Here is a 60,948-nt window from a genome sequence, read left to right on the forward strand (position 1 = left end):
TCCGTAATCCGCATAAACGTGTTCAGTTGTCTCCATGTATTCTCCTTCATACAGCTCATTGTCATAATTGTCATAATTGCAACTGTTTGCCTCTGCCGTATAGCAGGTCTGTTAAATACCTAGGCATCTATTTCGACGAGCACATGTTGTGGAATGAACAAATAGATTACATAATAAAACGTTTGCGTGTAATATCTGCCAACATGTATAAATTAAAATTTGTCAGCTCTTTAAGAATAAGATTGTTAGTTTTCAGATCACTAGTAGAATCGACGTTGCGTTACGGTATCACTGTATATGGTCATTGTTCTCGTTCTAAAATGACTGCGATAGATCGGGTATTAAAACAGATTGTGAACCATATCACCTATGGAACTGGGTACGAAACATTAGAAATGGAGGAAAAGGTGGCAAAGCTGGGTATTTTATTTTTTGAAAAATTTCCTATCTTTGCTACAATCACGCAAAACTTTTTTAATAAGACTTTTAAGAATAAAGTGGTCAAAACCAGAGTCTTAAGACATACAGAAAGATATGTTGTCCCGAAAGTATACACCCACTACGGAAAAAGAACAAGAAATCATTATATTCCAACACTATTTAATAGACTTCCTCAATTTTTAATAGCTATGACATCCTTAAAAAAAATAAAATTCAAACTTAAAACCTGGTGTCATTCTTTAATGAATTAATTGTAATATGTCTAACTGCATAACTTCTAATTGCCTTTTTTCTGTTGTGCAATTTGATTCCGATTTCCTCATGTCGATGCGTTCCGTCGTTTGCCTGGCCCCACACACAAGCACACCCCTGCTTTTGTGGGCCAGATCACTGTTTTTGTATATATTTCCTGTGAATAAATATTACTATTACTATTATTACAAGAGATGGCGCAACGAACGCCGCCAACAAACGAGCATATGATGTCGAGCGTGTCGAGAGCCGGCGTTTTTAGCAGACGATCTTTTCGACTCAAAAGCGGCGCGCGTTCCGCAAACGGCGACAGTCGCAGAAACAAAAACAGGCGCGGTAACAAGGAACTGCAGTTTCTTGTCTGCTAAAAACGCCGGCTCTCGGCGTCGTCTGCTCGTTGGTTGGCGGCAGTTGGCGTCGCGACCGCTTGCGCCATCTCTTGTCTCCCGTGCGAAACGGCGCCGTGTTGTTTGAAGACCGGTGGCGTCGCTGCGTTTCCATAGGAGCTAAGCCTTTTTTGTTCTTTACTTTTCCCTCAAGTAAGTTCGCTCTTTGCAAATTTTACAAAAAAAAAAAAAAAAAAAAAAAAGCACCCTCTGTGGGCAACGCTGCACAAAGTCGTAGCGTGATAGGTTAAGAAACCGAATTTTGCGGTCGATTTAAAGAGCCTGCCGTCTTCTTGTTTCACCCTGTAGTTTCCCGGCGAAATTCAGCGGGAAAATATACGTCACGTGACATCAATTTTTGTAAGGCATTTCATGCATTATAGGGAATTGAATAGATCTCTCGCATCGAGCACCTTAATTCATCTTCCACACCACTTTCCATTTTCTCTTTCGACACCGAGGATATGTATTTTAATTTAGACCCGAAAGTTCTCCTGGAGTAAGTTTGCGACGCCATCCAAGAACATGAAATTTGTGACTCCCAGAATTCCTTCGGTGTCTCGGCCTCTATCTTCGTTGACTTACAAGCCTTTTTACGTACATTCGGCTCTCGTCAAACACAAAAAGAAAATTTTCAGACAAAAAAAAAAAAAGGAAAGCATTTGTATTGGTTCCTGTCTCGCTCCCATTCTCAGTGAGGCTTATCTTTCGTTTGTTGACCGAGCTATGAAAGCTCAGCTTGATAACACCGCAGATGGGTTCCGGGTCTTCAGATTTGTCGACGATTACCTTGTCATCCATCCAAAATCTACATTGCCCGAGGGGAATCGTTGATGCTTTCACGTCCAACCTCGTCCGGACTCAGTTTTACCAAAAAGGATCCTTCACATGAAGGTTTGCAGTATATAGAGCTCCGCCTCCATCTTTTTTCTTCGGATCTACGCTGGGCCTTTCAGCAGAGGACAAAAAAGCTCGTGATTTTTTTTCTCTAGGAATCATTCAGAATCAGTAAGACACGGCGTCGTAAAAACCTTTATTTCGCCATGTTTTTCAAAGTCATGCCCGCAGTTTTCGGAAACAGGTTCCCATTTTCAGCATCTTAGGCTTGTAATCCAGCTGACCTCTTGGGGAACACCTTGAAGAGGTTCATTATTAAGGTTAATAGTCCTTGTGTAGGAACCAGGCACAAAAGACCGGAACGACTTTGCGTGATCCCATACACGCACAATTCGTCGCACCGGCTGAGGGCTCTTGCATCCCGCTTCAACACAAATGTTGTTTTTCTTGTAGCTTTGCAACGCGTCAACAATCAGGAAAAACCGCAAGGTGCAATGTTCAGCTCGCTGACAAGTTCGTTCTGTGCGAGAAAGAGAAAGTTTATTCCATTTCTCTGAGGTACGGACAACATTAGATTGGGCAGACAGGGATGTGCGTCAACCACAGACTCAGAGAGCATCATTTGGAAGTTTCACGGTCGTTAGCGGATTCCTTTCACTCCAACGTCGTTCATGCCCGCACACGCACTTACTGCGTTCCTTGTTTCAGGCACACAAAAGTTTTGAGAGGGCATCATAACAGATTTGACAGGGAAATTAAATTATCGAGTCACTCACCATAATCACTGTTGACAATAACGAGTCCGCGCCTTTCCTTCTTCTTTCCAAAGAAGAGATAGCCTCTACTTGACTCCGGAATTAGCGTAGATTATAACCGCTCCCCACCGCTTCCATATTTTGTGCTGCTCCCATGGTGTTACTTCACATTTTATTGTTTCCTTATTAACAATTTTATCTTTACAGTTTCCTTTCTCTCCTTTTCCTCGACGGTCCTGAATTGCAGGAACTGCTTTTAAGCTCATTCATGTCGTTGCCAGTTGAAAGAAATGTCCGTCGTTCATCGTCCAAGAGTTTGTTGTATTCTTTCTGTGGTCAACCCTTGTCCGCAGCAGCACCTTTTTCCACACAAACGTTTACTCTTCGAAAATGAAGGATATTTCATGCAACAGCATCCAATGTTTGGGATATATTCCTCGCTGCAATTATGCCTTTTCGTGTCAAGATGGCCGACCGGCTGCGGTATGCCAGCCGGGTCCATATCACAAGAGCGAATGACATTTTAGCGAACGGCGACATTTGAGCGAATGGTCGTTTTAGCGAATAACGGGGGCGCGCGTTAACCCATCCGTCGCGCTGCGCTTTACGCCGCTTCGCGGCGACAGTCTGCGGCAACTCATTCCAAAAATATGAACTCATTTGGCCCACCCGAAAACGCCGCTTCGCGGCGTCCGACTATTCGCTAAAGTGTCGTTCGATGAAACGTGGGCGTTCGCTAAAACGTCATTCGATCAAGTGAGTGCCTCCCATGCCAGCCGTTCTGAATCGGGACACAGCGGCTCACACTTTTGGTTGCGGCCGGATAAACCGCGACATCTTATATAAACGGCTGAAGTTTTTCAGTCCGGGGTATTCATTTTTTTTTTGACCAAGCTGATTTCTATATAAATATCTACACAAAACTGAAAAAAAAAGATGGCGTCGTTTTTGTTGTTGCGAGGGTTCCCCAAATACGTTTCGGCGCTTCGGAAAAAGCGCGATGACGAGGCAGCCAAGCGCTCGTCGTCACTGGTTGAGGTCGTAAGGGGGAGGGGGAAAAGGGGGGGGGGGGGGTGCAAAACAAGCAAAAGCACGCGGGTGCGTTTGGGAGCGGATAGAGCAGACGAGCTTGCAGGCCGTATAAGACTCCGCATCATTGCTGAGCCGGTACGTTTTCGACCGTCGGGCTTTCTAATAATCAGGTATAAGTATATATGGATACTGCTTCGTTTAATGCGCCTAGAAAACGTGCAAAGACAGTTCAAATGATTTGTGGGGAGACCTATAAAGCTAGCGGCCTTTGTCTGCACTGCACTCGCCGAACGCGTTCGAATGCGAGAGCCATACGCCGGACGCTGGCGTTCCGCGTTCTGAAGCCCGCTTCACATGGTGCGATTTTACTTGTAATGTCCCTGCGCGCTTTCGTCTCATCCTCTTCCTCACTTTCTCGGCGCATAGCTTGACACATGCTTGTTTTTGTGAGAGAGAAAACAAATGCTGAGTCAGCAGTGTAACGTCACGCAAGTGACGTTTTATACACATTTCTGGGGTATCACCCAGGCAAAAACTGGGTCGTGGTCGCATGCGCCGCGTCGTCTGGTATTCCGCAGAATAGAGCCACTGCGCATGCTCAAAAAATGGGTTCCATATAGCTCAGCAAAGATGGCAGCTCGCAGAAGGCGGCTATTGAAATTGTCTTTATGCAACGCTTCAGTAAACCACAGTAGTATTTGCAATACTCTTCTATTATATATATATATATATATATATATATATATATATATATATATATATATATATATATATATATATATATATATGTATATATATATATATATATATATATATATATATATATAATTGATATACTATAGAGCAAGCGCAATTAAGTATAATTGATATATTATAGAGCAAGCGCGCGGATGTATTTATATCAAACCGACAATCAAACAAGGCCAACGTAAAAAAAAAAAAAAGAAAAGAAGAAGAAAGGTTTACTTACGACGGCAATGCGTATCCACTTCCAGTTCATCTGGCCTCTTCGTTGGGAGCAGTTCCGGTATCCAACAGGCACACGCGGAGTCTAATCTTGCCAGCAAACACACTCCGCAAGAGTGATTCAAGCAAGAACGCGGAACTCACAAACTGCGAACACACTCGAGGTTAGCCACTGACGGCTCGTCGAGGCATATACCGATTTCAGCCGTTCAGTTCGCCACAGGCTCCTCGGCGGGCCGTCCGTAGAACCTGTCGAAGGAACCGCCCGAAAGTTACGCCACTTCAAGGTCTATTATGTCGGGCGGAAAGAGGAGCGAAAGAAGCGACCCGTGTCACCAGCGCGCAACAATTAAAGACGCCTGCTCGCGTTGCGACACAGGCAACGACGGTCGTCGAATGCGAAATGTCGAACAGCTGGAAATCTACCGTAAGCTGTCAGCTCTTCCTTTTAAAGCCGTAGATATACGGGCTCTATCTTTCCGAAGCGTGTGTCGAAACTCATAAGCCGTACTTTTTTTTTTATCTCGATCTATTATTGATGCAGTGCACTGAAGATATGCGGAAAAGGTTGCGCAAATATTGAGCTAATGGTGCCAGACAATTGATAGGCTTTGTTAACAGGTTGAAAGCGCGGTTAGTTCACGAAGGCAGTTACAAATCGTTCGATATAAGTAACCCGAAGCAGGCTCTGAGACGATTGGTTACATCATCGCGAAAGGAAGGTTTACGAGAGTAAGTCGGCAGTACATTACCGGCACTTATTCAAGAAAGTGTGTTTCTTAGACACCACTTCAGCTTTCAGTCCTTTTTCATGAAGGTTCGAACACAAACTATCTCTCCAAATCCTTGGGGGTTCTCTAATTCCTGATCATTAACAGTGATTCGTTCCGATGTCCCAAACACGACAAATCTTGACCACAAATATCGATGTGTCAGAAGTCTTTCATCAAGCTTGTTCTTTGAAATGAATAGGTCTAATCTCGATCCTTCTTCGCGAACGATGCAACAACTCGTCGCCAAGTTCAATCAAATAGAGGAAAACTGCAATAAGAAAATCCTTACGGAATTACAAGATTGGAAGAGAAACGGCAGCACAGGTATATCTATAGCACACGTCACCACGAAATCCGAGGGCTTGGCAGTTTTTCAACTTGTCTCCTCTTCAGCCGCGGCAAGTCCAGAACTGAGGCACTCTGAGCCCCGAATCACGGAGCACCACCACTTCACTACCAAAACAGCACACACGCAGACGTTGGAAAGTCTAGTGATGCTTCCAGGCACTCCTCGTCAATATTCTCAGCGGTATATGTCGGTAAAGTACGTCTCCAGCAGATATTTCAGTAAGGCTTTTCAAGATTCAGAAAAATTTCCAAGTAGGGCATACTCCTCTTCAAAACACACAGGGAGTAAAGTGCTCCTCTTCGAGACAGCCCAGAACGACCTTTTGCTAAGGTACTTCTCTTCAAAACATCCAGAGAGATTTCTCGCTAAGGTACGTAGTCCTCTACAAGACTCATAAAGAGTTCTATCGCTAAGGTACTTTTTATCGCCACTTCCAGGGAGAGCTTTCGCTAAGGTACTCTTCTAGAAAATTACTGGAGAGATCATTCGCTAAGGCACTTCTCTTCAAGACTCCCAGAGAGGTCTATCGCTACGGTACTCCTCTTCACCTCTCCCAGAGGGGTCCTTTAGATATTCACTCTTTTTCAAGGCTTTCCGAATAGACCTTTCGGCTACGGAAACTTCGGCAAAGGAGACAGCTAGCGAACCGCAACGCGTGTTGAAACTGGCGCCCAACGTGTGGGTAACTCGAGTGGAAAGCGCGCAGCGTGGTTCGGGAGCTTGCGTATCCTATGGAACGGACGGAAGGGCGCGGAGCGTCCCACGCTGAAATGATTTCATCCTGCCCCGCGTGCTACGGCTACTACGCACCAGGCGACGTATACTACACGGGCGAGCCGCTTACAAGCCGCTCCCGAACAAGGACGACGAGTTCCATCCTCGTGCGCGCGGGCGTTTCTTCTCTCTCTTTTTGTTTTTGTCTCTCTCTGGCGCTTGTCATCAGGGTGCGGTCTTTTGAAGCGCCCGCGTCGTTGACTACGTCACAGGTTTAAATGTTTCGTTGTCCGTGACTCGATTATAATGATTCTTTCACGGGCACCGTGAACGTCCTGACTCAATGATACATCCGTCTGCCGCGCCCCCGCACCTACAGGGACGCAGCACCTGGTGCGCGTGTCTGCTCTTGTGAGGTAGCCTAGCACGTAATGACCTTCGTGTTCTATTGTTCTTGGGCTGTTATTTGTTACGTTTTCTGCCTATATGGCTCGAGCGTGGTATCTTAATGTTATCTTTTCTTTGTGGTACTTTGATATATTTCTATTTGTTACTTCGACTAATGAACTTAGCGAAGGGCTCATAGACTAAAATATAATGAATACTAATCTTAACAAAATCGTAGTAAAGTTTACTGTGCACCAACTGTGCATTGAGAATTTGCAAACTCTGCGCGTCACACGTCGAATTAACCTTTTTTTTTTTGCGGCAAGAACCGAAAGTAACTTTTTTCTGTTTCCAGAGTACTCGTGGTATAATCGAAAGACCAAAATCGCAGTTACCGCTGTTTCGAGAACCTATGGCACAGAGAACCTTTACCGCGTGTCTCCCAAACAACGAATACCTCTCACCTACACGCAGACGTACGCCAGTTTCAGGTGACAACCATGCCGAAGCCGGCATGCCTCTTTTAGCCGATTTGCTCATTATTCAAAACTGCATCCTTCTCAAAATTTAAACAACGTACGAAAAAAAGTAAAGCTAATGAAAAAAAACAACAGCTTTAGAATAAATCTTTGGAAGTCTCAAAGTGGCAGTTATTCACTCTTCTCCACGTTTATTTATCATGTTTCCTCGTCTAACCCCCCCCCCCCCCCCCCTTATTTTCTTCTAGCATAGGTCAAGGCAACACATTCCCCACTTTTTCCACCGTACCTCTTCCACCCCCCCCCCTCCCCCCCCCTCCCCCCCCCCCCAAAAAAAAAAAAAAACCAACAGTTTAGCAAGTTCAATTTTTGTTCAAAGTTTTTCTTCTTCTTTCATTTGTAATTCACTTTATACATTAAAAAAAAGAAGGAAAAACGAACGACGTCATTTCATTAACATGTTTCGGCTCTGTAAAGAGGTCAGTGTCGTTCCGGTCACCCGGCGGTTCGGATACCTCGTCATCACACTGCAGACTTGCATGCATGTTTACGCTCGTTGGTGCGCATGACTGGAGAGTGAATTTATAATCACGATATTTTGAGCGATTAGTTGCTTCGCCGTCATATCATGTCGGGAGTCTTCCCCGTTCCGTTGTCGTCTCGGTCATAAATGCAAGGAAAAAGACGGACGCACACACTGCTTCGCGCCGGGATGCAAGTCGGGCTACCCGGTCAACAAGGGCAGCCACCAGCGATCGTAAGCCGTCGCTGTTTTGTGCGCCAAAAGAGGAGTCGCGCAGGCTACAGGGGAAAAAAAAATCTCAATCGAGAAGATAATTGCCTCGCCGAGACATCAGCGGTGTGCGAGAGACATTTTGAACCGCGCCTTATCCTTCGGGACTATGTGCACATCGTCAAAGGCGAAGAGGTTAGGATTCTATGCCGCAATATATTATGACTATTTTGTAGTCTTTTTGCATACTATGGTTGCTGGATATCTGTCATGTGCTTGCTGTGTATGTCGATGAAGTGTATTATCACTTTTGAGAAGTCATAAAGCAGTGAGTTGAGAATACATTTTTTTTTTCATATTAGGGGTTGTTGAAGTTTGTGTTCATATCGTATTTTAATGCTTCGTGTACTCCCAATCGAGGTATTTTTTCTTCATAAACTGCCTCCCACAAAAAAAAAAAAAAAAAAAAAAAACAATTTGTAATATGTTCGTCAGTTGCAGTGTCACCTTGGTCGTTCCTAAACGCGCTCTGCCTTGCACCTTACAGAACGCTGGTCCCCGCATCAGAAACACTATGACAAAAAACAATACACCAGTTTATTGTTCTTCTTACCATTAAAGAGGTGAGAGATTTATTTGCCTATTTTTCCTTGTTATATCAGTATCGCGTGGTTTCTTTCGCAGCTATTGAGCGTGCAGCCCAAGTGATAGCGTTGCTGAATGAACCTGTCAGTACTGAAAAGGGGGAAGGGGGGGGGGGTCCATATTAATCAAATGATCTCCATCAAAAACACGCGAATAATAAAAGTAGAGGATAGCACACACTCTAGAGGCATTAGTGCAAAGGAAAACCTACAATTTTTTACATTAGCACTTGTTCTACGTCGCCAAAAGCTCCAGTCGAACCACAGTAGTACACGCCGAGCAGCGCCGACGACGAGTTTGACGGGGGCACGTTCCTGTAGCAATATCTAGGAAGGACGAGACGAGGCCATGTCCAACGTTACTGGATCGGAGTTGATCTAGTAACGTTGGCCATGTCCGCTGGGCTCTAGACATGAAGCGCGTGTGTCGCCGGCGCTTCGTTCTTCTTCATTCAAGCCTCTTGCCACAGTTCCTAGGGCTCAGAACAGCAGCGCTACGGTGTCGTCTACGCGCAAAATCTTCACGCGGTGGCCGCCTCTCTTGCCACTACAACTCTCTAGAACACTGTAACGACACTATGTGGAAATGCGCCGACATTCTGTTAAGAACACCTATGTTTACAAACCACGCGCTTTAAAGGCAGGTAAGCATCCCGAGATTTTGCATATGACTTCGTACTGGATTTTTTTTCTTTATTGCCGAAAAAAATAACACAGACAGAGGCACAGTATAGACGCTTTGCAGCAGCTGTGCATGGGCGCCGCCATAACTGACCTTCAGTTTTTGTTTCCCCTTATTACGTTTACTTCACTTCATTATTACCATAGCAGGCCAGGTTATTGCCATCTTAGATTTTATTCTGTCTTTCTCCCCAGCATTGGCCTTTCTGGAGGCTCGTCCACACCAATTTCAGTGGCTCGGTATCTCGGTAAAACAAGAGAAGGTCAGCAATGGCGGCTGTATTTTGGCGCGTGTGTAAAGCGTCTATAACATAAACGAGAAAAAAAAAAAAAGTGTCCGCCAAGCTTTCGCTAGCGTCGTGGGGCTAGCCAAAGTTTTTCGCATTAATAAAAGTACTTCGATTCGCGGAAGCCACTTAGGAACAATTTTACGTGCCTTGACCAGTTCAAGAAAAGAAACGATGCTCTCTCGAAAATACTCCCGTGCTTCTCGTGCGTCACTGTCAGTGTGGTGCACTGCCATCCGCGACCTCCAGATGCCGTGCAGACACAGTAGCATTACAAGATCAAACGGGACACCACCGTCATTTCCACAGAAAGATACCTAATATCGTGGGGCTCGATCGGTAACACTTTTTTCAGTGTGCACTGGAGGACGTCCCACAAAACGACGCCAACACAGCACTACAGGAAGACATGTTCAGTGGTCTCCGGCTTCTTACAAAGGGAACAGCGCTATAGTGAGCGCCCACTAAGAGGCCCTTATCCCCCCATCTACGTCCTTACCGGCAGAGTACCGGTGTGCAATCTAAAGGAAAAACGTTTTAACACCGGGTGGTAATAGCATTCTTTTCACCCGTTTTAAAACGTCCTGGTCCCGGCCAGCGGAGTACAAAACTCTGTACATCGGAACAGGAAAAACAATGTCGGAAACATCCGTGTACAATCTTTTACGTGTCACTCCACCCGGATATTCACGAGAAAAACGAGTTACTAAAAAACAGCACGACATTATACCACATCCTTAAAGTACCCATGAATGCACCCAGACAAGTAGGACGAATAAATCGCAAACTCGGGCAAAGTCAACACCACCTAGACAGAAGGCCTCCGCATGGTCTCCTCTCCCTCTATGAAACGTCATCATAGTCGAATAGCGCTAACTCGGCTATAGGGCCCGAGTCCGACCTTCGACGCGCTGATTGGACGCGAGCCGCAGCCGAACACTGACACAGCACTCGTGCCCAATATCTCGCCTCGAGAGATAGGGCGGAGGCCTTCTGTCCAGGTGGTGTTGGCAAAGCCCGACCCGGCCTTACTTGAAAAACAGTGCGAAGAAAAGGATCGCTATATTTGGCGACAACTTTTCTTTGCAATGCAGTGGAGAGCCCGCGCACAGCTTTATTCAGCGCTCGAAATGGGAGAGGAAACGCGTGCCTGTACCCTCCATTGAAAAAGGAAACGGTTTACTATTTTACGCAAGAATAGGTGCGACAAGCCAAGACCGCCCTCAATGACGTGCCGAAAAAGGTTCATTCTTTCGTTTTCTCCCACGACGATCCCCGAATGTGCACTACAAAAACACGGTAGAGTTTCTTCACGTTCACTCGAGAACAATGTACGTACCGCAGCTTGCTCACAAGAAACAAATTGCAAACTGGGGTGCACGCGAAAATGGAAAAACCCCACACCCCCTGCATCTCTCGGCTTTGTCGTGGAGTTCACCAACACGAGTAAGGCTCGCTATCGCGGTAATAATCGAGAGAAACACCCAAATACTTAGCAGGGGTGGATACCCACCTTATATTTGCAAACGCGCTTGGTGTTGTACACAAGTCCCCGTGCCAGAAACCCAGACAGTTGTCCCAGTTAACGGCACTTCCACTAACACTGCAAGCATTCAACACTTCGACGACGCTTTCTTGACTGGCACAGGACATAGTGATATCGTCCGCATAAGCCAAAACGCGGACTTCGGATGAATGTATTCTGAACACGCTTATTTAGTATTTCTGATAATACTTAAACAAAACGATTCCACGTAAATGCAGAAAACCAAAGGTTATAACAAACTTCCTTGACGGACAGATCGCTGCGCCTGAGCTAGCACGCTTTCCCAACTCATTTACTATTAGACTAAGACTAGTCGTGCAGCCACTGCACGCCATGCGCACACCCTCCTGTAGAACCAATCCGACGTTGACATGATTCAGAACATCATGCGGAACCCGATCAAAAGCTTTTTCTAGATCCACTTGTAACGTGGCTACTCACTGCATGACATCGCAACACCCCAAGACGCTCCGCGCTGTATATGAATATTAGTAAAAATAGTTCTTCCTTTATTCCGCACGTGTGGTGAGAACCAACGATTTCTGTAATGACACTCTGCAGCCTTCTGGCCAAAATCTTCATTAGTATTTCGTAATCAACGTTAGACTCATGGGTTGGTAGGATGTAACACGCCTAAGTTTATCTGCATCTTGCGTTTTATAGAATTAGGACGGTATGAAACTTTAGAAAGAAGGCCTTATAAAACCCTGCACTTGGTCCGTCCGACCCGAAGACTTCCCGGGGTTCAAAGCTTCAATTGTTGTCTTAATGTCCTCGCACGCGATGGGACATGTTAAAATTGATTTTGTTTCATTGTCTGAACGCGGCACGAGACAAAAAAATCACTTTTAAGACCTTCACCATTAACGGAATTGTAAGAAAATAACCTGCTGTATTAATAATAAAAAAAAAGTATATATATAGACCTCTCGATTTCCACTTTGTCGCTTGTGACCATCCCTTCCTTTTCAATCTTTGCAATTTCATTACGACGTGCGTGCTAACCCTAACCGATGGACTGTGATTTCGATAGGCGCAGCCCGCTGGCACACTTCATCCGGTATCAATCTGGCGGCCCTAGCTCGCACAAGGGCACCGCGATAACGTTCCCTATCTATACACCGTTCCAAGAAACACTCGACCCTAGATCCGTCCTAGAGTATCTTAAGGTGTATCCACACGACGGACCGGGCCGCGGACCGATTGATCACGTGATGCGCGGCCCGCGGGCCGCCCGGCTGCAATGAGCATCCACACGGCGGGCCAAAAGAGCAGACGACAGAGTGAACGGGCCGGTCTAACCCTCGACCTCACAGCTCTGCCAAACGCATGCAACGAGCTGCTTTGAGGCTATTATAAGGACCCAAGATGGAGGTTGACCGAAAGCGACTTTTGGCCGCGGTGGCCCTGGCGTTGACTATTGAGGACGAGGAGGACTTAAGTGAACCGAAAAGGGCATGCATCTATTGTCCCACAGAGCGGGGAATTGCTCCACGAGCGCGATGAAGTAAAAAGTTGCATCGTCGCACCATGCCGCCATCGTCGAACAACAAAATTTTCCTCTTCTTCTTCTTCAGCAGTTGGTGCCAGAAGAACACGACTTTCGATTTGGATCCCGATCCGAACAAGAAAAGTCAGCTTGTTGCCAGACTTAGAGCTTCAATTATACTAAAAACACCGCGGTCCACCGCCCAGGTCCGGGCGAGAAAAGTCACTTGGCATTTCTCAGAAGCTCGGGCCGCGGACCGCCGGCGGACCTCAAAAAGCGGTGACGTAAGATCACGTGATGCGCGGCCCGCGGTCCGAAACAGCAATTTGGTCCGTCGTGTGAATACACCTTTAGCGATTATGTTTTTGAATTTGCTAAAAAATTCAAATGCTTTATTTTAACTGGCGATTTTAATCTGCCGTTAATTGAATGGGAGTCCCTTTGTGCATTGGGCAATGGTTGTCCCAACTAGGAGCTTTTAATTGACATGGCATTCAATGCAAACCTTGTTCAAATTTTACTGAACTACACTAGGACACAAGGGGATTGTAAATCCTTAATGTATCCGGTATTTCTTTCTGATTTTCTTGCAAATCAAGCATGTGATTGTCATGTTGAAGAAGGTATCTCGGATCATCGGCTCGTAGTTTACGATTTCGCAAGCCACTCCCATCCCACACCACCTCCCCGAAACATAAGTTACGTTTATGACCTTTCAAAAGCGGGTGACGCGTCCATTATCGACGACCTTGAACTCTATCTAGATTTATTTTCGACTCTATGCCAGGATCCTAATATGAATATAGATCAACTCTGGGAACTCTTTTTTGGCGAAGTAAAGGAGTGTTTGAAGAGGTTTGTTCCGCTCATAGCAAAAAAAGCAAAACAGCGCAACCCTTGGGTTAATCGCGACATACTGCGAATTCAGAGAAAAATTAGGCGGCTCAAAAAAGGAAACGGGTCTGGTTTGTCAGAGTTACGGGATCAACTTTCTCAAATGATAAGAAACGCGAAAGAGACGTTCTAAAACGTAACGCTACACAATTTTTTGAAAACTCAGTGATCCGTCGAAATTTTGGACATTCATTGCTCCAGTTAAGAAGTCCATTCAATCTCTCGTTGTTTATGATATCGTTGGTAACGACGATATCAGAAACTTTACTTTTGCTGTTTAACAAATATTTTTTCTAATTCGTGTTCCCTCGAGCAGGAAATGTGGCAGGGTTGTTCCTATCCATAAGTCGGGATCGGACAAATCTGGCTCGAACTTCCGCCCCATTTCATTTTTAAGCTTTTGCTCCAAATTCTTGGAGCATAATATCTTTAAACACATTTCGAAGTTCCTTAAGACTAAATCATTTTTTTTAACACAAATCAGCACTGTTTCTGGCGGGGATTATCAACAACTACGCAACTTGTTGAGACCATTTATGACTTTTCGCGATCCCTTAATTAATAGTCATCAGGTGGACGTTCTATTTCTAAACTTCGCAAAAACGTTCGACAATGTTCCTCACCGTAAGCTTCTAGCCAAACTATCTTCAGTTTTACTAAATAAGAGGTTAATGTTATGGCTTCAAAGTTCGAGAATACCTCAGCAACAGACGTCAATATGTTGAAGTAAAGGGCTGCAAGTCATCCCGGTCCGATATATATACTCGGGAGTTCCCCAAGGATCGGTGCTTGGTCCTTTACTTTTTTCCATTTTTATCAACGACATTACGCATAATATATACCTGTTGCTATAAGCCTTTTTGCTGATGATATAATCATGTACACCGAACTAAGAACGGTCGCTGATCAAAAATAACTAGGTGCTGGTTTAAATAAAGTGAATAAGTGGTGCGAGGAGTGGCAAATGTCCTTAAACTTCAATAAATGTGCATATATGCATATAACGCGGAAAAAAAAAAAACGACTTCCCTTTTTAACTACAATGTGCGCGATCGCCCCCTTTCACTACTTAGGTCATATAAATATCTTGGAGCCATTATCACAAACGTTCTACGATAGAACTCCGACATCACGCATCTCACACGCCTTGCATTAAATCAACTTTGGTATTTAAGTAGGAAACTGAAATCGGCATCAGTTACCGTTAAATTAGCAGAGTATAAAACATTTGTTGGATCAGTTCTTGAGTACGCTGATGTAGTATGGGGCCCATTTACAGCAGCTAACAGTAATTCCATTGAAGAAGTGCAAAGAAAAATTTTACACTTTATTTACAATAAGTACTCTCGCACTGACTTTATAACAGAACTCTATACGATCGCTGGCCTTCAACCCTTGGAACTTCATCGCAAAATAAACAGGCTCTAGGACGCAGAACGTTATGGCCCTTGTTGAACATACTTGTAGAGTAGACACGTTTAAATTTTCTTTCTTTCCAAGGACAATACATGACTGGAATTCTCGCCTAATAATGTTTTTATACAAGCCGAATATGCCTTGTTTGTACGCGAGCTTTATCGTCATTTTTCTTGAATTTTTCTGCTTTGTATTCGTTGGGCTCTGCTGTGCAAACCTGATTTGTATTAGGATGTTAAATTTCCTTTTCTATGTAAACCTGTACGTGTCGATATTTTGAATGTTGTAGTATGGATAGTGCTGACCCTCTTGATTTTCTGCTGATTTTTCTCTCAGTGTATTGTCAGGGATGATTGTTTGTTGCCCACCCCTACAAAATCTCCAATCGGAGAATAAACAAATAAAATAAACACAAACAATGACACAGACCAACTTTGCACTGCATAACATATTTAATAATTAAGAAAATAATGTTTATCATTCGTTTTTCTATTGGTTTCCTACCGATCGGGGCAAACGAGAACCTTCCGCTAGACATGATTATGCTTCGTGGGTTGTTTAGGTTGTGGAAGTCGCGGATGACGGTGAGACACGCAGAGCAATTCCCCAGGTCAGCGCGTATTTTCTTTATTGATTATGTTGCACAGGTAAACAGTGCTTACGAACCGAGGGAATACCCACCTGAGTGTATTGGAGTGTTTGATGGCCTCACACGCATGAAAACATTTTAATCACCATCCACCCATAAGCACTGGGCTTCCTCATTTTAAATGTGTAAATAATGCGTACATACATGTATGCACGTGTCTCTATTCCTAAAAAAAAAAAAAAAAAAAAACATTTTGGTGGTTTTGAGGCGAGAGCGCCGGCCTACGGATCTTCATGTGGCGATTTTCGAATCCCTGCCGAGGTGCCCGCAACCTGACGGAGGCTTATTGCGGAGAAGGCGCCGTGTAACCGAGCTTTCGGTTGCACGTCAAAAGATCCCCAGGTGGTCGAAATTAATACTCAGTCCTCCGCTGAGGCGTGCCAGATGCCCGTCGTTAATTTAACACGTAAAACCCCCAATTTTTTTTTGTCTTGCATTTGCACTTTCATTTTAGTGCCAACTAGCTTGCAGATTTATACCAGTGGTATGCCGCTTGTCCCATCCTGAGCAAAATGTCTATAATTGGGGTTCAAATGACAGAAGCATGTAGCTCTTCACTCTGGGGTACGTCAATGCTTCCAATCCAAACTCGAGTAATAAGAGGGATATTTCTCAGTGATTCCTTTTCAATTTTCCCTCCTTGAGCTCACGAAATCCAGGGACTCCCGCTGGAGCTGGTTTGATTCTTCCATAATCAAAAACTGCCGCTGCCGGTTTCTGTGGGCCTTTTCCCTAGTTTCGGGAAGCTCCTTCCTTTGTTTCATCTGCTCCTCAATGAACAGCATGAAAGTGTCCCCCTGTTTCATTAAGGACTTCCTTTCTTTTTGGCCATTCCTCGAGGGGTTCTTCATTTAGGGCCACCACCTCGTTGTCGTCGTCTGGCCCTTCGTGAGGGCTGTCTCCAGGTTCCTGATAAAAACCAATGGGTGCTCATGAGAAAGGTTTATTATTTGATTATGTATACGTACCGCAACGTACCAACTGATATCAAAAAGCAAAGCAGGCCAAAATAAGGTGCATACTAACTTTCAGTGTATGACCCCAGGTTAAGCTGAAATAATAGAACTAAAACATGCATTTTAGATTCAGGTATGAAACTGAAACAAACAAAAGTGGCACTAGCAAAAGTTCCATTATCGTTGCCGTTACAGCTGCCGTCACCTTTCTGCACTACATCTCGTAGAAGGTGTAGTTCTTCCCTCATTTTTCTTCCTCTGCATTCTTTTCTCAACACCGAAAAGAAACCGGAGTTAACCTTTAAGCTTTGGCGACGCTCTTCTGAACTGGAAATGACCCCATTGTTATTGAACTTAGGCTGTTTACGCTGCCGAGACGGATGAAGAGCTGCTTCACATGTAATCAGCGTGCCGCACTGGCTTTCCACGAACGACACACCCTTACAAGTACCTCTGAAAGAGGTGTCAGCACACTATCACAGGCGCAAGGCACAATTTATGTATGCTCCACCCAAATGAGTCTTCTTGATGTTTAAACATCAAGAAAACTCATTGCGATGAGTTTTCTTGATGTTTCCTCGGTGCAAACTAAGCAATTGCTTAGTTTGCATCATTAATCTACAGAAAATCCAGTTTTCTATGATTGATTTCACCGTGCACATGAAGTGCCATAAATAGTACAAACATGTCTTTACATGCCGAGAGAAAGCGATGAAATTTTTTTGGTGATGGCAAATGTCACGCCTGTTTCCGCACACTCAATGATTGCTTCGATTCCCGCTTATAAGGTCGAATCCGTAACTCGTTATGTTTTTCTTAAAATTTCAAGAGTTTCGTTAACCACTCTCTCCAAGTTTATGGAAAGGTTGAATCGCACATCTCTGTCTTCGTCATAATTAAAAACACACAAAATCAGTAAATACATTGGCAACATCCGCAAGGAGCGAGTCGTCCACCAGGCTTAGATCATTGACGAGCAGGCTCCCTAAAAAACTGTGGAGGTCATAGTAGAAGGGCTAGGAGACCTTTCCTGACCCGAAGGTCAGGCTTTTTTGTGCCCTTGAAGAAAATAATGTAGGGGTGATGATGTTTATTCACCAACTGGGGCTTGTTGCCACCTAGATACAATCTTTCGTCTGCATTTTTTTTCTACAGTGCTGAAGGGTGTTGGCAATTAATTTTTTCATTGTCAGCTCCCTTCTGGGCTCCGGCTAGACCTAACCAACGGAACGAAGATAACAATTCATTTTGCCTCACAGCCACCAAGGCGGCACACCGAGAACAACACCGCTAAATAAGGTAGTTCAAATCAAACCAGTTAATGTATTGCGTCAAGAACAAGTTGACCAGGTATGGTTACGACATAAGCTGGGAGAATGAACAAAAAACCGTCCTAGCGACAACAAAGAGCGTGCCACAGGACATGAGCATCATTCTGAAAACAGGCCCACCTGCACGTCTGGTCCAAGTTGTCTATTTTGTCGCTGACCTGCTTGTACGTCTTCACGATGGACAGCCTCTGCCGACACGGATCGTCTCGTCAGGACTAAAGTTCCTTCTGTGTCGCCGGAGTTCCGCTAAGTTATCCATGCCATAGGCGAATGAGCGCCCACGTCTCCGACTCGGACTAAGGCACTCGCGCGTTTTTTATTTTTATTTTCACTGGTGCCGTTACGTGGCCCCCCAGTTCACCGGCTCAAGAGCTGACGAAACCATCGCCAGGAAAATCTCCTGAGCAGAAGAGCGCGACTCGTCGCCAGTGCATGCGGCGGCAGGGAGCCATTACGTCTTTCGTCCCCGCCATAGGTTCCCGACGTTCTTGCCGCCGCCGCTACCTGCTACCGGGAGTATCAGCTTGTTCCTATTGTATCACGTTTGTGGTCCCATCTATTTTAAATTTTTGACTTCCTGAAATTTTAGTATACAACGACGCGTTAAACGACAGGAAAACATAAACGATACATTTTTATTTTGAATTTATGGGTCTGAGACTATACAGTCCCTGTAGCTCCAAACGGAGGCCGGGGAGCTCCGTTTACTCCAAACGTCTAACTTCACCGAAAGGGACCTTTACACTTCGTATGAATACGACCTCTATTTCCCTTTACTATAGGAACCTATGTTATAAGTACCTTTAGGTTACCATGTGAATGGGGTATAAGACTTACGTTTGGTGACATTGCTGGATTGTTACCAGACGTTGTACACAGGGATGGAAATGCTGCTCAAATTGCGCCATTGTGCGCCATTCTACTTTCGCTGCGCCATCCTCCTCCCAAGCGCAAACGTTGAGGCAAGACTAGCAAAAAATAAATGTTTACTGATCTGAACAAAAGGTTAGGGCGCGAATGGGCTGGTGATGGTGAAACATTTGATTAAAAACACCGAGACTGGGACGAGAAGGGACGGACAAACACAAAGTCTCAAACACAGCTGTGGTCGTGTCAGCGTCAAAGCAGGTTGATCTCGTTTGATGCAAACAGGCACGAAGTGCTCATTTTCATTGAACGAGAATGACTATGATTTATTCCGGACCAGGTAAATAGACACAGAGCCGTCAAGCTCCATGGAGCACGAGGGGCAACACCGCGCGAGTTGGTTGTACATGTCGTTCGTTTCGAATACGAGGAAAAGTAAATGCTTTTATTGTTGCTCATAAATATAGCGTATTTACACGACTATAAACAACACGTACAATAAAAGTCGTGGGTTTATTTATGTTCCCCGTACTAGTGCATCCACTTGTTCGGGCAAGATGCTTTGTGCCGTCAGTGCCACACCTGAGCCAACAACGGCATGAAGTGCGTGATGTATGAAAATGGAGCATGTATAGGTGTCTTCGTCAGAAGTGCTTAAACATCAATTCGTCGTTCGATTTTTTTTTTTGCAACAGTGCGAATAATTGTACGCTTTAAATCGTGATTACCGTGAAGTCTCGCACCCGAGAAATCGCCCATCCCGTTTTTTTTTTTTTTTTGGGGGGGGGGGGGGGGGGGGGGGGCTGAATATCCGTAAAATAAAAATTCCAAATCGTTAACAACCCTCCGATTCCCGTCTGATATCGATCAGGTGATGTCCGGCGGGAATCACATCAATCTGCAGTATCGGCGGGTTTTTACGAGCGTTTTCGCAGCGGGTTCCCTCGTCCTTATCGCACCGTAAAATGTGAGTCTGCAGCGTTCCCAGCCGCCGACAGGAAAAACCCTAACTCGTTCCCACGTTTTTTTTTTTTTCTTTGTGCTTCTTTTGCTATTCGCGCGCGATATTTGTTTTTGTGACATCTGAGTTTGTAACGGGTTCTTGCGAGTATATCTCGCACTGTGAAGCGCGAATGCTCTGCGTCCGCGTTCTGCTGCCGTACCCGCGACAGGGGAGTTCGTAGCGGATTCTCGCGCACTTATTCCACCGTGCACTCTCAGAAAAAAGGGTGCATTCTTACACCCTTTGTCCCATACGAGACACCCCAAAACTTCAGTTCGACGTATAGCCCACTGACGTGCCAGCTTTCACGAGAGGCTTGATAGCTGTGTGGTAACTACAAAAAAAAAAAAAAAAAAGTAATCGGTTTTTTTTTGGCTCTACTGCAAAACATCAGTGTTTTCTTTCTGTGGTCCTTGATACGTACTTTAGCTATTTAATAACTTATATCGCACCGTTATCGAGCCCCTCGTAAAATTTGGGGCCGTCTGTTCGATTAGATGCGCGCTGTAAGTGGAACTTAAATTTTGGGGTGCATTATACGGGACAAAAGGGTGTAAAATGACGCCCTTTATTTTTAGAGTGCATGAAACGCAAATTCGCTGTGTCTGCCATCTGTGGTACCATTAATGAAAAGTCAGTGAGTGCGCGGGACAGCTGGTGATAGTTAATTATGATGTTCGAAACCGGGACTGTGGCAACGGAGAAAATAGGAAACTTTGAATTTTGCTGTCGCATCCCTTGACATGACTTAATCCATATCTTTCACTATATTTTTTTTTTTCATTTTGATCGGGCTTTTTTTTTTTTACTTTATGGTATATAAAAGTATGTAAGAGCCCGCTGGCACCTGTTCACCTATCGCCTAATGTCTGCTGAGATCGCTTCCGCGCTCCTCATTCATATGGTAAGTGTAATAATAAAAGCGATAATTGGTTGCCTCATCTGTACACTTTCCTGTAAATGAGGTACGTACCTGCCGAATACACGCGCTGGTACACAAACAGCAATCCGGCGGAAGGACAGTGAGAACAGTGGGAATGTCCTGCTGACCGACGCAGACACTAAACCGTTGTGCTAAAACGCACCACAAAAATAAACTAGTGCAAAAAAACAACAACAACAACAACAAAAAAAAAAAACTGCGGTTTTATGGTCGTATTTGTTAGTTTTGTCTGTTATTTTGTTTTACCAAACTCTTCAATAAGCTCTTAAAAAAAATTCTATACAGTGGTTTACGGGTATATAGGTATGAGCAGGGATGATACCATGAAATTTTCAATATTTTATATTTGTACTTGTGTCAGATGGCGCCAATTTGTATGAATATATTTATGTTTGCTAAACAGGTACTTGAAACATTTGTATTTCCTAATAATAAAAACTGTACTCAGTAAGTATTAGGCTTCATTTCATACCATACTATTGCATCTTGAAGTGGTTTTGTTTTTAACTTAGGGAACTCTTGATAGATAGGCACATCGTTTTGTTTTCACGAGGCTTAAAATGTGCTTCTTTTGTTGACTATGCCTTCTGTTGAAAATCGATAAGAGGAAGCGCCCCGCTACCAGCACAGTTCTCAATGGCTGCCGTTTAGATAAATTTCAATTATGCTGTTTCAGTTTTATGCTATATATGTGCTGGAACATGTTTAAGGAAAGGGTATGTTCGGAATAAATGGGTCTGGAACGTCACAAGAAGATGCTTTTTCGCTGTGATATTTTGTATTTAAAAACACAACTCTGCGCTTTAGCATCAAGCTTTACCTGCGTGACCAGCTCCTCTTACACTCCTACGAAACTTGACTTTTGTGGCTCGTGAGCTTTTTTAAAGTAGAACTTTTACTGCTACAAAGCTGATCCAAAAGGGCATCATTGCTGCTTCCAGACCTGAGTGCGTCCAGAAGCTTGCTTTTACCCCTGCGTACAGTACTATTAGTAAACATAAATATAGGAAGGTGATAACTTAAACCCTAACTATAAACTATAAACAGCAGACTAGCACTAATATTACCTTCATCACGATTTCTCACAAAAAGTGCCGATCCCAACGTTTTGCTGTCCCGTCCTCCCCTCTCGTTCCTGTCTAGAAGCGCAACCATCCTCTCAAAGTTTCAGCACCAACTCGCCCACCAATTAAGTTATACATATTTCCCCTTGGTGTAGGACACAATACATATTACTTCCCCTTAACGCAAAGCACTTCATAGGCCAGCGTTACAGTAGAGTGTTCACTAAGCAGTTTGAAGCAAGAAGCGTTGATCCGAAGTCACCCCTCCCCCCCCCCCCCTGACTGTAACCACGATACGAAAAAAAAAACCTCATAATCTTTGTACCGTGTTTTTGTTAACATCAACACATTAAAAGGAGTTTGGACTGAATAAAAAATAACATGCGATCATCTCCCTTTGCTCTTGCTGACTGTACATTTAAATGAAATAAGCTGAGTGGTGTACTACTCTAGCTTTAATACGTTAGCATTAGAACGCTCGTTTTGACGAAAACCCGGCGGTGTCTTTCGTTTTTCAGTGCCGAAGAGAGAGGGAGAAGGAGGGGATAAGTTGACGCGTGGGACGCTCCCATTAGTCCGAAGCGCTGACTTCAGCACGCGTCGAGCTCTCTCGCTGTGTCCGACGCTGACAAACTGACAGACACCGCCGGATTTTTGTCAAAGACGAGCCCTTTCGTTTTCGTCAGTCACGCGCGCACAGCATGGAGCGGAGCTAGAGGGGAGGACGTACTGCGCAACACCTCCTAGATAAAAAAGCCACAGTGCTGAATGAGATGACGTCATCAAAAAAGGCCAACGCTGGACACAGATTTTAAACGAGTACTGCGTCAGCGCTCGGCTTCGAGTCAAGTTTGAGCCGAACATTGCCGCAATCGTCGTGTCCAACCTGTGCCCAGCGTTGGCCTTCTCTGATAACTACATCTCATTCAGCACCGCGGCTTTGTTATTTAGGACGTGTTGCACCGCGGCGTCTTGAAATGAGGGCATGCTCAGTCGCCGCTCTGCCGTCGCCGGTTGTTCTTCGCTCTGGGTTTCCGTAGTAGCGATGCGTGGACTGTGATGTGTGTGTGTGCAGTTAAAGTGATGGACGCGGTTCCCTCCACGAGTGATAGGAATGCGGTTCCTTCCAAGAGTGCTATGGATGTGGTTCTTTCCACGAGTAACACGGATGACTGTATCCAAGGGAGTCGACGTACTCTGTCAGGCAGAGTACAGAAAAGGTGTGAAAAAAATTACAGGAAGATCCATTGGTGGTGTAAGGATCAGAGTGTATGTTTTCCTTAAATAGTTGTTTCGTTTATTGTTAGCCGCTCGCCGGCACTGCCGGCGCCGAGAAAGCCCCCTTTTCGAGGAGAAGGGGGCTACTGGTGCACGCACGGGAAAGGGCAAGTGACCGCTCCGCGATACTCCACGACATGGCCGACTGCTCATGTCAGGCCGAGATCCCGAAAAGTGATTATTTTTTATTTTGCAACAAAAGGGTACGGAAACGAAAACTGAAATATAAAAATTTCGTTTGGAAATGAGTCAAGCATGACGAATAATAACCGTAAATGATAATCGCACGTTTGTATTTTGAACTACTGCCTATATTTTTCGTTCCAAACGGTGCACTCGAGCACGCGCTCGAAGAGAAGCGAACGGAGAGTGTGACGCGTCATGGGATATCCGGCACAAACAAAACCCGAAAAAGAAAAAGATTCCCCGCATTTGTGACGCAGTAAGGCTGGCGTGGTTATGAGCTTTGCCGTTGGTGGCGTTGTCAGCGTTGTGGTGGTGTCAATAGCGTCAACGCGTTACAACCGAGCCGTTCGAAGTACCCGTGGGGTGACGAGCGTGTGGCTGGCCCCAGGAGCACGTAGCTTCCTCAGCACTGTCAGCTGAGGGGTGAACGGGGTGGAGAAAGCAACTTGTGTCCGAGTTTTGAGCGACGGGCTACTCTTCTAGCGGGAGAATGGCTGTGTCCGGGTACACAAACGAGGGTCCGAGCAAGAGGGGAGTCCCTCCTTTCCGTCTTTTGGTACAATGCGCGATTTGTGGGTTGAGGAGGAAAGCTAAAAATGAAAAAAAGCAGAAAAACCGTTTAAAGGGGCCATGAAACGAATTTTGGGCAGCGATAAATGATTTTAAATTGGGACTTTACTAATCGCATATCGTGTAGTTGGCCAAACGAAAGAGGGTAGAAAGTCAAAAGCCAACTTTTCGGTACAAACATTTGAAAATATAGCGGACTATTTTGTACCTTCTTTCCTTCGAAAGCTCTCCGCCTTTTCACTATGATACATCCGCGGTTTTCAAAGCGCGTCAGCGGTGCCAACCTGACGTCAGCCGAGCCCAGCTCATGCATTGGTCACGACAACTGCGTCACTCGGGCGTATGCGCTCGTCAACAATAAATCGGTCGACGAATATTCGGATTCGCGTTCGTGGCCAATGAGTGCCCTGACGAAACTTATCGTCACTGGCGAATGACAAGCTCTATGGTGTGCATAAAACGCACGGTGCAAGCTAGGAGTCATCGCACCGGTGCCGAAGAATGTCACGACGACTTGATTTCACAATTCGCATTTGAGTTGAGGATTAAAGCTAAGGAGGAAGAAACAGGAAAATCGTTTCATGACTACACACACCACAGCGCACCATAGCAAACAAGACCCACACCTTACACACGAAAAATAAAGCAAAATTCAAACAAACCGCGCTGACTGACAACTTGTCAGTTGTCAGTCAGTTGTTTGCTATAGTGCGCTGTGGTGTGTGTAATCATGTGCAACCAACTCGCCCAAGCTGCTTCGTTTCATGACCCCTTTAATGACCGCTTTAAACAGTTGAGCATACTTCCAAAGAGCGGCGCTGCTCCGATGTTTAGTGCGGCTACGTAACGGTTTTTGCTACGTCATTACCTACGTAGCAAGATCCCCAACGTTGCTAGATTACCTCCCAGCTAAGCTTCACAGGCATCCTCTAGGTGCACATTGAAATATCGTTCAATTAGCTTTAAGTTTAGTTTTCTTGTGCCTTTCAACGAAAGACTGGTGTTTTTGAGGTTATGCTGCAACATGCAACACATTCAAGCTAGAAAATGAGCGCTGGAATCTCGTTTCCGTACCCCTTTAAGAACGGAGTCGCGTTTCTGCCGGTGCTGAAACGCATTTCCCCTGGCCGGCACACGATGGCACACTTCGGTATCGGAGATAGTAATATGCTCCCCGTTCAGGTCTTTGAGTTTGAATACCAGTTCAGTGACGTTTTCCGTTTCGGTTTACCTTCAATTTCGATGTTGTGACGCCGCGAATATTGCACGCACTGGACCAGTTCATTTTCCTTGAGCGACATGACCATCGCGTCGCACCTTTCGCCATGTTTCACATTCTCCTTCGGGAGGGCGGTGTTGTCGCGTATGACGGCGCTCAGTTTTTTTCTTAATGTCTTCAACCAAGTTAGAGGAGATTAACGACGGGGTGAGGTTATGAACGAGGATCGTTCATAAACCTAACCCGGTCGTTAATCTCCTCTAACTCGGTGTGAATGTCACAAAATTCCAGTTCGTTAGTCTGTCTCTCTCTCTCCCCAAAATTCCTTAAATACCTTAAACTTTTTTTTTTTTTAATTTCGTCTTTTAGTTTGTTTACCCTGCAGCTTGGCAGTTTCTTTCGACATTCTTGAAAATCAAAACGATTACAATACAGATAACAATACAAGTCAGCAGCAGCAGCAGCGACAGTAGTACCAAAGGAAAAAAAAAAAAGAAAAAAAACATGTTTGTGATGTATGAGCCGTACGTGTTACCCGTTGTTTGAATTCACCGCCTTATCTTTGCCACAAAGAACCCGCTCCGCGGAAATCTGAAGTTGCAGTCACACGTGCTCACACGTAAAAAAATACACAACGCTAATCGCTGCAGACACGTTAACACAAAAAAAAAAAAAAAAAAAAAAAAAATGCCGACACATTTATATACGCCTGTTCGTTTCACGCATAATTATTCTTCGAATATGTCTAAAGAAAGTTTTTGTAAAAGAAACGCGCCTCGGACAGTGTTTGCAGACTGTCTTTTGTGTAATGGTATGCGGAGCACAAGTTCGTCTGCTTTTTTCGCAGGGGTTGTGGTAACGTCAGAACTCCTAGATCAGATTGGTTCTGACTGAAGGATAGTGGGTAGACCTCAAGGCAGCTTGCTTTGAGGTCTACCCACCATCCTTCCATCAGAGCCAATCGAAGCTCAACATTCTGACGTCCCCACAACCTCTGCAAAAGAAGCAGACGAATTTGCGCTCCGCATAAGACAGTCTGACCGCGTCTTTATGGTTTCTTCGCAGATGCTTCCAAGTGCTTTCTCTGTTGAGGGCACACATAAATATTGAAAAAAGGTTTCACCTTCAATTTCACTTTCAGCGTATGATACAATACGAGGTTGAGCGACGGTATATGTGACATCTTTCCTGAAGTTCTGCAAGCCTGTAGCTCGTTCGGCCATAAGATGAGCCGAAATAAAGGCTACAAAGCCGATTCGAAAAACTCGCGTCCCGAATACGCTGTGACGTCGCTACGCTGTTCGACCGGCTCAACCAACCGGCTTTCAGAATCCAAACCGAGTCGCTTTTTTTATCCTTTCCCGGTTGAACCAATCCGGGAACGAGCCAGGCGACAGAGGGCTTCCGATCCATCTTGTATGAAACGGTGTAGAGGAAGACTTCAAGATGGCGACTGACTTAATGAACTCGTTTGGATTCACTCCAGCGGTTTCTCTGTCGTAGTTTTCTTGGCCTTCTCGTATCGTCTGCTTCTTTTTCTTGCTTAGAGTGGAGGCTGTCAGCGAGATGATCTGTTCTTAGCAGATGCGGCTCGCGACGCCTATACTCCGACTTACCTTAACCTGGCAAACGCCGAAGGCAGTGGTCTCGGCGAGCCAATCAGCGCGTCAAATGGAGGCACGTGACTGAAACCATGGGCGGGAGGGAGAGGAAAACCGCTTTTGCACACGTTTCTAGAGGCAGGCTAATCTTCGATGGGGGACAAAGGCCAAGTCTGGTTCTGTCACGTGCTTCTCCTCCATCGCTCTGAATGGCTCGAGGGGGCCCGTAGAGATCGCTCTTTGCCAAGTTACGGTGAAACGAGGTACAGTCGCTCGCAACCTTGGCCTAATCGGGATGGCGGGTTGGCACGTCTTGACTTGGAAAGCACTCGGCGTGCGTGCTGTGTGTATATAGCGCGAGGCAGACTCGACGCGCGAGACCTGACGGCTTAAGGCTAGCCCACATGGCGCGTTTTTCAGTGCGTCTAGACGCGCGTCTCGGCTTGGCGCGCGCGCTAAGCAGGACGCGTGCGCCCAGTCAAACCACACGCAGCGCTACCGTGCAGCGCTTCGCGTCTGCGTTTCCGAAGCGTCTGCCCAACGTAGCCAGACGCGCTTAAGAAACAAAAGCAAACATTAAATAGAAATCGCGCGGTAAATGATGGCTACATGCCGTAATATTTAATTTTAGTAATAGTAAGCACTCATTTTTAATTACAGCAATCGGAATGAAGCTCAATTTCACTAATTTTCATTCTTTTTAGTGCGTACGCCTCATCCACGTTTCGATACGCCATTGGCATCCCCATCGCCCGCGCCAAAACATTTACAGCTGGCCGCTGGCCGCTACAGTGGTTACGTTGTAGCGGTTGTTGCCGGTAGTATTAGTTTTGTACCTTTGTCTCTCGGTGTCCTTGTATTCTTTACATTTGGCCTGCCAGAGTGCAGGACGCTTTTGTACTTCGCTAGGTCCTCTCTGTTCCGCTGAAGCAGCGTCAGCCTCTCCCGCGGAGCAGGGAGGATTCCCTGGACTTGTGTAAAAGGTATGATAAACTGATATCCGCCGGGGGAAGGACGTAACTACCCATGTTCGCCCTGCTGCTAGCGTTGGCAGGGCCTAAAAGCCGTTTTTATTGAAGGCCGCGAGCGTGCAAATTTTGTAAACTCCGCGCGCGCGGGTATGTGTGTGTGCGTGCGCGCGTGCGCTTTGATGGCACAGGGCTGCTACCCGTATTTGTGTGTATCTTTCTGTTTTGAGTGTTTTTATTTATTTTCCTTTCCCGTATCCCTTTCCCTACTTGGCGGCGGGCTAGCAGGCCCACCTGCGTAAGGGTCTCGACCTTTTTGCCTAGCCTCGCACGCTGCCGAGTGGGTATCGCAATATGTGCAAATAAAAAGTATTATTATTATAATTATTATCGCCTTCGTCGCGAGGTCTGTGGCGAAAACTACAATCCTACAGTGGAGAAAATTCAAACGCTCCTTGCAACTAGTGAACACGGCGGTTCATTGGTTGTTGCCTTCTGGACGCAGCGCGAGACGCGACGCGTGGACGCAAAATATCTGGCTCTTCCAGATACGCCGGGATGCGCCAAAAAACGCTGCGTTTCGTCCCGGCGCCGGAAGTGACGTCAAAGCGCAGGCGCAGACGCGACGCAGACGCGGAGAAAAGCGCACCATGTGGGCTAGCCTTTATGCGTTACGGTGCGTCTGAGTAGGCGTCTGCTGCGTCTGAGTAGGCGGTGGATTCAACGTCACACTTTAACGTTCGAGCGTGACGGAGTGCCGACCGACCGCTTACGACACTGCCGCCACCTATCGCGTATCCAGGAAACAATTCCGAGCTGCGTATATGTAAAAATTTTCTTACGTCCTGCTCAGTGTCGCGTGCGCCGCTATGACACTGAGCACGAGTTAGGCTTCACTTCCTGGTTGTTCGGTTGTTACCTTGGCCTCGAATTTATTTTTACTATATTAGGGTACAGAAGTAACTCTTTGAAATTTTGTAACGTAATGAAATTGAGTTCTATAAAAAAATGTATAGTAGTAAAACATATGTAAATAAGATCATTTCATTTGCACGCCCTCCACGTTGCTGTTCTTCACTGCGCGTCTTCGTCGTCGAGATAACCCAGTCCGTCCGAGAGCAACTGCAAACGAGTTTTTCTGAAATGGTGGCGTGGTAGCGAACAACGTGGTACAAAACAACCCGGACCTGCGTTTCAAGCTTCATTTTACAGGCACAAGCTCTTCATTGCCACACTTCACGCACTTACCGCTAGGTGACGCGTCGATGCTCGCCACAATTTTGTATTCACCGATAAAATTGAAGTGTTCGCTGAAGTATAGAACGACACGACCGATGTTTATGTCTGTCTTTTTTATTCGTTTGCCGCTGGTCTGCTACACCACTGTCTTCTGGAAGGGTGCCTCAAGCGCAATGCCATGACGTCGTATGTCACTCCAATTAACTCTAAATAAGGATTAACCGAAGGCCCAAATGACCCGACGCTTATTGGTCATAGAGCCTGCCTCATCGTTCTCTTTAGCCAATCGCGTTTGATATCTTGGTGTGACGCTACGGTGTTAGGGTCCGGGGCACCGTGCTCCAGGAAATGTTGGCTAGCAGTCAGCTCATTTGGACACCTTGTTCCGTCCTGCTTGCTTCTGGCATGGTACCTGGATCGAGTCTGACTGGCGCGTTTAACCACCTATGATAAAAAATGGTCCCAGCGTGGCTACAAAATGCCACAACAACCTGCGGGTCATGTTGTCGAATGTCGCCATACTGGTGGTTGGTTGTAAAGGTGATGGCAAAAAGACGAGCGAACAGTGTGCCACCGCCATGATCGCGGAAAGCTATTTAGCTATGATAGAGTAGCATTTGTTACTTTACGGCATGTCGCAAGTGTGACGTAATCAATAAAAAATCATGCTGCTGCGCCAATAAACTCCTAATCATCATTATCATCATCAATAAAAAATTTAAAAAAACACCATCGTAGACGCTTTTCAGGCACCATACTTTTGTTTCAAGCGTCGCCCTCTATTTTGTGACAGCCGTTATCGACTATTCAGCATCGGAGTCGAAATAGCTTGACGGGTCCCAGTCGGGGTCGCAGATCTTCCTGTGGTCGCAGCGTCTGGACCTGACCACAGCGGTCGTGTTCAAAAAGTCCGTAAGAGGGCAGAAGTCGTGCGGACATCCGTCGATCCTGACCACTTTTTCGTTGAGGAAGGCGACGACCTTGTAAGGGTGCCTTCCTTTGCATCCGAACAGGACTATGCCTAGCGGAAGAACAAGAAAGCCACGACGTCACTTTGGCGAGCAGACGACAACCACGACAAGAAGAACGAGCCATCGAGAACGCATGCCACGATGTCCAATAATAAGCTAAGACCGCGGTCAGACTGCCAGTACATCGTACAAAACACAGCCTGCTGGCACTCTCTGACGCGTGGTTTGTCTCTGAGGTGTGGTAGTATAATGGTCAAGTCCCACTGGCAATACAAAAGCTGTCTGCAAACATGTTCCAAGCATACATGCCTCGAACATTCTTGAGGCGTGTTTGTAAATAATTGTGTCATGGGGGTCCTTTAGCAAACCGTTACCGCGTTCCGCGTACAGCACTACCGGAGCCTTTGAAGCATGCTTTTAAGCGCGCGCCCCGCGGTCAGGGTACATCACCCGGGCGCGCGTTTAAAAACATGCTTCAAAGGCTCCGGTATAGTGTGGCACCCGGAACACGGTAACGGTTGGCTAAAAGTCTTTGTTATGTTTGCAACGAACACCGCGTATTTTGTATGATGTATGCGCAGAGTGACTGCGGTTTTAGATTGGGATAAAGAAGAACTGAAACATTGAAGGTGGAAGGAAGAGACCAAAATCGACATTGTACCTTCCATTTATACTGCTTTTTGTTTCCTTGCTCCAGCGGTACTAAACGTGATGGTAAGTAAGCTTCAACCAGCTCGATTGCACTTGTATTTTTTTTTCGTTGACTGTCTGATTCTAGCGTTATGATAAATGTGCTTCTATTCTGTAAGCCTGCTAGCCCAAATCACAGCTAGGATACTTCAGCGAAATTATCACGATTAAATGTTGGTTCACTATCCTGTCAACTTCAAAAAGATTTGCATTTCCAATCAAGTTTAACTGCAGAGGGGTGCTGAATATGTAAAAGTTATGCAATTCATTTTGCGTTCTTTTTTATTTATTGAAAGCCAACGAGCAGCCAGAAAGAAGGAAACTCCCCTCAATTCATCCCCTCCATTTGAGAAAGAGAGAGAGACCCTCCTCCTTTCTGCGGGAAGTTGCTCTTCGCCGCCAAGACAAGGCCGTAGTGCTGACATTTCTGCGCCACCAGCGATCGCCAACGCAAGACACAGATTGGAAACGAGTGCTGCGTCGACGCAATCGTCGTGCCCAACCTGGGACCAACACTGGCCTTCGCTGAGGACGACATCTCTATCAGCACTGCGGCTTTGTTATCTAGGAGGTGTTGGTTGCTCGGTTGCTCCAAGTTTGTCCCGCTTATGTGCGGAGAGGAGGGGAGAAGAGTGCGAGAGTGACTAGAGAGAAGGAAACCGCAGAAGACTTGCACATGCGCAGTGCATACCGTAAGGCCCATCGTATTGCATCGGATGTGCAAAAGCGGTTCCCTTAACCTCTTTAGTAACGGTATTCAGGTAAATTAATAAACTAATACTATTAAAACGTTTCGTTGTTACCTAGGTTGCCGGTGAAGGGTGAGTAGTAAGAAGACCTCCACTTGCGCTTCTCCCTGACGTCGCAGTAGGCGTCGGCCGTGAGCGGTTCGTGGTCCTTGTGGATTCCGAGGCGGGTCATCAGCTTCTTGAGGGCTTCCGCATGAGAGAAGTAGAGCGACGCCCTCAGGCCGTGGCGACGCCTTCGACAGCGGTAACAGGTCGTCGTGCCGACACGTTCCCTGTTAGTTTTCGGTAAGATGCACTCTGAAGGCACGGCCCGCACCCTTGCCGCTGCTTACGACAGAGTGCCCGTTAGACCATCTCGTTATCTCTAACGACGAAATAACACACTGGCGCCAACTGTCGGTATACTTGTGATTTTCGTACGTTTCCATCTCTTTTGTGCGCATCGCTGCTTTATTTATTGGGTAAAATATATTTTAGAAATGTTATTATACGCGCCCATTTCTCATAGATAATACGCACACTGGATGTCGCAAATAGCGCAAACACCTTCGCTCTAGCGAAATGCAGTTACAGGATCGCCTCATGGATGGCGCTAGCGTGCCAGTGTGAGTTTGTTTCTTGTCGTAATCAATCGCAAGAAGTCGGTCGCGATCAAAGTGCAAAAATGTGAACCGGCCTTATTAAAATCTGCAGCGTCTACTTTCCCGCAAACCATATGGGAGAGCGAACCGCTGTAAAAAAAGAAGCCACATTACTTGATGTCACATGATCCCAAAACAATTCAGTTTCTCTGCTAAATTTAGCGGGGAAGGACTCATGGTAGAAGGAATTCACGATGGTAGGAACTCATGAAGGAACCTTCTGCTTGGAGTTCCTGAGACTGGAAACCGAAATGTTGTAAGAAATTTTCAGCTTCAATGGGAAAGTGGCACTAAAGTCTGGGGATGTTGAAAAAAAAAATGGATGTGTGTATGCATGTTTTTACACCCTGACAACGGGCCACTTGTCTCTCAGCTGTAGATGAGCTATTTATTCAGTGCGGTACAATCGCTAACCTAGGGACTTTAACGTGCATCACGCAGTATTGATACACGAACGCACGTCGGTACGATGCTCATCCACATTGAAACGGGCAGGGGTGGAGATTGAATATGTAGAAATAAAAAAAATAGACATTTTTATTAAAGGCATTAAAAAAATCAACTTTTAACATTATTTTAACATGACTTTGAAGCATGAAGTTTGAGATGATCATCTACCTAACTAGAAACTTTCTGACACCTCATGTAGTGCGGTGGAGGTAAAATAGTTATTTGTCTGACAAGGACACAGTAGGCGCACTGACACAGAGGTCACCACAAGCCTTGATTGTCTGCGCCTCGTAAAGTTCTCTTGACCTTTAATTAACCACGGTACTATTTAAGGACTTCTGTCTCTTTGAAGATCGGTGTGCAGTGGCAGTCACGGACGTGTATTGGGAGATGGCTTGCCGGTGAGGAGTTGAGAGATGTTGCATGGTTCTCGCAGTCTGGTGTTCACACACCGGCCAGATTGTCCCACATAATTTTCCCGCAGGTCATTAATGGCATTTTGTATACTATACGGTTGCGCCATGGTATATATTTATGAGTGTGCTTCACTTTGCCATTTTTTTTGTTTTTATTACTTGTGCTTCACTTTGCATTTTTAATGTCTTTATTAATAATTCCATTAATTTTTTATTTGTTTACAAATATCCATTTATATCTACATTTGCTGTGACTCTGGAACTTCTCTAATTTATTTGTTTTATTTTCGTCCTTTTTGTTTTCCGTAAAACTTCTATAATTTTCTTCTCTTAATTAGTTTTTTTTAAATAAGTTGTGGGTATAGCGCTGTCCTGTCTACTTCATGGCCGTGTCTGTCCCTCGCGCTTTATAATTTCATTATGTTGGATCATAGCCTCCTCTACACACTCACAAAGCCTGACAGTTCGACGACGCAGTCATAGAGTGCCCGGTCGTAGATTTGGAGCGCCAGGATCTGGTAGCACAGAGCATCAAAGAGCCATTTCTCGGGGAACCTGGACGTGAGCGCACAGCTTTTGCAGCGTCGAGGACCCGAATTACACTCGTTCGCTCGGGAGAGGTGTGTTTCGGCGTCTCGCGACACCGGGGCGCCAGTCACGTGGCTCTACTCTCATCCGTTATCTGCCGCTCCACCTTTTTTATTTTGGCGGCCGCTTCTCATAGCGATCTGCCAGGCTTTGTCGGTATATAGGAGGCTATGGTTGAACCCAGGATAGAATGTATTAGAAAGGACGAGTGGGGCCACTGGAGTGCTATTTCTGCACCTCCGCATGTGGAACAAAACGGCTAATCCAAGCCATTTCGCACGTAGCGCCCTCTCGGGTGGTACGAACGAAGTGGTTCGGCTTAGCCGTCTTTTACGAAAAACGCGTTTCGTTCCAAAGCCAAGCTCGACCGGCACACTGATCAAGGTCATAGAAATAATAGAACGCCGGACTATATTTTTATACAACCTAGATGTCAGGCGTCAGGTACATTAAGTCACCGCGACCTGACTGGTCGTCACAACGCAAAGCGACATCAGGACAATGCGTTGACGTCAACGTCGTCATCGACGTTGACAACGTACGTTACACTGCATCAAGACTGCTTTCTGACGTCATATTGCGTTGACAACGACGACGTCAACGTTGACTTTGATGACGTCGGCGACAACGTCACGGGACGTCAAGATGGCGGCGTCCTCGTCAATGCGACGTCATAAGGACGCTTGGCGTCAATTTGTCGACATCGTTGTCAACATGACGCAACACAACGTCACAAAGGCGTCCCGACAACTTCACAACGTCGACGTTGACGTCATCCTTGACGTTACACGACCTCAAGACTTCGCCGTGACTGCGCGTTGACGTTGATGCTGGCGAAGGCGACGACGTTACACGACGTCAAGGCTTCGTGGTGACGTCGTTGTGACGTTGACGTTAACGATGACGTCAGAACGACGTTAACGTGACGTCATAGCGATGTTTGACGTTGCGTGGGGCGTCGACGCAACAACGCGATGTCATGGCCGCGTTACAACGGCGACTCGATGTCGCGAAACGGCGTCGTCCTCGACGCGACGCGAGTCACGACGGCCTAACGATAGCGTCTTGGCGTCACGTACGTCGTAGTTGACGATGACGTCGTGGCTTCGTCGTAACGTCACGTCGGCATGACGTGGTGCTTTGACGTTACCCCTGACGTCAAAATCATAAAAAAAACACACACAATATTGGGCAGGAGATCGAACTATAGGGGGCGCTCTGACCCGTTTGTTTTCCCCACGCTCGGTGTTTACTCAACACAAGGCCTGTACACATGCCAACAGGCCTTATAGGCATGGCCATGTCATCTTCTACAATAGAGCGCGGGGCACAGTTTAATGTAAAAAATACTAACAATCGACGAAGCGACGTTAAGTGCCGGATCTCTCCTCAGAGAATGCGAGCTTGACCCACTCAGCTTTTGTGCTAAACTGGGATCGTGCATGCTGCATTGTTCATGCAGGCTGGAGTGGTAACAAAAGAGCCCCTCCTCCCCCTCACCGGAGAACACGAACTCCAGTCGAACGCTGACGCCGCGTTCGGTTATGTCGGCCGAGCGCTGAATCTTTGTATTTGTTGTCCCCATCCGTGTAGTTGACAAGTTAACCGCTTGGGGCGTAACGGTCTGTCCTCCTCCCCAATAGCCCCTAAGGCCCATATAACCTTGACCTGTGTCGTTGCTCGATCGCAGTGAAGGTGGCGCAGCGATCGAAGTGGCTCGGTTCCACCTGATCGCTTTCAACATTTTGAGGTGCAACTGAAAGCATGAGCGGAGCCTGTAGCTCCGTCCCACTTGTACCTTGTAGTACACTCTACCCAGGATCCCTGCGTTCTGCAGCACGAGCTTTCGCTCCACGTGCTCCGAGCTGGTGTGCGCTAGTTTACTCGGCCCCCGATCCCCAGTTGTTGTTTTAGTTACCGCTGTATACGTTACAAGGAAAACAGAGTTCAGTTACTAGCAGTCTCAGTAAAGTGTTCTTTTTGATTAAGTAATTACCTGAAATCATAAATCTCAACGATTTCTTAAAAAAAAGTAACTGGAATCTTTTTGATTACTTAAAAGGGTTGAATCTTCGGTGCTAAACTACGCGACACTCGTCTTCACTTTTACCTGAACGTAGTGTAAAAGTAACTGACCCCAATACACGTAAAGAAGCTAGATGACCACAAAAACGAGCAGCCTAATAAAAAAAGAAAAGAAACCAAGTTACCGATTTGATTACTGTAAAGTATAAAAACCACAAAACAACGAGAAAGCTACTCGCAGAGGAATATTCGATTACTGCGTCCTGGGCAGGCAGGGGCTGATGTAAAAGGAGGGGGGGAGGGGGGGGTGAAGGGGGCGACCGCCCCCCCCCCCCCTGAATTAATTTTGTTGTAAAAGAAGGGCACACACAATATTTTTTAGGAAGATATATCGCTGAAATTCAATTATCTTCGTCTGTGACGTTACGTCCGTCCGTGATGTCAGAGATGTCCACTACGTTATATCTTTCTGCATATCAGTCCAATCCCCCCCCCCCCCCCTCCCCCCAGCCTGACCCGTATATTTGCCCCTGTGCACAAGCCTGCTAAGGCCGCAGCTTAAAGCAGAATTCAACTCACACATGAAAATCATGCACTGGCTGACTTCTTTCCTTACCTGATCCTGCTGACAAATTCTCTGATGACTCCACATGCCTGCGCAGAGTTCCTCTCCTGGCCGTAGCCGTCCTTGTAGTAGTCGTCCAGGTCACCGGCGTACTCCAAGAGCTGGAGGTCTTCCTTCCGGAACAGGTTACAGAAGGGCGAGCTGCCGTTGATGGCCACCTCGAAGGCGCACATCTTCGCCATCAACTCGATGTCCTCTGCGGCGTGAGCCAGCGGTTTTCTCGTTTAGACCTTCCACGACCAGCCTCGTAGCACTACACGCCTCCTCTTTACTTCTGATAAAATGACCCTGCGTCCACTTTCTAGGAACGTTGCAGTCATTTAAAGTCTGGTAGATACAACGACAGCAAAAAGGATCCATTTTCAAAACTGCGCGCTCTCTGGTAGCTGTGCGCCATATGTCAAGGTCTGGCATTTTTGGGGGCACGCACTCCGAGCATGTACTGGACACGAGGGCTGCGTTAACGTTCAGGGACGACTCGGACCCTATCAACCACTTCGTGTTCAAGAAATGGCGTCCGCCAAAGTTGGTTAATGGGGTTTTGAAAACGGTCCATTGTATCCACCAGTACCCATGACGTCAGAGCTGTGCGTCCGTCTATCCACTAACCAGCGTCACTAGAGTACTCAGTTGTGGAACTCCCATGAGAAAGGTAGCACCCCCCCTTCCCCCTTTTCGGTCCGCCTCCCGAGAGGTATACATTATTATAGCCTCCTCTATACTCACAAAGCCTGGCAGTTCGCTAACTTTGAGCGCGAGGATCTGGTAGCACAGAGCATTTCTCGGGGAGTCTGGTATTCAGCGCACAGCTTTTGCAGCGGCGAGGACCCGAAACATGGTTTTCAAACATGACTAGAAACGACGCGGTAGCGCGAGGAACGCGAGGAGCACGAGTGGACATTCCATCTCTCGGGAAAAGTGTGTTTAGGCGTCTCGCCGTAGCGGGGCGCCCGTTACATGACACTTGTCTGCCGCTCTATCTTTTCTCTTTCGGCGGCCACGTCACGTGACGATCTGCCAGGATTTGTCAGTATAGAGGAGGCTATGACAGTACTGAGCCTCCCGTTGTTTGAGGCGCCCCTTGTTTTATAGCATGGCCTCCGAGATTTTTGGCGCGCTGGCTGCGCTCTTCAGGCTATTGCATTCGCCGGTAGCGACTGTTGCTGCGGGGCGCTTGGTGGCGCCCGCCACCAAATCAAACAATACAAAGAAGTAGCCGGGAATTGTCACCATCACCATTATCGTCGGTCTAGGAACCTTAGGAGCAGCGCTATGACGTGTGCTAGAAGGGGAGGTGTGACAATCTCTGGCTTCGTCCAGCGGGAGAAAATGGCAAGACTGTTCAGCACGCAGCGTTAGCATCGATGTGCCCGAAGCAGCGCCTCACTGCACTGCGAACACCAAAGTAGAATAAAATGTCTACACCGTTGAGCACAATCGTGAAGTGCCGCATAATAAATCTTTCCTCGAAATGCAGCTCGCTTACTGTTGACCTTGTTTCTAAGCATTTGTCGGCGCTAGTATAGCCAGCTCCCTTGTTTGGAATCTTCCGGGTTTTTTTGGGACACAAAACAACGTCGCCTTTCTGCCTGCAGATTACGAGGATACATACCCATGTCTTGCAGCCTGGGATGCAACAGTGTTTTTAGCAATAGTTTTAACAAGCAGCAACACTGTTGCTGCCTGTTAGCAATAGCTAACAAGTGGCAACAGCGTCGCTGCTTGTTAGCTATTACACAATTGTGCACGGCACATTGAGCTCGACGTTACAGTGAAGGGGTGGTTATCATTTGAGCCCGTTCTCGTTTCGACCTTCTCAATTGACCTTTCTCAAAACAACCATTCTCAAAAAGATCTTCTCTCTTGGGCCTGTCGCATTTGGTCCTTTCCCGTTTCGTCTTTCGCATTCCAACCCTCCTCATTTGGGCCCGTTCTCGTGTCGCCCTTTTCACCTGGCCCTTTTCAAAACAGCCAATCTCAATAATACCTCGCTTTGACCCCGTCGCACTTGACTCTTTCTATACCAAAATCGTTTTTTCTTTCTTTTTTTTTGGGGGGGGGGGGGGGGAGTAATATTAATATATTGATATGATTTGTGTGTTTGTGTGTCACACTACAGGCATACTCTTTCTGCTAAGGGTTTTAGCAGTGCGTCGAGGTCGTCGTGAAAACCCACTAGCTGACTGTAGAACAGACCAACTATTTATCGCAGCCCGATCATATTGCGAAATGTCACGTTGTTTGAGGTCTCTCGACTTGGGACAATGCCACCACTTCTATAATGCAGTGGTTCTCAAAAGGGGGTCTGCGAAGACATCCTAGGAATCCGCGAAGCCCTGTCCCATCAGTCAGGCACAGCAATATTAGTTGTCTTTCTTAACGTTGGGAAGAAACGCTCCGATTTTCGGCAGAGTACTCTTGTGTGTATGTCAATGAGATAAATCTATACTTTACACTAGCAGTTAGTTATATCTATTTAATAAATCATTCCGAACAAGGTCCTCCATCATCTCCGCCTTTTTACTAGGCGTCCGCGAAACATCAATGGTTGAGAACCACTGCTATTATGTAAGCTATTTCTGTTCAAACAAAGTTTCGAAATTAAATGTTCATCGCTTTTTTTTCTGGTTTGCTTAGAGGAAGCGAAGCAGGCGTCAGTGTACGATTCTCAGTGCGTACCTCTACACATAACATATATCTGATGGTATGTTGGGGGCCCAAGCAAGGTAAGGCTCATCAACAAAGCCGCGAAGGCATAACGACGTTAGAAGCATGCCGAACTAGTGTCATTCGGTCGTAGCGAGAACGGGCAAAATGAGAATGGGCCCAGTTGCGAAAAACGCGACTCGGATCTTATGAGAAGGTTCAAACGAAAAGGACCAAATGAGAATGGGTCGAAATGTGCAAGGTTCAAATGCGAATGGGACGTTTTGAGATACACCCACAGTGAAAGCATGGTGGGCTTATCAAGCCCCTCGATGTATACTTCTTATTTCACCTTCTATTCCCTGTATAGTATATGATATGATAAATTTATTACAGCTCGATCAGGAGAGCCGCGGCATCGCCGAAAGGCAAATCGCCTTCCTGCGGCTTGCTGGAGGTGCAAGGTTTAGGATGGCGCGCTGGTATCCACTTATCGATGTCTCTCCGCCCCGCTAACACCCGCCACAGCTCCGCATACTGAACCATTAAGTCACTTTCGCAAGCGCGATCGTCACACCTTCCCGTCTAGCCCACCATACCAGCGCGAAACACAGACTTTTGAGAAGGAAGAAGTTGATCGAAATGTGAAGGTTGCTCTTCACAAAGCACGAAAGGTGTAGACCAAATGTTCGTGCACGTAAGCGAAGTTCATAAAGTTGTTCTTATGCATGACGACAAAAAGATATTTCTATGTCTGTCCCGCCGGCCCAGATATTATCCGCAGAGGAAAAATATAAATTCACACTAAATCTTACATTCCGAGGTATCATCCAGCGAAAAAGCGCAAAGACCGGATCAGCAAAATTACGACTCAACGCAGATTCCCTTACCTGTCTCTATTCTGATGATGAGAACAATGAAGATGCAAGCTTTATGCTGCGGGCTCAGATTTGACAGCCTGCTTTGAGGTGATTTTGTTTCCATTTCCGGTTTGGCTATAGGCGCCGCATGCGGAGATCTAGAGAACTAGCTCGTCTCGTTCTTTTTGCGGTGCAGACGAGCGTTTGGAGAGGCCGGAGCAGAACGCGCGAAAAATTTCGGAGGCTGTGTTCATAGAGTACGGGGAAGCGGTATCTATATTCCGTTTCAGCTTATGTTGTACCTCAGAGAAGGCTAGAAGCGCGAGGTCATAGCGTTGGCAGCTGTTCTTAATTCACGAGAGCTTGTGCCGCCGAGATGTGTCCCTGAGCAAAAAGCTCGCGCTTGTAGCCTTTACTGCGGTACATCATAAGGTGAAGCAGAGTATAGACGTCGGGCTTTAAAACATATGAATTGCATTGAATAGACTGCAGTCGCTACAGCAGTCGATCGTCCCTAAAACAGTGGCGCGTCGAACAACGGGAAGAGGACAATGGAGAGGAGGGGGGGGGGGGGGGCACTGATTGTAGAAGCAGCGTCTATGACAGTTGCGTAACTGAATTACGCCACGCCAAGGTGGTGCTGCTGGACGTGGAACTAGACGATAAGGTCTATGATCGGGTGCATTGTTTTACAAATAACGAGTTCCTGCGCATGCGTAGTACCGAGAGGTCACGTAGGCAAAGAAACTTGTTATAAACGTCTGAAGGCAAGCAGCCATGAGTTAAAAGCTAGTCTGGCCACCTTGAGTGGGGACCGCTTTGTTTGGGTACCAGTCTGGCAACCATGGGAGCGCCTTAGCGAGGCCTGATTATGAAACTATCTACGCCAGCAAGATGGCGGCGCTAAGAGGCCATATTCGTAAACGCGAAATTTATTTATGAAGTCCAAAAAACTAATTTTTAAAATGAAATGAAAAACAAGAGTTGCACTCACTGATGTCCAAATCAACGCCAGTCCTTTCAGACAAGGACCTCACCATATTCTTCACGTAAGAGCCGTCAAAAAATATTTCTTCTTCTTCAACCTTTTGATTGCTCATACCCTTTTCCTGGAAGCGAACAATACATTATGAACTGGTTCGAGCGTTCGATCAAGAAAACTCAGACCACAGACTTGCGTGCTGACACCCACGCATTCACTGCTTCCTACCTTGAGCAGTTCTTCACAAAGGTTGGGAAAGTCGAGCAACTTGTCGTTAACGCCGGACAAGTCGACTTTTCTGAAGTCTGGAAAATAAAGGAACAGATGAAATGGGCATGTGCGTTGGCACTTGACCAGAGCTATAACAATTACTCGAAAACTAATGAAGTTAAAGTTACAGCTACCTGACCTGAAAAGCATAATTTGGTTAAAATGGTCATCTTTGCAGGTGTATCTATAATAGAAGTCACAGTAAATTACGAAGTTAACGAAGTTGCGTTCATATAACTTTTAGAACATACCATGACTTCGAGCTGTTCTGCGATTACTTAACAATTCCCTCTTCCAACACGAAATTATTTTTTTTTTGGCAGAGTTCTTCATTTGGGTACTGTCCCGCTGTTCACGTTGAGCATCAGAAAGTTGAGTCAAGTGGATACTGGAGGTAAAGAAGTGCGAATTTACGTAATTATCAACATAATTTTTAGCAGCAGCTTAGGGTATATTTCGTTACTGAAACCACAACTTATAAATATATGTTTCCACGTCCTATCATACAATGATCGGACGTGGAAATATTTTTTTTTTATTTATGTAAGACTATATATATATATATATATATATATATACGAAAGCCATCTTTTTGAGAGGAGCATTCCGCCATATGTGAATGTTTTAGCTCATTTTCTTTCTGGGATATAAACTTTGAAATATCGAAGCGTAGAGATTGTGAAGGCTTCACTATGATACATTGCACAGCCGTAAATTTCACAGGGAAGCATGCACGTAGTAATAATTTTTTTCTCTTCATGTTACGTTAGGTCTACAACATGTACGCACACTATTAAAATTACAATAAAATATTTATATGAAAAGAATGCTACGAAAGACGAAAAGTTATCACGTTATAGAGATGCATTCACAAATTTACCAACAGACAGCTGCACACAAAATGGCGCAAAATATATCAAAATGAGCATTTGAATATGCGCTTTCGAGCAGCACTGACGTACAGCCTTTTTCGGTTCTAGAAAATGTCTCTTTGGAGATAGCGTCGTGGGGTAAAGACCTTACAACGAGGATAAGCTCGCAAAATTTAAGTGAAAATCTGTTATCGTTGTTTTTTCTTGGGAAGGGGTGGGGGGAGGAGGTCATACGCCACCCAATGTTCTGCCAACATACGTTAGCTGAAATTATTGCAAATGGCTGAGGAGGGTTTAGAATAAATAAAAAGATGAATTTGTTTAAAAATATTAAGGGAAAATGTTTACACAATTAAGAAATCAGCTGCGTTTCTGTGTTAATAACAAAATAAAAATAATGACTAAACATCCTTTTTATATATTCGTCAAATGTTTTAAAAACGCTCATTTTGATATATTCGGTGCCAGTTTATATGGAGTAGTTTGTTGGCAAATAATTTGTGAATAAGTCTCGAAAACGTGTTTATTGACGTTTGTTGTAGCTTTTTTTTTTTTTTTATGGAAAGTTATTACTCTAATTTTTAACATTCTGTGTACATGTTTAAACCTTTCGTAAAACAAGTTGAAAAAATTATTACTGCGTGAGTGTGCTTCCGCGTGATATTGACGGCCGTGCAATGTACCATATATCGTGAAACCTTGGCATTCTCTACGCATCGAGCTTCGAAATTTTCTCTCCGTAAGAAATTTAGCTACAACGTTCGCATCCACTATAGTCGGTTACAAGTCAAGAAGGTAGGAGAAGCTACTTTCATAAGCGTGATGCGCCCGTTTCAAATCCATCCGCAATCGAACGAATAGTTCACTGGAAACGCCCATTGTTCCGGTTCAATGAATAGATAATGGCTATAGAGTGATGCCAACTTGTCTCCGACCCCTACTTTTCAAGAAAGCGACCTTTGTATTCGGGGGAGGGGGAACCGAGCCCTTGAAAGTGGCCTTTGTAGCCATCGGAGGGGGAACCTATTCCCCCCCCCCCCCCCCAAAGTAGTATCTGTTTCCATCGGAGGGGGAAAATTCTAACCTCTCTCTCGTAGCTTCCACAACGCTAAGTCAAAGTCGAAATATAAAGCAAATATTCACAGGAAGGAAAAATCCTCTCCCGCGTTGGCCACGACGTTACGGAGACGGTGGGACGCTATTGGATGCGGAGGTGGCGGAGGGATATATGAATCCCTTTGAGGGGCATTTGCCGCTACCTTCTTGGCCTGTAACTTACCATAACTGAATTCTCCACTCGAAAAGATGAACTTCTCGTATATTAGTTTTAAATAAATTAAAAAAAAAAGTATGAGCCCCGCCATCATTGCATGTTCTGGCGTAAAATATCCTACTAAAGATTCAGAGCCAACTCACCCAAGAGTCAGCATTTATTATAATCTAGACTGATTAGTTGATTTACAGGTCGGGATTGGACGTACAACATCATGTATTAATTTGTACGTATCAGGTAAGCATTACGCACTGCACGTCACCTTTTCTGTTGAGAAGCTGGAACATGAAAGCAGACGCAGTGTCCCTCGTGCGTGTCTTGCTCGTAAACGCAATTTTGTAGTCTTTTTCGCTGAATGTTTTTGGCAGCAGCCAAGGGAACCTCTTCTGGTATCTTGTGGCTGCAATCAATCAACCAATCAACCAATAACTAACTAAATAAATAAATACATAAATAATCAACCAATCGATTAATCAGTCAATGAACATTAAAAAGTACTTAAAATAAAGTACAAAGTAAATGGGGTTATGTACTTCAAGAATGTAGTAAGTACATCGGGTGCAATGTACGTACTTGACGTCAGGTATACTATAAGTACATTGTACTTTCAAAGTCAAGTATACCAGTACTTTTTAACACAATCTTTCATGATGCCGTTTCATACAGTGGTTTTGTTTCAATTGGTGTGCATTTCCCCAAAGGGTAATAATGGGTGAATCAGCTCTTTTTGGAAATGGCGGCGAATATTGGATAAAGTCAAGTGGCCACAGGGTAGTTGTTTTACTCTCGCTGACGAACTATTTAAAATAAGGCACTTATTTGGGTCGGACTTATTGCCGCCATTACTGAGAGAAATGACCAGGTGATGACGCCTCAAAGAAGATAGCGCGTTTTCACAAGACAATACGCCATTTTTTGTTTGTTTTTACAATTGTGGAATGCATTTTGAAGTTTGAAGTTGGGAGTAGTACATTAGCAAGAATATGAAAAGGAACGAATTTCCTCGCTTTTTTGACGTACTTACAAAGGAACAGGTTACGTTCCTTCGAGGGCTTGAGCGGCAAGTTTAGATCCCAAACTATATACTGTTTGAGAGACTAAGTTTAACGAAGGCTGTGGGAGCCGTGAAACTGGAAGGAAGAATGGAATCTTCCCTTTAATTTTTTTTGCCGATAATACTTTCCTCGGAAAATGCCAAAAAAAAAAAAAAAAAAAAAAACCTTCACGTAATTTAAGTCACAAGAGGAGTGGCACACGTCGGCAGTGGGGGCTCGCAGGCAGCCCCCACGAAACCTACGTTGGTGAAACTTGGGCTTCCCGTGGGTCCCACTTCGGCTATGCGGCGGCAGAGTTTGCGCGGATGTGGGCTTCAGGAGGACAAAGTACGGGCATGCCCCCCATCTTGGGCTGCACATATACCTTCGCCTCGGCAATATTGGGGCGGAGTTAGTGAAGATGGGGGCAAGGTGTGGGCACGCCCGAGTAGGGTTACCCATGTAAAACCCCCTTGGCTTCCACCTCGCCCGTGCGGGGGCCAAGTTGCGATGATATGGGCTCCACATAGGCCAAGCGTAGGCATGCCCGACTTGGGCTGCCCATGTAAAACCCCCGTTGAACCCACCTCGGTTTAGCGGGGGCCACGTTTGTGAAGGTGGGGGCTCCATGACGGGAAAGCATGGGCATGCCCAACTTGGGCTGCTCATATAAAACCCCCATGAGACCTAAATCGACTTTCCGGGAGAAAAAGGCAATGATGTGGCCGTGGGTCCCACATTGGCTTAGCGGGCCCGGACCACGTATACGAAAGTGTATGCTCCATGGCGGCAAAGCGTGGGCATGACCAACTAGGGTTGCCATGTAAAACCGTCGTGGGACCCAACTCGCCTCTACGAGGGTCAAATACGATTATGTGGGCTCCACGGCGGCAAAGCGCGGGCATGCCTAACTAGGGCTGCCCATGTAAAACCCCCGTTGAACCCACTTCGGCTCAGCGGGGGCCGTGTTTATGAAGGTGGGGGCTCCATGACGGTAAAGCATGGGCATGCCCAACTTGTGCTGCCCATATAAAACCCCCATGGGACCTAAATCTACTTTGCGGGAGCAAAAGGCATTGATGTGGACTAAATAGCGGTTAAGCGTGAGCGTACCCGAGTTGGGCTGCCCATGTAAAAACCCCATGGGTCGCACCTTGGCTCAGCGGGGGCCACGTATACGAAGGTGTAGTCTCCATTGTGGCAAAGCGTGGGCATGACCAACCAGGGTTGCCATGTAAAACCGTCGTGGGCTTAATTTGATACCGAATAACCGAGGATTGTATTTCTAAGCGTGAGCGAGGAATTTTAAGCTTGATAAACTTTATAACTAACTTACTACTCATCGTTTATGTTGACAGGCCGTTTTGCGAATTTTTTACGCATATTATTGAATCTGTGGGGTGAATTCGAAACAAGCTCGTCAGAATGTCGTATCTGTTTTAAATTTAGGTGTCTGTAGACTGCTCAAGCTGGTTAGGTATCCCGATTTCCTGTCCAACAAGATTTTATATGGAAATATGCACAATTTGTTTTGTTCCATATCATACACTTGAAATGCCCAGTTTTTTATGGCCTCGCACAGGACGTTTTATTAATTTATGAAAATGGTAATATTTCCATAAACCCCCAGGGAAAAATAAGGCATGCGCGATTTGTTATGCACTGCATTACCCCACACCGTAAGGAAAATAAGAAGTGATCCCGAACAAAATGAGGTTCCCCGGGCGACCTCACGTGAGCTGCCCACGTAGGCCAACTTTGGGCCTCTCAAGGAAAGCCAATGTGGGTTACCCCAGCAAGGCCCTTGTGGGTCCCCTGGGGCAGCCCAGGTGGGCTGCCCAAGCGGGCCCCACTTGGGCCCGACTTGCGAAACCGACGTGGGCCCCACATGCTAGACCCACGTCGGCCTAAAGTCCGGCCCTTCTTTCAGAACTCAAGTTGTGCCAGGTCCCTCAAAAGAAGCCCATGTAAACTTCCCACTTAGCCCCCCCCCCCCCCCCCCCCCGCCCGCCCCATGGGTATCATGAGGGCAACCTATGTGGGCTGCCCCAGTGGGCCCCCTGTAGGACCCTCGGAGAAGCCGAGGTGGGCTGCCCAAGTAGGCCCGCTGTGGGTCCGACGAGAGAAGTCCGGCATCCCAAGTGGGGCCGACTTGCTCCCGAGTTGCAAAACCGACGTGGAACCCACGTGGACTGCCACGTGGGACCCCTGTTGACCTCCCTTTTGGAGCCCACTCTTGGGAAAGTACAAGTGCATACTCAAAGAATGTACTTCAAGTAAAGTACAAGATTTCTTAACCTACTTCAAGTGGTACTTTGTAATACGATGTACTTAAAGTACAGGGGCTCCCCGACAAAAGAGGGTTCGTGTTAAACAAGAAGTGCAAGAAATAATAATCTTTCTTGCTGATCTGTCAAGACCGGCTATAACGAAGTCGTTTATAACGAAATAGCGGCTACAGCGAAGTGATCACGATTTCCCATTCACTTTTGCACTTCGTTATAACCGAAGTCGGTTATAACGATATAGCGGATATAGTGTAGTGATTCCCGATTCCTGTTGACTTCGTTATAACCGGTCTCGACATAAGTAGTTTTCACAAATATAAATACCACAAGCGTCCATAATGTCAGTTCTTGTTTTGACAATATTAGGCTTACACCCTCGAGAAAAAAGGGTGTAAAAGGGTGTATATTACACCCTTTGTCCCATATATTACACCCCAAAACCTAAATTCGACGTACAGCGCCCTACAGTCGAACAGACAGCCCTAAATTTTACGAGATACTTGATAGCCATGTGGTACAACTTATTAAATAGCTAATGTACGTTTTACTGACAAAAAATAATCGGGGTTTTCTTGGCCCTACTGTAAAAACTCGGTGTTTTCTTTAGCGGTATTTGACACGTAGTTTAGCTATTTAAAAAAGTTATATTACACCGTTATCAAGCCCCTCGTAAAATATGGAACCGTCTGTTCGACTATAGGGCTCTGTACGTCGAAATTAGGTTTTGGGGTGTATTATGTGAGACAAAGGGTGTAACGGTACACCCTTTTACACCCTTTTTTTAGAGTTTAGGTGGACGGCGGCTCATAGAGAAATTTTGTTTTTTCTTAATTATCTTTTGATCCAAGTAACGTCATGTTCTCAAATTTTCGCGTTCATTTCCCAACCGCTATAGCGTCACAATCTCACAAAGTTGGAGCCCTCTGCGATGCATAGTTTATTTACCTGGGCCGAAAAACACAGTTTTCTTTTCTCAAGAACTCTGACGTGTTTAAAGCTCGTTGCTCGCCCTCCCGCGGCGGAAACGGGAAGCACAGTAGTGAGGGTCCCCCGGTTCTCCTGCTCAGCGGGCACGGCGGAACTGCTCGCGATCATGGTTCACGAAATGTAATTTCTGAATACAAACAACACTCGTTACTGTCCCAATGTAGTGTTGCAGCCGGTATGGCATTGTACCTTGTTATAGAAAGTTTTAATATGGCGTATAGAAGCAAACGCAACCGCTGTGCGTTTGCGTTAGAGCTGCGTGTTCCACGCTGCGCGTGCGCCTTCGTCGTGCTCCGTACCAATTTTGGGCGCCTCGCACGCGCAGTGTAGAATACGCAACGCTAACGCAAACACACGGTGTCCTGTTTCCCCGGTTTCCAACGCCAACGGAACATGCTGCAGTGCTCAGACGTGCAAGCGGGTAGGCGTTCCTTTGGATTAGAAAAGCTGCAATTGGCAAAACGACGACGCGAAAAAATAAAAAAAAAGAAATTATCTTTCACCCTTGTTGGGTGTTAGACTGGTGGCAGCTGATGTAACCCGTTTGCTCCACTGACGTCTAACCCCTGGTTAGACGTCAGTGGAGATTTATTATGAGATTTATTATGAGCCCAATAGACATGATGATTACTCATTTGATTACTTTCAGTTACTATTAACACAATAGACTTTAATTCGGCATAATTGTCATTTTTGGTGACTCTCCTGATCATTTAGAATTATTCTATCACCAATAGATATATTATGAGCTCAATTCGCTTTAACATTACTCTTGATTACTTCGAGTTACTTTTGACACAACGGGCTTTAATTCGGTCTACATTACATTTTGTTGGCTCTTTTGGTTACTTTGAGCTAATGTTCAACCAATTGATGAATTATAAGCCTAGTTGACATTATAATTTTTTTTGGTTACTTTAAGTTACTATTGACCAAAATAACTTTCCTTCAGCCCAATATCATCTTAGTGACTATTTTGATTATTTCGAAATATAAAATCAATTAATCTATTATGAGCGGAATTCACAGTAATATTACTTTTTTATTACTTTTGATGCGGTTGACTTTAATGCGGCTTGCGTTACATTGTGTTAACTCCTTCGATTACCTTGTTCTGATATTAAACCATTTGATTTATTATGAGGCTAGTAAACATTATAATTGCTCTTTTTATTACTTTGAGTTACTACTGACCCAGTATATACTGGATCAGTCGTAACATTGATGGTATTCGCCGAATTAAAATCTATAGACTTTAATTCGGCATAATTGACATTTCGATGGTTCTCTTGATTACTTCGAGTTATTAATGCGAAAGCATTAACAGCCCCATAAAGCGAGCCAACGTCATCAGCCACGCCAAACGGCAGATCAATTCGTGAAGCCGTGATCTGAGGCATTCCAGCTTTGAAGCCGTGCAAAAAGCCAAAAAAAAAAAAAATGCAGGTAAATGAAGAGGAAGGAGGCCGCCACGCGTCAGTTTCAACCAGCGCCACCCCATGGCGCTGCGTGCCCACGCCGCCAGCGCCTGAATCGGCTGGTGCGCTCAGAGGGTGCGCTCGGGCGGCCGTGCCGCCGCCCGACCGCGCTAGCCGATTCCTGTAGCCGATTCCACGCCGCCGACAGAGCGGCGGCACGGCCGATGTCGGCGAGGCACGGCAACTTCACGAGGACGCGCGCAAGAACGACATTCATGCTTTCGCATTCACAACTCATAAGAAGTGCTTAGGTGTACCTCGAGCCTTTTCCACCATTAATTTTTTATTATGATATTATTATGAGCTCAAATCACAGTTTTATTATTCTTTTGATTACTTTGAGTTACTCTTGGCTCAACTGACACTGTAATAGTTTTTGTTTACTTTGAGGTAATATTCAACCAACTGATGTATTATGATTTACTATTAGCTCAAAGTAATGAAAAGAGTCACTGAAATGTGAATAAAGCCGAATTATAGTTTAGCGGGTCAAAAATAACAAAAGAATAATCATAATGTCAACTAGGCCTACCGAACCTCAGCTTACTACAGCTCTAAACAAACTTTCGAAGCTGAAAACTCGTTGTGACGAGAAAGAGGGCAGGTCCCGCCACAACAATCTTCTATTTTTTGGCGTCACTGGCACTGATAGGGAAACGTGGGCTCAGTCCGTGGGCTTGGCCAACTGGCCTATCTTCCAGAAACCTAAGCGCGAATGTAGACTCAAGTAAAACTGAAAGAGCGCACTACTTAGGAGCGTTCGATCCGCAGAAAAGAGAACATTCTTTCTTCGGCATTTAAGCAGGATTTTTCAATTTTTGTCCCACTCGCACGCCGTCATCTTGATTCTGCCAAGCCGTTTTCAGATAAACACGGCGATCTTGCTATTGACAATTCCTTCTGCTCCATCTTTACTAACGAGGACTTACTAAATCTTCCCGACTCGTGGCAACCCATTCACCCTCTTATGAATCCTATCTTAATTGACCGCACTGAGTACTTAAAGCGATTGATCAGCTGAAGGTGTCCTCCAGCTCCAAAGGTGATCAAATTAACTCTCAGGTATTAATAAGCATTGAACACACTTCTTCCACTTTCTTGTGCGACAGATTCTCTTAATCTCTCAGAAGTTCCATCCGATCGGAAAATTGCCAACGCCATACCTGTTCATAAAACAGGCGAGCGCCAACTAATCAGCAACTTTCGTCCCGTCTCTCTCACGAGCGTTTCATGTAGATTCTTAGAGCAGTTTTTTTATTCAAGCATAATAAACTTCCTCGACTCTCATAACCTCCTTTTCAAGCACCAGCACGGATTTTGCAAGTCGTACTCATGCATGAAACGCACTATGCTAACAGCATTTCTAACTGACGTTTACTCAAATTTCGATCCCAATGTTCAAACTGACGCCATCGTCATTGACTTCTCCAAAGCATTCGACAACGTCCCTCATCAACGTCTCTTGTTGAAACTAAGAGATATTATAATCTTCACCCGTCTGCAGTCAAATGGATTTCTGAATTCCTTAATAATCGCACTTAGTACACTTTTATTAACAATGTAAAATCTACCGCAAAATTTACCGGAACCGTTCTCGGCCCCCTTCTTTTTTTAATCTACATTAAGGATCTGTACCATGGCATCTTCTCTGCAGTATGTTTGTTCGCCGATGACTGTGTCATCTATGGACCGACTCATTCACGCCACGATCAACTTATCTTGCAGAACGACCTCCAACTCATAATTCACTATTCTGAAAAATGACAAATGGCTTTAAACTATAATAAATGTAAATCGCTATAGTTTTCCCGCAGTTCACATGTTCTATCCTACTCTTGCCACCTTTCTAGCATCCCAGTAACTGCTTGTTCATCGTATAAATACCTAGGAATTCATCTGACATCTGACCTGTCATGGACCACTCATATAACATCTGTCATCGCCGATGCTAACTGCACGCTCGGATTTCTTCGCCGCAACCTCAGACATGCTACATCCCCAGTAAAATAACTAGATTATACTACCTTGGCCAGAACTAAACTAGAATTCGCTTCTTCCATATGGTCACCGTGGCAGGCATGCCTAACTAACAACCCGGAATCCGTTTAAAGCAGAGCCCTCTGTTTTATTTATTCCGACTATTCCCCTGATGCAAGCATATCAGGATTTCGCCAATCAGCGCACCTTGACACACTTTCTCACCGCCGCAAGGTGTCTAGTCTTTCTCTTCATCAGGTATATTTTATTACAACAATCATCTCGGACAAAGTTTACTATCGCCTCCTTAACGCGTTTTCCCTCGTCTCGACCATTCTTGAAAACTCCGTCTGATTTCATCGTCAACCGTCACTCACCAAATGTCTGCTTTACCATTGGCCATTGACGACTGGAACGCACTGCCTGACATAATTGTTTTCACATCTGACACTAAGAAATTTGCTGCAGCCAGTACCTTATTTTTTTCTAACCTACACTTAGATTGCAGCGTGTTTATGTCGTTAAATATTTGTGTTGTTTGTTTTTTGAAGTATTCACTCCCTTGCATAATTCCCCTAGGTCTTCAAGAAAAATAAATGATAAATGATGATAAGTCAATTGGTTGTATATTAGTTTAAAGTAATCAAAAGAGTCATCAAAATATCATGTAGGCCGAACTAAAGTCCATTTGGTCAAAAGTAACTCGAAGTAATCAAAAGAATAATCATCATGTCTATTGAGCTCATAATAGGTCAGTTGGTCTCCTATTAGCTCAAAGTAATTAAAACGATCATCACCATGTCAATTAGGACGAATTAAAATCAACTGGGTCAATAGTAACTCAAAGAAATCAAAATAGCAACCATAATGACAACCTGATTTTTAATAAATCTATTAGTTGACTATTTCCTCAAAGTAATCAAAACGGTCATCACAATGTCAGTCAGGCCAAATTAAAGCCAACTGGGTCAAAAGTAACTCGAAGTAATCAAAAGAGTAGTTATAAACGGGATTGAGCTTGTAACAGCAAGAAAGTCACCAAAATGTCAATTAGGCCGAATTAAATTTAATTGGGTAAGTAGTAACTCAAAGTAAAAAAAGTAATCATCATGCCAACTGAGCTCATAATAAATACTTTGGCTGAATATTGCCTCAAAGTAATCAAGAGTCATCACAATGCCAATTAGGTCGTATTAAAATCTGGTCAAAAGTAACTCGAAGTACTCAGAAGAGTAATAATATTGTGAATTGATCTAATAATATATCAAATGTTTTCATAACAACTCGAAGTAATGACAGAGGCACCACAATGTCAATTAGCTGACATAAAGTCTATTGAGTTAATAGTAACTCGAAGTTATCAAACTACTAATCACATCAATTACGCTTATAACGAATCACTTGGTTGAATATTAGCTCCAAGTAATCAAGTCATCAAGATGTCAATTAGGGCGAATTAAAGTCCATTTCGTCAATAGTAACTCGAAATAGTCGAAAAAGTAATTATAATGTGACTCGTGGTCATAATAAATTGGTTAATTTATAATTTGCTCTAAGTAATGTCAAGAGTAATCATGATGCCAATTAGGCCGCATCAAACTCCTTTGGTCTGTACGGTAAGTCGAAGTAATCAAAAGAGTGATCAAAGTGGGTATACTGAGCTGAGAATAAATCGCTCGGGTGTATAAAAGCTCAAAGTAATGATGACAGTGAAGGTTATGCCAATTAGACCAATATAAAGTCAAAAAGGTCACTAGTTACTCGAAGTAATCAAGATGTCAATACTGCTAATATAAACTAAGTTGTGACTAATTGATCGGGAACTAATTAAGTTAATTGAGTGAATTTACAGTCAATTGAGCGACTAGTAACAGGGAGCAATCAAATGAGTAATCCAAATCTGAGCTGAACTTTTATGCAATCGTATTTGTCAATCATATTTCAAAGTAATCGCCTCAGTAATGAAAATTTTGCTTCTATACATTTATTTGTTTCAATGATACCTGTATAACCAAAAAGTAATCAGAAGGTCAAATGAGTTTCTACCGAGTTATATTTTTGTCAATAATCCCTCGAAGTGATCGAGGGAGTAATCCAAAATGTGTGTGGAACTTTTATCTTCTAATTCAAGTTATTAATAGATCGAGGTAATTAGAGTTGCAAGCCATACCTTCATTAAGCTTCATATAGTCAGAAGTGTCGATAATAGCAAGAAGTAATCAAAAGAGTAATCCCAAACTGCAATTACACTTTTATTTTCTGAGTTGTATCAATAATAAGTGGAGCTAATAATAAAGAGTAATCAAAACGTCAATTCAGCTATATTAAAATAGAGTGCACCACTAAGAACTCGAGGTTACCAAAAGAGTAGTCGACATGTCAATTAAGCTACGTCAATCATGCGACTAGTAACTCCAAGTAATCAAAATAGTGATGAAAATATCAGTTGTCCCAAACAAAATCTAATTGTATAAACAATTACTCTAGTTATCAAAAGTATAAGTGAAACGCGATCACTAAAGGCTTATAAGCACATGTACATATTGTGGATTCAATTCAGTGACTCCGGGATCAAATTGGGTAGCACTGGGATTAAATATAATGGCACTCAGATTAAATGTATCGTGGTTTGGATTAAAATAAGCGGGAAAACCTGTAAAAAAAACCACACACTTTTTTATATTATTGAAAGGTTACGGGCAGACACGCTTGCACGGCTTGAGAACGAGCGGGAATTTATATGTTTAGCTATTGCGTTTTCAATATCAACTTAGTTCGTCAGCTTGCCTGCGTTTCTTCATATTCAACTTTGTAATGAATCAGGGAGATTTTAGATAATTCCGAAAGAAAGACGTTGCGTTCTCTTCTGTAAAGTCTCGGGTCCTGAGGTTAAAATAAATAAACATAGAAAATCTCCATTCCCTTAATACACAAAGCTGACGTACTCGGCCACTGGCCAAGCAACACTTCCTTTGATTTCCTGTATATCTCAATGTTCTCACTCAGCCCTTAATACCTTATCGATGGGATTCGGTCATTTAAGCAACGGGATACGTGTATCTAAAAAGTGGAAAAGTGCAGGTGTATAAATGTAACGGGATTCGCGATTGAGAGTAAAAATCAGCATTCTCATTACCTTTCAGTGTGTCATCCTACGTCCCATCACACCAGGTTTCACGGCATCCCTACGGGCAGTCTTTTGGTGCGCTATATTCTTCGCATGCAAGTGCTTGGTAGATTGGGTGGGTCTTCACGTAGGCAGAGCACTTGCCTATGAGTTTGGTGTCCCTCACTCCGGACAGCGTGACCGCGTTCTCGTCCTTGATGCTCCACTCGAACTGCCAGTCTCTCAGCTGGCGCAGGTGCGTCTTGCACAACATGGCTGCCAAAGAAGTACCAAACGTACCTTCCGTCGTGAACCCAACATCGATTCTGTTTTGTTTCGTATTTCAGTGTTCGGTTTTGAATTGTCACTTTTGGTGACGTCCTCGCGTAACTTGAGATTATGGTCTCATGGTTGCATGTGGACAAGAAGAAGAGACAAGAGGAAGAATATAATTAAGGGAGGAACATAAAAGACGCGGACGGACAAGACGACGAGATGTTTCAAGAAACGTCTTGTCTGGTCTCGTCTTTTATGTTCTTTCCTTATTTATATTTTACACCTACCAGCACGCTCTTTATTCCAAGTAAAAAAAAGATGCATTGGGGAAGCTAGAAAAAAAAAAAAAAAATAAAGACTAGAGGGCCGGCTGGGAGTGCGTACGCGAGAGGTTCTTTTTGAGAGGAGACGGTCGACTTCGTCTCCGCTCTGAGGCGAGTACGCCGGCGGCTGGCCACAATCCAGTACCCGGCAAGCTACTGTCCCGGCCCAGAAGACTATACCGGACAAAGCCATCTCGCCTTCCCCGACGGCCAAGAGTCAGAGGGAGTCAGCAGGCGATCGCCAACTCCGCCATTTTGGCGACGCGAGTGTCTATCTATCCTGCTTTCTTTTATGTGAAAACCGTTCTCTTTTTGCAAATACATATCTCTTTATTTGTGCCATCTTTTGTCTTACCTCTTCTTGTTTTGTGCACCATCAGGTTTAACGTGGCACATAATATTTTTTTGCTCGCAAAACAGACTACGACGCAGCACAGGCGATGCAGGCGAGTTGTCTCAGGCGCGGCGTCGGAGACACTTGCTTATTACGCCACATGAGACCACATACACTCAGACGGTACTGCCCCGTGATTCATACTGCCCCGTGATACACCTGGAATGCCAAGCGCTGGACTTTCTTTAATTGGTTCAAACAACGAAAAGGGCAATCGGCATCACACTCCAACGGTCCTGCAGTCTCAACGCGTCTTCCATTTTCACCACGGATACTATACGGCGCCTGTAACGCGTCTTCGACTGGTGTGTTTAGCGTCAAGTACCGCCCATGCGGCAACAAATGACGTCACAGGGGCCAGCCCGTGTCATGTGGCCGATTCGCACACTCCTGGCGGTCGGTCGTAGAAATTCCGGCAAAAAGTACGCGCGAAAGCGAGGCAGCCAGAAAACTTCTGGCTGCCGGAGTTTCTGTAGACTGTCAAGCTGGTGAGTGACTTGCAGCAGAAAAGTCGTCTGCCGTATCAACCTCCGCTGCTTCGCTACCACCAGGATCGTGACAGGCAACAACATTACACTCTTTGAGGTCGTCGGGCGGAAATAGAGGGACTAGATTTGAGGACACGGTGGGCACTGCAATCGGAGGCGCGTTCCAGGCTCCATACAAAACCGAAAAAAAAAGACCAGTTATCTGTGTCCTAAAATGTGATGGTGCAGTCCACGAAGGAACTTCTGAGAGCCTCGGCATCGCCATGTCCCTGACGTCGGTGCAGTCTGTGCCAACATCACGAGAGGTACCACTCACAGCAATTGTTTCTTTCCGCTTCCAGCATCTGATCTCGAAGTGTGGGGATCCTGTCCTTGAACTTCTTCATGTCCTTGGCGTTCGGGTAGCGGGTCGTGTGTCTCATGAACAGCATCAGCAGGAGAGGTCTGCATCCTGACATCGAGGGGACCCGTCTAAATGACATGTACAGTGCGATTCTCTTATAACGATGTACCGCTTATAACGATCAGTTTCTAAAGTTTTTTATAAACTGGAAACGATCAGTTTCTAGTCCAGATGAAACAGTAATCAGTTAAAACGAATAAATTTTCGGGTTTTCTCATTATCGTAATAAGTGGATTGCGCTGTAATCAGCCAGTGTAAACAAAATCACGACGATCGGTGAGCTGATACGAAGGACAGTAAAATAAACTTGTTTGAAGTGCCGAAAGCTGCCGCTCGAGTCATTAAAAACCCATCTTGATCCCGACAGCGTGGACAGAGTTACGTCTAATTTACTTTTGCTTTTGCTTTAAAGGCGCCCTTGACGTCAAATCGGTGAGCCGTGTTGATTGTTTCTCTTTTCCGCCTTTGTTACGGCCTACTCGTATTCAGCTCAATAACCGTAGTAAAAAAAAGTCCGCATCCTCGCGGAACTTCAGCAATTTCACCCTTCTTGTGTCGAATTAAGATATATGTAACTGCATCTTAATTAGCTTTATCTTATTTCATCAAGACGTCCATGTTTCAAAAGCCAAAATCGTCGCTTCTTTCTTCGACAATCAAATATCGTAATAACTACTTTGCGCAGCGCACGAATAATGCGCAAAACGTCTTTTTTTTTATCTTTTCTTAATGTGACAACGAATGTAGTCCAGTCAATATTAAGCAGAAGTTATTTTGCACTTGTCGAGTAGTTCACAGATATGCGTATACTCATGCCTGGATGACTTGCTTTCTAAGTGCGAAAAATGCCGAGTCACTGTATACGCATACGCGACGTCTCCCATTCCGCAGAAGAGGGCTCAGAACGTGTCCCACAGGCCAGTAGACAAAGATGGCAGTGCACAAAAGGCAGGGGCGGATCCAAGGGGGGGGGGCCGATGGAGGTGGTTGTCCTCCGAGACCGCCGCCCCCCCCCCCCCCCCCCCCCCCCGCCCTCCCCCTTCTCGGACGGCAATTTGACATGGGTGGACACCCCGGTGCACACGAAAGAATGGGAGAATAGTACCCTTACAAATTTTCCGCCCCCCCCCCCCCCAAGGTTGCACCATCTATGAGCGACGACGGCAACCAGACAACCGGCAAGCCGGTTGTCTGGTTGCCGCAGTCGCTCATAGATGGCGCTAGCTGTCCAGAGTTTTGTGTCGTCATTTGTTTGCGGACGGACGCGATACTGGGGAAACTAGCCCTTAACAGCTCCACTGTCAAAAAATTAGCCGCACTCTGGTCGTAGAATTTATTTTAGTCAAAACCTTTCCTATAGGCAAAACCTTGGCTGATTTGCGAATGGTTTGTCACGTCATCCACGATCGCTCGACTATCTGGCAGACTCACTTCACGTGCATATATACTCTGGCCGTCGTCAACAGTCGTGGACGGGCGTCCGACTCCTCCTCCTCCACGGCGGACACTTGTGCGCCCTTCCTTGAAATCTTGTATTCGGGCTTCTACGCGACAAAACACCTCCTTCGTACTGTGCACAAAGTCTTCGATAAATATTTGTACCAGACACACCCTCAGGACACAAAAACAAAGGCTCCCCCCACTTGTTCAAGGTACAGAGGCAGACATTGTTTCTCGCACCTCAGTTACAAAGAACTCAAGCAATTGCTTTTAAGGTCGCTGGTTTGCCTCCAGATTGACTCAACAAACCGATAGGCACGGCTGTACCAGTCCCCCAAATGTTATGTAAAAATAAAACAAAAACAAACAAAAAAGTGAAGTTATAAAATTTTTCAATTTCGTTCTTATCGTGTTTCTTAAAGGGGCGGTGCAACAATTTTCTACATTCAATGAATACCTTTTAGAATCATTCCTTGACATTTATGACCTATAGGCTATAAAACACACGTTGCTTCTTCTCTTTTTCTCTACGGAATGCCAATTGCAGAAATATTTTGAGAAAAACGAACACCCTTTACTCCCCCAACTCGCAGCCAGAAAAAGCGGTCACGTGATCTGGAGCCGATTATATGTTGCCAATGTTTTTAACGTAGCCACGCCTTGGAGTTGGCAAAGCAGAGGGCGTGCGCTGTATTCGGCGCACTAGTTTAAGGTTCGGCTCTTCCCGTCATCCCAGCGATTGGGCCCGAGCCACTACCCGAATGCATGTCGAGGCATTGACGGTCACCAGTCAAAATTCCAATCCTCACTCAGTCTTCGCGTCCACTGCGTGAGCGGATATTAGATATCCTCACAGCGAGGATCGCAAAGCTTGATGAAGCACTCCTGGGGATCGCATTGTTGGCATTGTCCCCGCAGCTCCGTCATTAAATTTTGCTAAGGAGAGACAGAAAGAAAAGGTTGACTCTTATCCTTATAATTCCACAGCGACGAAGACGCTTCTTGATCAGTGGCGTTGCATTCGAGTATTCCTCGGTCTGACTAGTCCCAGTAAGCTGGTGTAAATAGAGAAACGTTCCTGCCCAATAGAGTTCCTGTATAAGCTCCATATACGGGAGCCTGAGTTGCGCGTTTGATTCCACGTGCAGCGTGCCGCCCTCGCCACTATTCGCCGAGATCCGATCACGTGAGGAGTCGTATCAAGTGTCGTGCAGCAAAGTAGACGTTGCGCGCACCCCGGCGTACGTTCCCCGGCTTTTGAGCGCGCCGCGCGCCTCGAACGCGCGGCGCTGCTATTCGCCGAATTCAGTCACGTGAGGAGGTGTATCCACATGCCATGCATGAACGCGCAACTCTGGCTCCCGTAGGGAACCTATACGCCTCGCAAGTAAGCTCATTTTCGTCTTCTGCGCATGAGGAAGGAAGTAGCGGTGACGTCAGAACGCAGAGCCCTGATTGGCTGATCGCGACCTTCTATCTGAGCGTCGTCTGCTCCTTTGCAACGTCGTCTGCTCGCAACGTCGTCTGCGTCTGTCTTACCTTTCCTGCGACTTTCGGAAGTCGAGCTCGCTCGACTTCGCCTTTCAGAGAGGGCAGACGAAATAACTCGAGCGGTACGTTGTTTTCGTTTAACAACTAGCAGACGCGCATCAAGGAAGGAAGTCAAAGGACTCACTGGCGAGGTGTCCCGAGGCGCCGAGGTTTGTTCGCTAAGAACCGACAGGTGAGCGCGTTAGTGTCCGCAAGTTCCCTCCCAAATACTTTTTCCCTCCTTTCGTGTGCGGCGAGACTCCTCACTCTTTAACGGCGTCGGCGGGTTGGCGCAGTTGACGTCGTCTGCTTTACGTCTGCTTGTCGAAGCGATGACTGCTTTACCTTTCGTGTGTCTGTTGGAGATTCACCGCTTTTTTACCGCCGAGAGTCACCGTTGCCTCGGGAAACAAGGAGATAACAAGAGGAAGAAATTGACCTCTTAATCTAAAATTGAGGGCGGCGAGCAAAGTTTAATACGGGAAGGGTTCACAAGGGTCGCGCGTACATATTCCATTCAGCACGCCAGCCGGTCGTGGGCAGACGGTCGCCGAGTCGCGGAGTGCCTGCTAGGCCTAACTGCCGATCTCGCTTGGTCGCGTTCGGTGGAATCGTAGCCGTTGGAGCTTTTCCCGGGTGTTTGTGGATCCAGCGTTCTTGTTCGTCGTGGTCTGTTCCAAGTACTTTTTACTTTTTCTTGCTACTTGAAGTCGGGACGCGTGAGAAGCTCACGTAGAAAAATAAACATCCGTGGGTCGTCGCGACCGCGACGCTGTCGGCCATGCTGATTTGAGCGTAAGAAGTGCGTAAGACAACTTCGGAGCTGTCGTAGGATTTTGTCGTAACCTGCGCAAAACTTACGAAAATTTCGTTTCGTGAATACTCACGCACATTTTTGGCGTAAGATCGTTTCGTGAATCTGGCCTCTGCACTTCCGAAAGTCGCAAAAAAGGTGAGACAGACGCAGACGACGTTGCGAGCAGACGACGTTGCAAAGGAGCAGACGACGCTCAGATAGAAGGTCGCGATCAGCCAATCAGGGCTCGGCGTTCTGACGTCACCGCTACCCCCTGCGCAAGAAGCAGACGAACTTGCCCTCCGCATAGACAATTGCAAGCATGGCGCCACAAGTGGTGCCCCATGCGTGCAAGCGCGTGCAACGCGCGGGTGAACGTAGCTTTGGCAAGCTCGTAATCGCACGGGCGTGCCTGCTCGAGCAGAGACATGGCGGTGTCCAGTCGCCCAGCTTGCAATCGTGTATAAGGAGTATTCACTGGGCGCCATATTTGTGGGTGCTGTCTAGAGCGCATGCTCAGAACGAGCCCACATTAATAGGCTGCTAAGACCGGCAATCTTGAGGGTGCGGAATGCACGTTACAAAAGAACTGTTGGAAGCTCGCCATCAGCACGCGCTCAGCAGTCGCGCACACAGCTATGGCCGCCAGCGAATACTTCCTATACAGGAACTCTACGACCCAATATCATTACACGGCCCCTTTAAAGGGGCCGTAAAACGATATTCGCTTTGAACGTTTTTCACTTAACACGATATTACTGCCACTAGTGGGACCCAAGTGTATACTCGCACGCAACACCGCTGATCAAGAAACTAATTTGTTGCAGTGTAATTTCAGGGACAAAAGACAACGTTTTCTTTCAATCTCTCCTTCGCAAAACTTGATGGCGTGAAAAAAAAAAAGACATTTACGAATCCCTGTAATGCGAAATTAGAGCGCAGCTCTTGAGGAGGAAGAGAGGAGAGTACGGAGGGGGTCCGTGTGCCCCTGCTCCTCCTCCATACCCTCCGCTCCTCCCAGAGTTTCCCCACTAAATTTAGCTGCAAAACTGACTCCACGTCACCTTATCGCTGTCTGTTTCCCGCTAAATTTAGCGGGGAAAATGACGTCACATGACTTGGTGTTACGTCGCCCATGAACAAATCCAGTTTCTCCGCTAGATTTAGCGGGAAAATTTACGTCACGTGACCTCAGCACCAATTCCATTCCCTGCAAACCTTTTGCGGCACGCACCTTTGGCGACATACATTCTGAACCACCGAGTTTTTTTTTTTCTCGGCAAGACCAGGTTAGAACGGCCACCAGTATGAAGTGGTGACGTCAAGTGAAAGTCATGTGCACTCCATGAAAGGGTCGATACCTTTGACGTTGAAACTGTTGGCGCTGCCGCTAGAAAGACCTGTGGCATGCTCGTAGGTGGTCTTGGTACCGAAG

At 45.6% G+C, this 60,948-nt stretch overlaps 1 protein-coding gene across 1 annotated transcript; it reads right to left on the bottom strand.

The window, feature by feature from the left end:
* Positions 1 to 29,048: 29,048 nt before the first annotated feature.
* On the bottom strand, positions 29,049 to 55,802 carry LOC8027457 (multiple inositol polyphosphate phosphatase 1). The gene is made up of 8 exons (XM_040210423.3): positions 55,661 to 55,802; positions 53,947 to 54,139; positions 40,983 to 40,987; positions 40,807 to 40,883; positions 40,591 to 40,705; positions 36,082 to 36,286; positions 31,400 to 31,617; positions 29,049 to 29,956 (listed from the first exon to the last, which is right to left on the bottom strand). The coding sequence occupies exons 1-8, from the start codon at positions 55,800 to 55,802 to the stop codon at positions 29,739 to 29,741; spliced, it is 1,173 nt and encodes a 390-aa protein (XP_040066357.3). The 3' UTR covers positions 29,049 to 29,738.
* Between the last annotated feature and the right edge of the window lie 5,146 nt (positions 55,803 to 60,948).

The sequence above is a fragment of the Ixodes scapularis genome, unplaced genomic scaffold (assembly GCF_016920785.2).
Source record: "Ixodes scapularis isolate PalLabHiFi unplaced genomic scaffold, ASM1692078v2 PGA_scaffold6__148_contigs__length_123643588, whole genome shotgun sequence".
NCBI classification, from domain to species: domain Eukaryota; kingdom Metazoa; phylum Arthropoda; class Arachnida; order Ixodida; family Ixodidae; genus Ixodes; species Ixodes scapularis.

What these genes read in the sequence shown, in the direction of transcription:
- LOC8027457 (XM_040210423.3), bottom strand. Translation starts at nt 55,802, where the DNA reads ATGTCAGGATGCAGACCTCTCCTGCTGATGCTGTTCATGAGACACACG. An exon ending in AGCGGAAAGAAACAATTGCT is followed by an intron (nt 54,140 to 55,660) that starts GTGAGTGGTACC and finishes CTTCTTTGGCAG; the next exon opens with CCATGTTGTGCAAGACGCAC. An exon ending in ACCCTTCACCGGCAACCTAG is followed by an intron (nt 29,957 to 31,399) that starts GTAACAACGAAA and finishes TTCTTCCGCTAG; the next exon opens with GCATAGTCCTGTTCGGATGC.